We start from the raw sequence: 71,834 nt of genomic DNA, 5'->3' as shown, positions 1-71,834 counted from the left end.
ACCATTATGATTCCGGGAGGAAGCACAGGCAGGAACGTCTGTGAGGGGAGGGCTCCTGCCTCATACTGAGAATGAGGGGCGATCAGCAGGTTATCTCAAGTGCTTATATACAAATGCACAAAGCCTTGGAAACAAGCAGGGAGAACTGGAGGTCCTGGTGATGTCAAGGAATTATGACGTGATTGGAATAACAGAGACTTGGTGGGATAACTCACATGACTGGAGTACTGTCATGGATGGTTATAAACTGTTCAGGAAGGACAGGCAGGGCAGAAAAGGTGGGGGAGTAGCACTATATGTAAGGGAGCAGTATGACTGCTCAGAGCTCCGGTACGAAACTGCAGAAAAACCTGAGTGTCTCTGGATTAAGTTTAGAAGTGTGAGCAACAAGAGTGATGTAGTGGTGGGAGTCTGCTATAGACCACCGGACCAGGGGGATGAGGTGGATGAGGCTTTCTTCTGGCAACTCGCAGAAGCTACTAGATCGCACGCCCTGGTTCTCATGGGTGACTTTAATCTCCCTGATATCTGCTGGGAGAGCAATACAGCGGTGCACAGACAATCCAGGAAGTTTTTGGAAAATGTAGGGGACAATTTCCTGGTGCAAGTGCTAGAGGAGCCAACTACGGGGGGGAGCTTTTCTTGACCTGATGCTCACAAACCGGGAAGAATTAGTGGGGGAAACAAAAGTGGATGGGAATCTGGGAGGCAGTGACCACGAGTTGGTTGAGTTCAGGATCCTGACACAGGGAAGAAAGGTAAGCAGCAGGATATGGACCCTGGACTTCAGGAAAGCAGACTTCGACTCCCTCAGGGAACGGATGGGTAGGATCCCCTGGGGGACTAACATGAAGGGGAAAGGAGTCCAGGAGAGCTGGCTGTATTTCAAGGAATCCCTATTGAGGTTACAGGGACAAACCATCCCGACATGTCGAAAAAATAGTAAATATGGCAGGCGACCAGCTTGGCTTAACGGTGAAATCCTAGCGGATCTTAAACATAAAAAAAGAAGCTTACAAGAAGTGGAAGGTTGGACATCTGAGAGTGCTAAAGGAATTGGCAGCTGTGATTGCAGAGCCCTTGGCCATTATCTTTGAAAACTCGTGGCGAACGGGGGAAGTCCCGGATGACTGGAAAAAGGCTAATGTAGTGCCAATCTTTAAAAAAGGGAAGAAGGAGGACTACAGGCCAGTCAGCCTCACCTCAGTCCCTGGAAAAATCATGGAGCAGGTCCTCAAGGAATCAATCCTGAAGCACTTACATGAGAGGAAAGTGATCAGGAACAGTCAGCATGGATTCACCAAGGGAAGGTCATGCCTGACTAATCTAATCGCCTTCTATGATGAGATTACTGGTTCTGTGGATGAAGGGAAAGCAGTGGATGTATTGTTTCTTGACTTTAGCAAAGCTTTTGACACGGTCTCCCACAGTATTCTTGTCAGCAAGTTAAAGAAGTATGGGCTGGATGAATGCACTATAAGGTGGGTAGAAAGTTGGCTAGATTGTCGGGCTCAACGGGTAGTGATCAATGGCTCCATGTCTAGTTGGCAGCCGGTGTCAAGTGGAGTGCCCCAGGGGTCGGTCCTGGGGCCGGTTTTGTTCAATATCTTCATAAATGATCTGGAGGATGGTGTGGATTGCACTCTCAGCAAATTTGCGGATGATACTAAACTAGGAGGAGTGGTAGATACGCTGGAGGGCAGGTGTTAGCCGATGGCCAGGGATGTTTGGTGAGGTGCCAGCTATGCCCGTTTATACCATCCGTGACTTTAACCGCTAGGACGCACTGTCCCTTCGCGGCGGGCAGCCCGGGCTAGGCTGACGGATGCCCCAAGGTCCTAACCACCCGTGACTTTAACTGCTAGAACTCAGAGCTCCTTCGCAGCGGGCAGTCAACACTGACTGACAGGTGCCCCAATGGCAGCACTAAGAGCCTCTCCACACCCGTGATTTTAACTGCTAGAGCTCAGAGCTCCTTCACAGCGGGCAGTCAGGATTGACTGACAGGTGCCCCAAGAGTTTGCCCCGTGGAGGCGGCACAACTCAACGCTAGGCTCTTAGTACTCTCACCTAATGGCCAGGCTTTATAGCCAAAACGGCTGAGGTTCTTTAATTGTGTTGGCTGCTTCACAGTAAACCAGAGAAACAAGTCAGGCTTATGCATAAATGGTTACCAAAATTTATTAAACTAGATTCTAATCATGTGGTTACAAAATTGCTAGTGCCTACTTATTTAAGTGTAGAGATGTTACACACACAAACAAGTTACAAAACTGAAGCTACAATCCCAAAGAAAGAAAACAAAGTATAGAGCTCTATTTCAAAATATGTGTACACTAAAGATAGGAGATCAGGTGTGGGTGCTTCTTACCCTCCTTGCATCTCTCGATTCCAGCGGTGCCAAGCCAGGATCGGTCACTCAATTCCGCGGAAAGACGAATAAGGGACAAGGCTTAGGGACCCTCTTAGCTGCAGAAGCCTTGGGAGGCTGTCACTTATCTGACCAGCAGATAGATAGTGAAAAGCACTCAAAAATCATGGTGCTGTAGGTCCCCTACTTATACCTCTGTACTCCTTTATTCTCTTTCTCCTTTCTATGCTAAATTGGGGCTGGTCTGTCGGGGTGACGCCAGCTCTCGCAAGAGTAGTTCACACTTGCAAGGGAGAAACAATAAGTTTCGACTACTGGACACTTCTTTTATCAGGGTAAATATTTTCCCACCTAGGATGTTGGTGTGTGTGCATCATGCTGTTTTAGTAGGGGCTAAGAGCCATGTCTGTCACAGCGCCTCTGCCTGCTGTGAGCCCAATTGTTGTATACGTTCCCAGAGGCACATTGTCGCAGCACACCTGTGCTTCTCACAGCTTCAAAGGCTGTGCTGGAGTGCCCTGGTGTTTTGGCTCCCGTGTGTTTCCAGCAATGCTGGTCTGAGGGGGGGGGCTGGCTGTCTGGCTACAGCAGGGATAGGATACAGAGGGACCTAGACAAATTGGAGGATTGGGCCAAAAGAAACCTGATGAGGTTCAATAAGGATAAGTGTAGGGTCATGCACTTAGGATGGAAGAACCCAATGCACCGCTACAGACTAGAGACCGAATGGCTAGGCAGCAGTTCTGCGGAAAAGGACCTAGGGGTTACAGTGGACGAGAAGCTGGATAGGAGTCAGCAGTGTGCCCTTGTTGCCAAGAAGGCCAATGGCATTTTGGGATGTATAAGTAGGGGCATAGCGAGCAGATCGAGGGACATGATCATCCCCCTCTATTCGACATTGGTGAGGCCTCATCTGGAGTACTGTGTCCAGTTTTGGGCCCCACACTACAAGAAGGATGTGGATAAATTGGAGAGTCCAGCGAAGGGCAACAAAAATGATTAGGGGTCTGGAACACATGACTTATGAGGAGAGGCTGAGGGAACTGGGATTGTTTAGTCTGCGGAAGAGAAGAATGAGGGAGGATTTGATAGCTGCTTTCAACTACCTGAGAGGTGGTTCCAGAGAGGATAGTTCTAGACTATTCTCAGTGGTAGAAGAGGACAGGACAAGGAGTAATGGTCTCAAGTTGCAGTGGGGGAGGTTTAGGTTGGATATTAGGAAACATTTTTTCACCAGGAGGGTGGTGAAACACTGGAATGCGTTACCTAGGGAGGTGGTAGAATCTCCTTCCTTAGAAGTTTTTAAGGTCAGGCTTGACAAAGCCCTGGCTGGGATGATTTAATTGGGGATTGGTCCTGCTTTGAGCAGGGGGTTGGACTAGATGGCCTCCCGAGGTCCCTTCCAACCCTAATATTCTATGATTCTATGATCCTATGATTCTATGATCATCTAGTCTGACCTCCTGCACAACTCAGGCCACAGAATTTCACCCACCACTCCTACAAAAAAAACCTCACACCTATATCTGTGCTATTGAAGTCCTCAAATCGTAGTTTAAAGTCTTCAAGGAGCAGAGAATCCTCCAGCAAGTGACCCATGCCCCATGCTACAGAGGAAGGCGAAAAACCTCCAGGGCCTCTTTCAATCTGCCCTGGAGGAAAATTCCTTCCCGACCCCAAATATGGCGATAAGCTAAACCCTGAGCATATGGGCAAGATTCATCAGCCAGATACTACAGAAAATTCTTTCCTGGGTAACTCGGATCTCACCCCATCTAATAGCCCATCACAGGCCATTGGGCCTATTTACCATGAATATTTAATTACCAAAACCATGTTATCTCATCATACCATCTCCTCCATAAACTTATTGAGCTTAATCTTGAAGCCAGGTAGATCTTTTGCCCCCGCTGCTTCCCTTGGAAGGCTATTCCAAAACTTCACTCCTCTGATGGTTAAAAAGCTTCGTCTAATTTGTAGTCTAAATTTCCTAGTGGCCAGTTTATATCCATTTGTTCTTGTGTCCACATTGGTACTGAGCTTAAATAATTCCTCTCCCTCTCCGGTATTTATCCCTCTGATATATTTATAGAGAGCAATCATATCTCCCCTCCCCTGATTGAGGGAACTCAGATGTTTGGTGGATGGTCGGGGAAACTCAGATGGTGCAGGGAGCTCAGATATTGGGGATTGTTGGGGGACTCAAATGTTCAGGACATGATCAGGGGCTCAGATGTTGTGGATTTTTGTGGGCCTCAGATTTTGGAAGGATGGGCCAGGGGCTCAGATGTGCAGGGTATGGTTGGGGGTTCAGATGCTGGGCATGGTTGGGGAAGCTCAGATGTTTGAGAGATGGTCAGGTAATCTGTGACACTGACAGCCTGGTCAACTGGTGTGTGACCCATAACAACTTAACAGGAGGCACTGAAATGATCAACAGGGCCATTCCTTGTAGATATTTTCAAAGCCACGTTAAGTAGACTTGAAGATTTAACATGTTTGCCTGTATTAGAGAATCAAAAGGAGATACTAAGGGCATGGCTACACTTGCAGATGTAGAGCGCTGGGAGTTAAACCAGCCTTCGGAGACTGCAGCAGGGAAAACGCTGCCGTGTGTTTACACTCTCAGCTGCAAACGCACTGGTGTGGCCACATTAGCAACTCTTGCAATGCCACAGAGAGCAGTGCATTGTGGTAGCTATCCCAGTGTGCAAGTGGCTGCACCGTGCTTTTCTAATGGGGGTGGGGTGGAGTGTGACAGGGAGTGTGTTGTGTGTATGTGGGGGAGAGAGAGTGGGTTTTTGGGGGGCTGAGAGCATGTCAGCATGCTATCTTGCAAGTTCAGACAGCAGCAGACCCCTCTTCCCCCTGCCTCTCTCTCTCACACACTCACAGCAAGCAGCTTTCCACACTAATGGTTGCTTTGTCCTGGAGCAGATAAGCAGCCGGCTGTCAGAAACAGAGCTTTGAAAGGGGATATCCGCATTCCTACAGCCAATTCCAAAACAATGACAAGAGTGGCCACGTGACTTCAGGGGATTATGGGACATTTCCGGAGGTCAGTCACAGCGCAGTAATGCAACACCTCGTTCACACTGACGCCTGGGCGTTTCAGCCGAGGCACAGCAAGCGTTATGCTTCTCGTGGAGGTGGATTACCAGGAGCGCCCCAGCTGCAGAGTCCAGGGGCTCTAAGTGCCTTGCCAGTGTGGACACATCGGGAGTAAGAGCTCCTGGGGCTGCTTTAATGTGCTCCAACTGGCAAGTGTAGCCAAGCCCTAACTGTATTCTTTGCCTTCCCCAGAGCACCCATGAAGTCGGCTCATATGGCATTGATAGTTTGAATGGCTAATTGCCTTATGTGAATTAATACAACTAATTACCTGCGTATGCCTAGGAAACAGAAGATTAACTTCAAAGAAAAGGGCTTGTTGGGACAATTTCTGTCAAGAGGCTATCAGCCTGCTAGAGAACTATAAAAAAAGCTTCGGGCCCGATCCTCTTAATCTCAGATCTGCTTAAACCCGGAGTGGCCAGCCTGAGCCTGAGACGGAGCCAGAATTTACCAATGTACATTGCCAAAGAGCCACAGTAATAAGTCAGCAGCCCCACATCAGCTCCCCCTTGCTCCCAGCGCCTCCCTCCCACCGGCAGCCCCGCCGATCAGCGCCTCCCCATCCCTCCCCACATCTCCCAATCAGCTATTTCATGGCGTGCACCAGGCTCAGAGGGGGGGGGGAGGAGAGAGGGCATAACAGGCTCAGGGGAAGGGATGGAGTGGGGGCAGAGCCAGGAGTTGAGCAGCGACCACCCCGCAGCACATTGGAAAGTTGGCACCTGTAGCTCCAGCCCCAGAGTTGGTGCCTATAGAAGGAGCCACGTATTAACTTCTGAAGAGCTGCATGTGGCTCCAGAGCCACAGGTTGGCCACCCCTGGCTTAAACTTTGACAGGAACTAAGCCACAGCACTGAGGTCTCTAGGTTTACTCTGGATTCACCCTGGAATTCTCATGGAAGGATCTGAACAAAATAGAGATAGGGAGATGAATGAAGAAGTCAAAAAAATGACTGGACAAGGCACCCTCTCACAAATCATCTACAAAAGACGACATCAGCGGCTGGGACATGTACTGAGACTGGAAATAGAACGCTTACCAAATACCGCCCTCGAATGGAAGCCAGAAAACGCAAGAAGAAAGAGGAAGACTGCAAATAACATGGAAACGAACAGTTCTGAATGACATCAAGCACCTCCGTATGAAATGGGAAGATTTGGAGAGAAGAGCAGTTGAAAGGAAAGGGTGGTAAATGTGGGTAGCCCAATGTGCAGCAAAGCATGGGACGGACTAAGGTCTAAGGTTTACATCTGAACTGCCCATTGGGCTATAAGTTTTTTAATTGATTCCAGCAGGACTTTTACAAATCAGCAACCCCACCATCTATGCTATGAAACTGACCTAAGGACTTTATACACATTTGTATGTATATTGATCTCTTAACTATATATAACTCACTTTCTTTTTTCCTTTATTAATAGATTTAGTTAATAAGGATTGGCTGTAAGCATGTATTTGGGTGAGATCTGAAATATTCATTGACCTGTTGGGCAATGTGTCTGGTCTTTTGGGATTGGTAGAACTTTAAGTTGAACTTTAAGGTGAATAAGGTTTTCAATAAACCTTCACTATTTTACACTTGGCTGTCTGTGTGGGAGGCAAAGGATGGACTGCTTAAAGGGGACTGTAGTTTGGCTTCCTGGTAACCAGTGTGGTATTACAAAAGCTGTTTGGTTACTGGCCTGGTGAATCTAATGATAGAATAAACTATCAGTTTTGGGGATTGTCTGCCCTATTGTTTGCAGTTTGCCCTGAGTAAGCATTCTCAGTGTGGCCCCTCCGAGCAACATGGTCACAGGAGCTCATATATGTGGGAGATGGTTGGGGGATGTTCGTGATGGTTGCTGGGCTTAGATGTTTCAGGGATGAACCACGGGCTCAGATGTTTAGGGGGATGTTTTGGGGAGCTCAGATGTTGGGGAAGGTTGGAGGAGCTCAGATATTCAGAGGATGGACGGGGGAGCTCAGACGTTTCAGGGACAAACCAGGCCCACAGATGTTCTAGGGTTCTTTGGGGGAGCTCAGATGTTTGGGGCATGGTCATGGGAGCTCAGATATTTGGGGGCTGGCTGGGGGAACTCATGGTTGGGGAGCTCAAATGTTTGGGGGAATAGTTTCAGGAGATCAGACATTTGCTCTCAATCAGCCCAGACAAATGCCATGCACTTTATGGGCATTTGTCAGCCCTGTCCCCCTGTGTAGAAGCTGTGTGTGTGGGCATGCACTCCCCACATGGAGTCCTGGAGCCTGGGGATGACTCTCAGCTACAAGCAAGGAGAACCTGTGCTCTAGGCCCAGCTCTTCCACTGAGTGTTAGTAACTCCTCTCTGCACTTCACAGCCGCTAGCTCATGCCGCTGTGGTATAGGTCATTCACCTGTCATTCACCCCTTGTACAGATAAGGAAAAGTTGCACAAGGTCACATGAGGCAGTGCTGGGATTAGAAGAGAGGAGCTAGCGAACAGGAGCGGCTAACGGGAGTTTGGCGAGGGAGTTTACAGGGGGAGTGTGAGCAGGGGCTAGATATACCTAACATTCTTTGCACTTAAAGGTCAAAACACCGCTTGGGTAAAAACAAAGCACCAACAAGGGAACAAGCTTCAGGGGTAAAAAGAGAATGCAGGCAGAAGTCCAGCAACAGAGTGGGGGCCTATCCAGTTTATTGTACCCAATGCAGCATGTATGATTACCTGTCCTATGGGCTGGTGGCATACGTATGCATTCGGTGCAAGGAGCTCCTGGCCCTCAGAGACCATGTACGGAATTTGGAGACCAGGATGGCTGAGCTGGAGGAGCTAAGGGAGACAGAGAGGTCCATAGATGAGACTTTCCGGGACACAGTAGAATGGTCCCACCCTCGGTCTGACATCCTCTGTGCTGTTGAGGAGGATGAAAGCCTCAGGGAAAGAGAACAGAGGGAAATGGTCCCATAGTTGGGACCCTCCTCCCAGATGATGTTGTGGTATCCTCTTGCACTGAGGATACTTCTCTGGCAGAGGGAACTCCAGTTATTTGGAAGAGACAGGTATTAGTAATGGATGATTCAATCATTAGAAACATAGATAACTGGGTTTGCAATGATTGGGAGAACTGCATGGTGACTTGCCTGCCTGGTGCGAAGGTTGTGGATCTCTCGAAACAACTAGATAGGCTTATGTGTAGTGCTGGGGAGGAGCTGGTGGTCGTGGTACATGTAGGTACCAACGACATGGGGAAGGATAGGAGAGAGGTCCTGGAGGCCAAATTTAGGCTGCTAGGTAAGAGATTGAAGTCCAGGACCTCCATGGGAGCATTCTCTGAAATGCTCCCAGTTCCACGCGCAGGGCCAGTTCTCAACGCGTGGATGAGACGATGGTGTAGGGAGGAGGGGTTTAGATTTATTAGGAACTGGGGAAGCTTTTGGGAGAGGTGGCATTTAATTTCAGAAAGGGGAACTTCATAAAAAATGAGGAGGTTAGTGAAACAGACATTAAAAGGTAGAGGACCAAAAGTAAAATCCCTGCAAGCTGCATGGAAACTTTTAAAAGACACCATAATAGAGGCTCAACTTAAATGTACACCCCAATTTAAAAAACACAGTAAGAGAACCAAAAAAGACCCATCATGGCTAAACAACAAAGTAAAAGAAGCAGTGAGAGGCAAAATGGCATCCTTTAAAAAGTGGAAGATAAATCCTAATGAGGAAAATAGAAAAGAGCATAAACTCTGGCAAATTAAGTGTAAAAATTAGAAAGATCAAAAAAGAATTTGAAGAGCAGCTAGCCAAAGACTCCAAAAGTAATAGCAAAATTTTTTTTAAATACATCAGAAGCAGAAAGCCTGCTAAACAATCAGTGGGGCCACTGGATGATCGAGATGCTAAAGGAGCACTCAAGGACGATAAGGCCATTGCGGAGAAACTAAATGAATTCTTTGCATCGGTCTTCACAGCTGAGGATGTGACGGAGATTCCCAAACCTGAGCCATGCTTTTTGGGTGACAGATCTGAGGAACTGTCCCAGATTGAGGTGTCATTAGAGGAGGTTTTGGAACAAATTGATAAACTAAACAGTAATAAATCTCCAGGACCTGATGGTATTCACCCAAGAGTTCTGAAGGAACTCAAATGTGAAATTGCAGGACTACTAACTATTGTCTGGTTTCAGAGTAGCAGCCGTGTTAGTCTGTATTCACAAAAAGAAAAGGAGTACTTGTGGCACCTTAGAGACTAACAAATTTATATGAGCATAAGCTTTCGTGAGCTACAGCTCTCTTCATCGGATGCATTCATTGGAAAACTGTTGTCTGTAACCTGTCATTTAAATCAGTTTCTGTATCAAATGACTGGAGGGTAGCTAATGTGACACCAATTTTTAAAAAGGACTCCAAAGGTGACCCTGGCAACTACAGGCCGGTAAGCCTCACTTCAGTACCAGGCAAAGTGGTTGAAACAATCGTAAAGAACAAAATTGTCAGACACATAGATGAACATAATTTGTTGGGAAATAGTGAACATGGTTTTTATAAAGGGAAATCATGCTTCACTAATCTACTGGAATTCTTTGAGGGGGTCAACAAGCATGCGGACAAAGGAGATCCAGTGGATGTAGTGTATTTAGATTTTCAGAAAGCATTTGACAAGGTCCCTCACCAAAGGCTCTTAAGCAAAATAAGCAGTCATGGGATAAGAGGGAAGGTTCTCTCATGGATTGGTAACTGGTTAAAAGATAGGGAGGAGGAATAGCTCAGTGGTTTGAGCATTAGCCTGCTAAACCCAGGGTTGTGGGCTTAATCTTTGAGGGGGCCATTTAGGGATCTGGAGCAAAAATTGGGGATTGGTCCTGCTTTGAGCAGGGGGTTGGACTAGATGATCTCCTGAGGTCCCTTCCAACCCTGATATTCTATGATAGGAAACAAAGGGTAGGAATAAGGGGTCAGTTTTCAGAATGGAGAGAGGTAAATGGTGTCCCCCAGGGGTCTGTACTGGGCCCAGTCCTATTTAACATATTAATAAACAATCTGGAAAAAGGGGTAAACAGTGAGGTAGCAAAATTTGCAGATGATACAAAACTACTCAAGATAGTTAAGTCCCAGGCAGACTGCGAAGAGCTACAAAAAGATCTCACAAAACTGGGTGACTGGGCAACAAAATGACAAATGAAATTTAATGTTGATAAATGCAAAGTAATGCACATTGGAAAACATAATCCTAACAATACATATACAATGATGGGGTCTAATTTAGCTGTTACCACTCAAGAAAGAGATCTTGGAGTCACTGTGGTTAGTTCTCTGAAATCATCCACTCAATGTGCAGCAGCAGTCAAAAATGCAAACAGAATGTTGGGAATCATCAAGAAAGGGATAGAAAATAAGACAGAAAATATCATATTGCCTCTATATAAATCCATGGTACGCCCACATCTTGAATATTGCGTGCAGATGTAGTCGTCCCATCTCAAAAAAGATACATTGGAATTGGAAAAGGTTCAGAAAAGGGCAACAAAAATAATCAGGGGTAAAGAACAGCTTCCGTATGAGGAGAGATTAATAAAACTGGGACTTTTCAGCTTGGAAAAGAGGCGACTAAGGGGGGATATGATGGAGGTCTATAAAGTCATGAGTGGTGTGGAGAAAGTAAATAAGGAAGTGTTATTTCTTCCTTCTCATAATACAAGAACAAGGGGCCACCAAATAAAATTAATAGGTAGCAGGTTTAAAACCAACACAAGAAAGTATTTTTTCACACAATATACTGTCAACCTCTGGAACTCCTTGCCAGAGGGTGTTGTGAAGGCCAATACTATAATGGGGTTCAAAAGGGAGCTAGATAGATTCATGGAAGATAGGTCCATCAATGGCTATTAGCCAGGATGGGCAGGAATGGTGTCCCTAGCCTCTGTTTGTCAGAAGCTGAGATTGGGAGACAGGGCATGGATCACTTGATGATAACCTGTCTGTTCATTCCCTTTGGGGCACCTGCCATTGGCCACTGTCAGAGGACAGGATACTGGGCTTAATGGACCTTTGGTCTGACCCAGTGTGGCCGTTCTTATGTTCTTTCACACAGCAAATACCAGTCGAATCTACTTTGTCTTGGTGCCTTTAAGAGGGAATGTGCCAGTTGGATATGCTTGGCTGTGCTGCCTCTAATCCTAACCACAGTCTGCTCCCAGAGCCAGGAAGAGAACCCAGGAGTCCTGGGAACCAATAACCCACTTCTGTCTAACTAACAGTTGTATGACTGACAGACAAAGTGAGTGTCATGTCTGCAACTAGGGGCTGGTGCATATGAATGATAACAATGTACTTCTTCTGTCTGACACCCCTGTCGCTCCGCTATCTGTCTCTGGATTCTCTCTCTGCTATTTCATGGACAATTGTACTCGCTCTGCCGTTCACTCTCCTTACCGGTAACACTGAGGTGCTTGGCAGAGCTGAGCTGGGATCCGTTCACCCGGTTATCGCTGTCCTTGATCTCGTACCCACAAGAGTAATTCCCAGAGCTGCGCATGGACACCACAAGGTCCCAGCTGTAGATGACCTTCTCCTCCGAGGCCTTCTGGGTTGTAACCTCCTCCCCATCTTTACAGAAGACAACGCGGGTGGCCAGGAGCTGGGAGATCACGGAGCACTGAAGCCACACGGAGTCCCCCGTCCGGGCGGACGTCTGGCTCAGGTAGAGGGTGGGGGCACGGAGAGCGCCTGGGAAAGGGAATGAGTCAGAGCTGTCAATGGGGCCGTCAGAGTCCCCCATTTTAGGGGGAGCCCAGTGAGCATATTGCCAAAGGAAGTTGGTTACTGTGGAAGCAGCTCTCAGCTGCTCAGGGTACGTCTACACTGCAATGAAAAACCCACAGATGATCAATGCCAGCTGACTTGGACTCACAGTGTTCAGGCTACGGGGCTGTATACACAGCATGAGCCAGCCATGGGCCTCTAATTGCAGTGTAGATGTACTGTGCCTGCTCCAGGGCTGCGGGGTCTGTGCAATACCCCTAGAGCAGGCTCTTATTTCAGCACAGCTGGGTACCGGAGGGATAATGTAAGATCTGAGACTGTCAGCTCTTCGGGGGCAAGGACCAGAGCTTCACATTGGGGGGTGCAGGACCTGGCATGATGGGGCCCTGATCCCTGAGTGGGGTGTCTGGGGACCACAGTAATAATAATAATAATCGTCTGTAGCTGGAAGCCTTTTCTATCAACACAAACCTCTCTGGCATGATACATAAAGGGGTGGGTGTGTCTGGGGATGGACAGACAGATGGACTCACCGGGAGCTGAGCAGATCTCCTGGCTGCTGGGACTCAGCGCTGAGAACAGAAAGGAGCCGTGTGCTTAGTGCTGGAGAGAAAATCTCCCCCTTTTCTGAGGTCCCTCTTGAGGGACAAAAACTGCCTTTAATAGATAGGACATAAATTCCTGATTTGTATTTTGGTGAAGAAGCAAACCAGGTGGGACGTTAGCTCTGGCGCATGGCAGGTTCCTCGCGCACAGACCTTGGCTGAGCTGGGAACCTCCTTTCGTGTCAGCTCTCTAGAGAAATTCTCTAGTAAACCAGCATTGACTCCAATGGAGCTACACTGAGTTACACCAGCTGGGGATGTGCCCCCATGGACTCCAGTGGAGTGACACCCATTCACACCAGTTGGGGATCTGGCCCAGTAGCTCTCACACTTAGTGTTTACACTGGTTCCCATTTCCCTCCCACTAAAGAGGATTTGCCAACAGCCTGGGCCAGGGGCTGCTCTCGGTTCTGTTTCCTCCCAACCTGCTACGTATTAGCGCAGAGGTCCCAGATACTCACTGGTCAGCAAGAGGCACAGAGACAGGATCATGAGACTGGTGGAGGGTACTGATCGGGATGGAAACGTCCCAGCAGCGTCTGCTCCTGACAGGGTCGGGAGGGGACAATCTGCAGTTGCTCCCTCCTATGATCTGCTCCTACTGTCCTGTCTCACTTCAGCAGAAGGGAAGCTCTGGTCTCTCTCTGTTTGCTCTGATCGATCCCCATCTGCTCCCCAGGGTTGGATGTATCGGTCATTTCCTGCACTGCACAACCCTGCACAGGCCACAGTGTCTCTATTTAGGGCTGGAAGATTGAGAACTGAAGGGGCCTTGTTTGCTTGTTTGAGTCTAAACATATCACTGAGGAAACGCCTCCCATCCCACCTCACTGCCTGGGGACTGAGACAGGCCCCTGACTAAAGGCACAGTTGGGCCAGGGTGAAAGGTCACCAGGTGATTGGGAGGCCTGGGATGTTGGATGAGCCTGAAACTTTTGCCTCCATCCTGGTGTCCAGTCCCTGGTGAGAAGGACCCAGCTCCCCCAGGGGGAAATTCACCCTCTGGGCTTAAGGGGACATAAACGGAATCTGGGCCTCGAGTTGGACCCTCTGCACAGGGGTGAATTTCCCCCCCCCCCCAGAGAACAGCAACCATGGGTCTGCACTGACTTCCCCACCTGCTTAGTCTCCTCTGCCCCATCCTCCACACTCAGCTCCAGCCACTTCTGCCCTGACTGCCCCCGCTCCCCATTCTGGGCTCCTGAGGCGTCTGCTGTCCCGGCTGAGAGACAGGCACCAGGTCTCTTCCCCCTATCCTGGTCCCTTCTGCATCCCTGCTCATTCTGCTGTCCCTGCTGAGAGACGGGTATCGGGGCACTGCGAGATGGGGAAGAACACAAGGCAGTCGAGAAAGAGCATCCAGAAGTGACCTCTGAGTAGGTGGGAGCTGGAAACAGTGTGAATAAGCGAGTGGGGGAACCAGGACAAAAGGCCAAAGAAAAATGTGGGCAAGAAAGAAGCTCTTGTGAACAGACCTTAACACCTCTGTGGGAAGCCAAACAGCCGAGGGCCTCAAGGGAAATCTGTCAGGAGCACAGGCAGAGCAATTTGGCAGAGCAACTTTTCATAGTAATTGATGCAGAAGTGGATTGTCCTGGGATGGTGGCTGGGCACATTTCACCCCTGGGATGGAGTCACCTCTGCAGAGCAGCTGGACAGGGGAGGTTTGCGAGAGCTCAGATGCTCTGGTCAGGGTCAGCGTGAGACTGCCTGATATGAGCGGTGGCCAGAAGACAGCAGGGTGAAAAAGCGTTAATAGTTTCACAACATTTTAAAAATAATTATTTCAAACCTTGTGTGGAAAATATTTCCTCCATTTTTTCCCTCTCTCTTGGTGGCAAAATGCTGAAAATGGAGGGAGGGAAAACCCAAAACCTGAAATTAAAAAAAAAAATCTCTGAAAAGTCGGTCATTTAAATGAAAATGTTCATCTTTTTTTATTTTTTTTAAATATTCCCAGTTTTGTTTTTACAAAACCCCCAAGACAGTTTTAATTTTTTCTTTGAAAAAAAGGAAACTTTGGAAAAAAAGAAAATGTTTGACAAGAACGCTCACTTTTAAAAAAAGGTCATTTTTAGATCACAGCATTCTGGCAGCTCTAACCCAAAGTGACCCCAGGGCTGTGGTTCGGGCTGAGCTGCTGGCACCCTTGGATGTCAGCCGGGCCCTGCTTGTAGCTCAGACAATGCTGCCCAGAAAGGGCCTGATCCAAAGCCCCTTGATATCAATGGAAAGACTCCACTGACTTCACTGGCCTGGGGATCAGGCCCGTATGTAAGAGGGTCGGTTCTCTTGCAACAGAGAAATGGCTCTGAAGCTTTCATTTGGAGTGACCCAACCCAAAAAGGCCAGAGAAACAGGACCTTGGAAAGTCTGCACCATGGTAGGGTGAAAAGGAGGTTGATGACGGGATCATGAACTGTGCAAAATGGAATGTGAAGAAGGGGAATTCACCCCATGCCCCTCCCAACCAGAGCTGCAAACGCAGCTGAGACATGAAGCAAGACCATCCCCAGAGTTCCTCCTGCTGCACAGACCCTGCAGCTGCCTCACTGCACAGACCCTGAAAGGAGCAGAGAGACGGCTCCACACAGGAGAGAAATGACCAGGGCTCCTCTCTATGCTCGTACTTTAGCAGAGACTTGAACGTACTCAGCTGCACAGAGCCTGCGGTAGATAGATGGCTATGTTTGGGCACAGAGAGATAGACAGAGGATGTATATATGGGGATAGATAGACAGATACAATGTTATTTTTAAATACCGTGCTTGGTTTATCATTAAGCACAGAGACCAAGACTTTCAAAAACAATTGGTGAATTTGGGGGCCCCATTTAAGCCATCCTAAAGGGGCTGATTTCCAGCAGGTGGGGGCTCAAGGCAGTCTGTCTGTCACCCCTTAAGCTGCCTCATGCTGGGGGTCCCCCCAAAACTGGTCATTTTGGAAGGTTTGGCCAGAAGTGCTTGTGCCAATTATGCATCTGCAGAATCATAGAGTCATAGAATCATAGAATATCAGAGTTGGAAGGGACCTCAGGAGGTCATCTAGTCCAACCCCCTGCTCAAAGCAGGACCGATCCCCGACTAAATCATCCCAGCCAGGGCTTTGTCAAGCCTGACCTTAAAAACTTCTAAGGAAGGAGATTCCACCACCTCCCTAGGTAACGCATTCCAGTGTTTCACCACCCTCCTAGTGAAAAAGTTTTTCCTAATATCCAACCTAAATCTCCCCCACTGCAACTTGAGACCATTACTCCTTGTTCTGTCATCTGCTACCACTGAGAACAGTCTAGAGCCATCCTCTTTGGAACCCCCTTTCAGGTAGTTGAAAGCAGCTATCAAATCCCCCCTCATTCTTCTCTTCCATAGACTAAACATCCCCAGTTCCCTCAGCCTCTCCTCATAAGTCATGTGTTCCAGTCCCCTAATCATTTTTGTTGCCCTCCGCTGGACTCTTTCCAATTTTTCCACATCCTTCTTGTAGTGTGGGGCCCAAAACTGGACACAGTACTCCAGATGAGGCCTCACCAATGTCGAATAGAGGGGAACGATCACTTCCCTCGATCTGCTGGCAATGCCCCTCCTTATACATCCCAAAATGCCATTGGCCTTCTTGGCAACAAATCTGTGTGTGAGACCAGCTGTAGGGGTGCGAGGGGCTGCGTCCCCACGGCCCATTCTATCCTTGGCCCTCAGAGGAGACTGCAATCAAGGGCCATCAGTGCCAGCTGTGATGGGGATTTTGTGATAAACCTCCTCTGGCACAACCACACTGTGCGGACGCTGAGCGGCCAGTCCAGTTCTCAGCTGCTCCAACCTTCCCAGCAGGGTGAACACTGATCATTTCCTGCTGAGGCAATAGGGCCCGCTATGTGAAAGCTGTGGGCACCCTGACATGTTCCCAAAGCAGATGAACTAGACCCAGCACCTGCCCATGAAACACAAACCCCCTGCAACTATAGTGCTTCATGGGAAGTTATCTGGTATCAGCTAAGGGGTGAATTTATACCGCTCCAGTTATACCAGTGTAAGTCCCTGTGCACAGCTGGGCCAGATATAAGAGCCTTCTTCTGGTTTATCTTATCTTGCTTTGGAAGCAATATAAACTATAAGCCTGTCATAAATATAAAGGGAAGGGTAAACACCTATAAAATCCCTGCTGGCCAGAGGAAAAATCCTCTCACCTGTAAAGGGTTAAGAAGCTAGGACAACCTTGCTGGCACCTGACCAAAATGACCAATGAGGAGACAAGATACTTTCAAAAGCTGGGAAGAGGGAGAATATCAAAGGGTCTGTGTCTGTCTGAGTGAGGCTTTTGCCGGAGACAGAACAGGAATGGAGTCTTAGAATTTAGTAAGTAATCTAGCTAGATATGCGTTAGATTATGATTTCTTTAAATGGCTGAGGAATTAAGTTGTGCTGAATAGAATGAATATTCCTGTCTGTGTGTCTTTTTGTAACCTAAGGTTTTGCCTAGAGGGATTTTCTATGTTTTGAATCTAATTGCCCTGTAAGGTATTTACCATCCTGATCTTACAGAGGTGATCCTTTTCTTTTTACTGTTTCTTCTATTAAAGTGTTTCTTTTCAAGAACTGAATGCTTTTTTCATTGTTCTAAGATCCAAGGGTTTGGGTCTGTGGTCACCTATGCAAATTGGTGAGGATTTTTACTAAACCTTTCCCAGGAAGTGGGGTGCAAGGGTTGGGAGGATTTTGGGGGGAAAGACATTTCCAAACAACGCTTTCCCAGTAACCCAGATAAACGTTTGGTGGTGGCAGTGGAAGTCCAAGGGCAAAGGGTAAAATAGTTTGTACCTTGGGGAAGTTTTAACCTAAGCTGGTAAAAGTAAGCTTAGGAGGTTTTCATGCAGGTCCCCACATCTGTACCCTAGAGTTCAGAGTGGGGAAGGAACCTTGAGAAAGCCATACATTTTTAACAGTGAGGATAATTTACCATGGGAAAAACTTACCATGGGCTGTGGTGGATTCTCCATTGCCGGCAATTTTTAAATCAAGGGTGGATGTTTTTGTCAAAGAGATGCTTTAGTTCAAACAGGGATTATTTGGGAGCAGTTCTCTGGCCTGTGTTATACAGGAGGTCAGACTATGCAATAATCACAATTGTCCCTTCTGGCCTTAAATTCTATGACTAAACCTGACAAAGGCTCTGATTCCACAATAAGAGTGTCCCCGTGGGAGTTACACCAGCAAAGCTAGAGAGGTTTAATTACACTAGTAAATTTCCCGGTCTATGGAGAAGTTCTAAATAAGGAGCTCTCCTTGTCAATGCTCTCTCTCCTTCTACATCCCCTGTCACTAGAGTATCTGAGCTTCTTACAATCATTAATGAGATTTATCTTCATACACTCCTGAGAGGTAGGGAAGTTCAGCCTCATTTCACAGATAGGGAAACTGAGGCACACATACTCAGTGACTAAGCACAGGCCACACAGGAGTTTTCGGCTGAGTCTGAGATTGATCCCAGGGCCTTGAACCCCAATGCATTTCCCTAGCCACTTGATCATCCTTTCTCCTCTCAGTCCCAACCCTCCCAACAGCTTGGTGACAATGACCAACCTTGTAGCTTCCTGGAAGGCCAATGACCCTGGACTTTTTCACTCAAAGAGGGGAAGAGCCTGGAGGGGATGGGAATGGGAAACAGGGAAAACATCAGAGACACAAGGTGGGAAATCTGCTGCAGCAGTCCCACCCTCTATTTGTACTGGCCTCTATCCTGCCTCCCTTCCCATCACCCAAACCCCAGGGCAGAATTAAACCCATCTCCCCAGCCCTGCAGGGGATATTGATGGACCCAGATGATGCAGGACTAGAGAGTGACCAGCTGCTGCTTAGCAACTCTCTGCACACACAGTCCAGCAGCTCTGTGCATCCACGCAGCAAGAGAACCTCAGAATGAGCTGATAGCGCCCAGAGCATCTGCAGAGTCTCCTGTGCACACACCTCTTCCCCCTTCCAGCAGTGAGCTCTCCCCAGCCTCACCCCGAGCTAGCAGCCCAGTGGGGTGGGGTTGTGTCACACACTGTGATGTGCGATTGAAGAACCCGCTCTCACAACGTTATTTTTGTCCTCACACGTTAACCTGCCTCATTCTCTCTCTCTCTCTCCCCATTTAGTCTGTTTTCATGAGGTTTCCAGGGCAGTTTATTTTCATAGTCGTACATTTAAAGGCCAGAAGAGACCAATGGGACCATCTAGTCTGAGCGTCTGTATAGCACAAGAGAGTCTCCCCCAGGGATCCCTGCATTGAGCTCCTAACTTCTGAATGAGCTAAATCATGTCTTGTAGAAAGAGACGTCCCCTCTCAGTTCAAAGACTCCAAGCCAGCTCACATTTCTAAACACTAAGATGGCTGTGGCTGATCAGTACAAGAGGGGACCGAGGGAGGGGAGATGCTGGACTGGGACAGAGCAACTGGAGATGGGCCCTGAGGTTTAGCTGAAGCTGTGGTTCCTAATCTGACCTTCCCCAGAGTTTAGGGGGGTGGACTCGGGGTTCCAGTTTGTGCCTATGATAGAGACAGCCCCAGGCCACACAGTTAGGATCTAAACTCCCGCAAAGTCCAGGTGTGGTTGGGCCACCTAGTGGTGAATGGGGAAGAGGGACAAGGTGAAGCTGTTGCTCTTGGCTTAGATTTCAGGAAGCTTAATGGCACGTCTAAATCTGGTGTGTACTCAAGGCCTGACACTGACAGACTGACTGAACGGCTATGCCAGGTCACAGACATACCCAGGATAGACTTTAGCAAAGGATGCTGTGAGGTTTAACACTGTAGTCAAGAGTAAAATCCATGGCAGATTGTCAGGGCAGCGACCGTGCTGTCTGATACCCGACTGCACAGCACCATGGTCACCAATGGTACTGAGGAAACAACACAGTCTCACTGACGACTGCACCAGGGCCAGCTGTGAATTTAAAAATCAAGACTGTTTTCAATTCATTACTAGATTCTTGAAAAAATGATTTTTTGATTTCTTTATTTGTGGCAGTCTCTGCTTTCTTTGAACATTTTTGATTTGTCATTGGAAAACCAAAAGCCCCAAAGTATTTCCATTTTTGGAAGTTTTCAGCTGAAAATTTTCAGTTTTCAAATGCCAAAACTGACATTTCCTTCTCAGTTTTCTGGTTTTCAGTTCATTGATGAAAAGTTAAACTTTTATTGCTGAAAATTTCAAGGGAAATTCATCTAAATTTTCCACAGCAAAGTCCATTTTCCGCCCCGCCCCAGGGTGCACCAAGTTTAAGCCCTCACTGGTTGCAGGTGGAATCTGCCAGTGCTCTGTTCTGCCCTATGTCCCTATGATCTCCTAGAGGTTAATGTTTATTAGCCTGACAGACTGTGTAACAAGTGCGGGAATGTTGGTAATCAGAGAATCATGGAAACATTGGGCTGAAGAGACCTCAAGACGTCATCAAGTCCAGCCCCCTGCAGCGAGGCAGGACAGAGTAAACCTAGACCACCCCTGACAGGGGGGTTGTCCAACCTGTTCTTAATAACCTTCTATGATGGCGATTCCAGAACCTCCCCTGGAAGCCTATTCAAGAGCTTAACTTTCCTTATTGTTAGAAAGTTTTTCCTACTATCAAACCTAAACAGATTAAGTCCATTAGTTCTAGTCCTACCTTAAAAGGCACTGAGAACAATTGATCAGTGTCCTCTTTATAACAGCTCTTGACATAACTGGAGACTGTTATCAGGTCCCTCAGTCTTCTTTTCTCAAGACTAAACATGCTCAGTTTTTCAAATCTTTCCTCATAGGTCAGGTTTTCTAAACCTTTGATCATTTTAGTTGCTCTCCACTGGACTCTCTCCAATTTGTCCACGTTTCCTAAAGTGTGACACCCAGAACCGGACACAGTCCTCCAGCTTGGACCTCACCAGTTCCCAGGAGAGCGGGACAACAACGTCCCATGTCTTACATACAATGCTCCTGTTAGTACACCACAGAATGGCATTAGCTTTTATGCGACTGCATCACATTGTTGACTCATATTCAATTTGTGATCCACTGCGACCCTCAGATCCTTTTCAGCAGTATTGCCACCCAGCCGGTTATTCCCCATTTTGTAGTGGTGCATTTGATTTTTCCTTCCTAAGTGACGTACTTTGCACTTGTCTTTATTGAATTTCATCTCAATTGATTTGAGACCAATTCTTCAATTTGTTGAGGTAATTTTCACTTCTAATCCTGTTCTCAAAGTGCTGGCAACCCCTCCTAGCTTGCTGTCATCTGCAACTTTTATAATCATACTTTCCACTTCATTATTCAAATCATTAATGAAAATAGTGAATACAACCAGACCCAGGACAGACTCCTACAAGACCCCCCTAGATATGGCCAATCAGCTTGACAGAGAATCACTGATAACTCCTCTTTGAGTATGGTCTTTCAACCAGTTGTGCACCCATGTTAAAATAATTTAATCTACACCACATTTCCGTGGTCTTATTATGAGAGTATCATGTGGGACTGTGTCAAAAGCTTTACTAAAATCTAGATAGATCCTGTCTTTTGTTTCCCTGCTATCCACTAGCCCAGTAACTCTGTCAAAAGAAGAAAGTTAGGTTAGTTTGGCATGATTTGTTCTTGACAAATCCATGCTGGCTATTCCTTATAACCTTGTTATTTTCCAGGTGCTTATCACCTGATTGTTTAATAATTTGTTCTTGTATCTTTCCAGGTATGGAAGTGAGATGACTTGTCTATAACACCCTATAACTCGAAAGTGTCTCTCTGACCAGCAGAAGTTGGTCCAATAGAAGGTTTGACCTCACTCGCCTTGTCTGGCTAATAAAAACCAGACACACCCAACAAACTGGGGGCCCCACAGTCCCTGGGCCAGCTGGACTCCAGGCCGGCTCACAAAGGTGGGAATTTTGCATGGTGCTTCTCCAGTGCTGGCGCCTCAGCAGACAGAGCCCATCTCTTCCCCACGCTCGCTCGGGCGTCTGGCCGCGGCTGAGCAATGCCAGCGTAACCCCTGTGTTTGCGTTTCAGGGCGCGGTGACGTCTCTAGGGGAGCAAACAGTCAGGGGCTATGTGGCCCTTTTGCTCTGGGGGCTGGAGACTTGCTGGAGCCTGGCGGGGCCCTGCTGGGACGGGCCGAACCCTCCAGCCCTGGGTGCGGCGAGTTCGGGGGATGGGCAGGAGCTGCCTGCCGCAACTTGGGAAACTCCTGTGTGGGGAGGGGCCTGGCGAGACCGTCAAGCGGGGGAACGGCCAGCTGTCACCTGGCGGGGGGAAGGGGAAGCCCAACTGTCACCTGAGGGGGGATCTCAATAGCTGTGTGGCGGGGCGAGGAGGGAGGTTCAGGAAAATCCCTACCGCAGAGACCCCCACGCGTTGCCTTTAGAAGAGGTGACCCCCACCCTGAGGCTGCAGGGCACATCCCAGAGCCGAGCGGCCATTCCAGGGTCAGTGTCGGGGGGTTCGTCCATTTCCGATGGGTGTGTTTTGCAGACATTGGTGCTGGGTTTACAGGTTCTGCGATGTCGCTGCGTCTCTGTGTTATTGCAGGTCACTTGTGGATGGAGCTGGGCGAACAGTTGATGTTTCGGGCTGGCAGCAAACTGAAAACTCAGAGCAAATATTCGGGTCAGTTCCGAATGCTTTTGGAATTTGTCAGTAAATCAGGAAACTCTGCTTGGGGTCATAAAAATGTTTCATTCGGGGCAACTTCCTAACTTCATTGGGCCTGCCCCACCCAACCTTTCTCTTGGGGTCAGGACACTTGTCTGGGATGTGGGAGACCCACATTTGGAATCCCCACTTTGGAGCAGGGTCTTGAACTCAGTATGAGCATCCTAACGCCCAGGGCACAGGCCACTCTGGGGTGGGCTGCTCCCCTGTGGAGGCTGATCCACTTTGTATAACTACTTAAATAGTAGTTGGGCCAAACAGCAAGTGAGTGAAAACAACTCTATAAGCTGGGGATTGAGGGGCTCACTTGGGTGGTAGGAGCTAGGGGCTCAAATCCCTCCTCTGAATGAGGAGAAGAGATGATTTGAGTCAGTGTCTTCTACCTCCTGAGTGCCTTAATCCCCAGGCTGGAGAGTCTCGTGCTCTTTGGCCCAAGGGATAGCGAATTGTTAGCTACTATTTAGGGGTCAAACACACACTTCTGAAGCTAACCTGAACAACGTATTAAAAACCTTTGTCCAGCTAAAACTAATTGGGTCAAATTCGTGAATAGTTTTGGGTTAGCTAAAACAGCATTTTTCGGCTAGTAAACTATTTGTCCAGAAATTTTCACCCAGCTCTACTTGTGAGAAAACAAACTGATTTGTTGTTGTGGGATTGTTTGTGAGTGCCAGGACTGCACACAAAGCGATTTGTTTGAAGGTTTGTGACTGCTGGGGATGCATTTTGATCTATTTTGTAGATGCATCCATGAGCACTGTGATACTTTCCATGTGGGATTGTTGTAGGTTGTCCATAAGTACTGAGGCTACTCATATGTTGGGGCTGCATGCATACTGGTTTTCTATGAAAGGGTCTTTTTGTGAGCGGTGGGGCCACTCCTGCTGGTTTGATTTTGTAGTGTTGTTTGTGAGTGCATGGGCTGTGATCACACTAGATTGTTATTGTAGGGTTACTCATGAATGCTGGGTGTGTTGTTAATAACAACAGTGAGGTGGAATGAGAATCCCCAGTTGTTTCCATGTGTAAATTGCTGCGTTGCTCAGAATGAAACTCCCATGTGGGGTCAGGCTGTTCTATGGGGCAGGGGAGGTGACTTCACTGTTTCGGGGAGACCTCCCTGTATTTCTCTGCTTTGTTTCCCCAACTCTGCCCTAGAAGAGAAACTCCCTCTCTCTCCCAAAGTCATCGCTCACGGTTCTTTGATTTTTTTTTAAATAAATTCCACTACTGGGATAAGGGCAGGTCCATAGGTTTGGGCCTTACCCACAAGGGCCCCTGTTTCTCCTAGAGCAGAGTGTGTGAGAAGCTGAAGCCACCTATAGATTTTTTTGGGGGGAGCAATCCCATTGGGTGCCCCATCATATCAGGACCCCCGTTCTGTTACCTGTGACTGCGGGGAGCGGGGGCAGTCACAGCCGTGGACACACCCTGATTGTGCTGCTGGAGGAAAGACACAGTGTCTGTGTCCTGAGCAGAAGCCTAGGCCCTTGAAGCCGAGATGTCAGGGAATGTCGGGGAGCGGCTGCCCAGACCCCCGAGGATGTGGCGAGCAGGAGGAGAGGCAGAGAGGTGAGCGCACTAGATTTTTAAATCATTGTTAAATTGGTTTTACACTTGGTTTGTTTGGCAACAGCAATTTTTTTTCAATAATGTTGCTTCTTCTTCTTTGTTTATTTTGTGGTTGTCTTTCGGATGCTGGGGCTGCGCACACACTGGTTTGTTGTCATTTCCGTGTCTGCTTTCAGATTTGCCCTGGTTGTTAACACCCGTATGAAGCACACAAATGTTACTTGCCCTGGCTTTAGAGGGGCAATCTGAGGCACGCAGACAGGAGGGGACTTATCAAAGCTCACACGGTGAGTGAGTAGCACAGTTGGGAATGGAACCCAGTGCACCAAGCCCTGGGTATTCGCCCAAAGATCCTTCTTCCCACCCTCTGCAATGGGAAGTCTCGTGTCCTGTCAGTGCATGGAAGTGACACCATTAGCCCTGGAAGCAAAATATAACTGGGGGCTGGAATCTGCCTGGATTAGGGTGCATCCATAGTTGCACCGGAGCTAGGGTTGCGTTAAAGACATTTGTGTTTTGACAATGGAAAGGATGATGCATATACTGTGGTTTTGAGTGAGTTTTAATAAAACAGAACCTGAGTTATAATCTTTAGTCAGTAATGGACTGTTTGGGGTATTGATTGTATAGTTTGTGTCTCGTACCATATCCCACTGGGCCAGCCAGTTCCCCCAACCTGGGACTGGATCAGAGCCTGAGTCCCCTCTCTCGGGGAGGCCTCGTATTCCATTTCATTTCTGGCTGACACTGGAGAGTTGAAATCATGGCTCTCTGATCTCTGTTTTTAGCTGAGGCTGTCTTGAGATTTCCTGCTGGGTGGGGTCAGAATTGAAGGAGCAGAACCAGACAGAGGGAGAGAGAAATTTTCCTGTTGAGAAACCAGCCCTTTCCTAATGCTGAATTTCAGGAGAAGCCATTGTGGGGATGGCCACAGGGTTGTTACACAGGTGCTAATGGCAGGGAAGGTGTCTGCTAGATAGTCTGTCTGCTACTGTCAGCTCCACATGACAGAGAAGTTAATCAAACTTTGGTGCAGAGACAAAAACCATGACAAATTTGCACAGCTGCAATTGTAGCTTTGGCCAGTAGATGGAGGCATTAATGTGTGACTAGAAAAAATAAAGAGACAAGGCATGGGAGGTAGTATCTTTTATTGGACCAACACAGGTAAGGTGGAGTTTTTCATTGGGATTGGAGCAAAGTGCCATCTGGTGGATGGGAAGGTGCCTTCACCAGGACAAGCCTGCAGGGGTCAGAGATGAAATATTTCGAGGGGTTTCTTGTTATCTCTGCTCCCCTACTTAAGAATTGCACATTGTCTAATAACCCCTCACTGGAACCCTTGCAGCACTGTTGACATTCCCAGCCATGTGCATATCACTGAAGACCCTGTATAGATGTGAGACAGCCAAGGGGGCGTGTGCCCTTCCAGTGATGGCAAACACCCCCCCACACACATACCCACAGATTAGCCCCAGTCGCTGTTCTCTGGCCAGTCATCCTGTGACTCCCCTGATGGGAACTTTACACTGATCAGAAAATAAACACCAAGGAAACTAACAAGAGAAACCCAAATAATTAACAGGAGACAGGACCTTTCACTCAGACACTCTGCCCTGTTATGACGTAACATTTCTATTGTGGTAGCACTTAGAGACCAACTGGGTCAGGGCCCCATTATGCCTGGCAGTGTACAAACAGAGAGCGAATGACAGCCCCTGCCCCAAAGAGCTCACAGTCTAATATCTGAATCCCAAGCATCCCCTGGAGACAGAAGAAAACCCCAGTAGGGTACTGCTTACCACTATATGCTGACTAGCATCTACATCTCTCATATTAATAATATGCATTATCCTCACTATATATGTATATATGTATATATATGTGTATGCATTAAGCACAAATAATATTAAACACAAATATTAGCGCAATTATGTAGCCTAAGTTGGCCTACACCTTTATTATAGTCCTGGTCACAAGTATCCTACCACATCTTGCATTTGCTGACGTAAGCTTTGGCTTATAAATAGGAAAACTGTCAGGATCAGAACATGTGAGTGTTTTATCATAGCAACAGGTAGGGAGTTACTCTTACAGGTCTGTATTCAAATGTCAAAGGTAGAGGGCAAGACATAGGATTATTCCAGCCTAGTACAGACCTAGGTGTTTCCGTCACCATGTGTTCAGAACAAAGAAATAAGGGGCACACCATGGTACCAGAAAAACAAGGTAGAAAGCTGATTGGTTAAATCTAGTCTCAGATGACATACACAGCACCTTGTACCTCTAAACAGGTAGGGTATAAAAAGAGGGCTTTAGGGGTGTAACTTGGGGAGCACACTTTGTGTAAGGGAATGTGAGATGGCTTCTCAGAGACTGATATTGTATTGAACCTGTTCCCTGTAATATATCATTGTTGGCTTAGACCAATAAACCTGACTGGTATTGGTTGTTTGGGCTCTTGAATACATTTCATAAGGAACCAGAGTGTGGTCAAGCCACTGATTTTACAATTTATCCACAGAACATCAAATCAGAAACAGAGACCTCATTCCTTAGCTCCTGTCCACCGAGCCCCTGACTGCAATTTACTGTGATTGTATACGTTACAGCAGCTCCTGGAGATCTCAGCCATGGTCAGGGCCCCTTTTTACTGGGTGCTGCACAGACACTAAGGGCTGGTCTGCATGGTACTGCTGGGAGAATTCTGCACCAAAAAATTAAAAATTCTGTGCAAAATATTTTTAAATTCTGCAAAATTCTGCAGATTTTATTTGTCAGAATAACACAGTATAATCATGCCAGTGGAAATTGTTTCGGCAATTTATTTAAAACTATGATACAATGGATGAAGAATGGGAGTTGGGAGCATTGGAGGAAATCCCCAAACCCCCTTTGTCTAATAGTAATGTAGTTTGACCCTTTATTTCTAGTTATTAGTCAACAAATACATGCAGCCATATGCTCAGTATTACATCACAAGCAACTGAAGAGCAAGTGAGAGCTGGAGAATCAAACTCACAATTTATATTGGCTACTGACCATCTCCAGAAAGGTCAGTAGTAAACAGTTCATGGAACACATTTTGATGGGAAAATTTAGCAGTCGAAAAATTTAGATCAGTTCTAATCACTAAGGCACCATAAGCATTATAAGGCCATACTGTCATTTACAATAAGGCTCCTTTACACCACTCTAGCAACGTAAATGAACTTTAAAACTTTTACACCTGTTTTATGCTCCTGGGTTGAATTTACTAAGAATGGGAACAATTCAGTAACAACAATGGGAACAAATAAGCAGGCAGGCTGCTACATTATGCTGTGCCTGAGGGGACAGAGTCTGTCTCACGCCTACCTCCAAACACCCCAAAGCCCTGCCACTGCACGCCGGACATGCTGGAATAGTGAGCCGTGAGCCAGAACCCTACCCAGTCGCCCAGCCCCACCTCCCAGGGGGAGTACTTGGCCTGTCACTTCATCTCTCTGCACCTCAGCTCCCATCTGTGAAATGGGGATAACAATTCTGCCTTGTCTCAGGGGAGAATTTTCAAAGTCCCTAAGGGAATTAGGAGCACAAGTACGTGACTGTGCTCTGTGCCCACTGCCTTGTGCTCCTAAATCCCTCACAAGTGCTTTTGAAAATCTTTCCTTAGATTGTGAACGCTTCCAGGCGGGGGTTGTCCCTCACTAAGGGTTTGTCTGCACAAGAAGCAGCTGGAGGAGATGTAAATCATTGTGGGGTGGGGGAACTGGGCATGCATGGGGAGATGTCAATCACTGCTGGGGGGCAGGGCTGGGCATGTGTGCGAGAGGGCGTTCCCCCTGGGGACACTCTTACTCAAGTGTATGAGGGGCATTTTCCAGTTTACCTCATAGCAAAAATAGTGTAAATTAACCCTGATCAAGGCTCTCTAATTCCAGAATAAGGGTGCCCCCACAGGGCTTTATCCCAAGATAACTACAATGATTATTTACATCAGTATAGTTCTGCTGGACGATTTCCTTGTGCAGACAAACCCTTTGTGAGAGACAGTCCCCGCCCAGAAGAGTTCACAATCTAAGGGAAGATTTTCAAAAGCACTTGAGGGATTTAGGAGCACAAGGCAGTGGGCACAGAGCATAGTCATGCACTTGTGCTCCTAAATCCCTTAGGGGCTTTGAAAATTCAACCCTGAGACACGGCAGAATTATTGTCCCCATTTCACAGATGGGGAGCTGAGGCCCACAGAGATGAAGTGACAGGCCCAAGGACTCTGCAGCAGAGCTGGGACTTGAACCCCAGTCTCCCAGAAGTGTCACCTTGGTGACTTAACCATGAGCCCAGCCTTAACCCCTGAATGTGCAGCTTCTCTGGAAGGAGGGATTATTTGTACCGAAGGAAGGAGCTAGGCTGGGCTGTCTGGCTGGGGCAGTTCATGACAGGGCTAAGATCTGACAGAGCTCAGCGTGGCCCTGGCCTGGCTAGGAGTGAGCAGAGGTCTGCAGGCTGCAGGGCAGAGAGTTGCCAGGTACCGAGTTGTCACCGGAAAGTCCAGTTGAAAAGGGGAACTGGCAGTGCCCAGTCAGGTGTACTGACCGGACCCTGACGGTCCAGTTCCGGGGGGGGGCAGGGAGGGAGCACTGGGTCATTAACCCACATCAGCCCCTGCTCAGCCAGGGCCGCCTCCCAGCTCCCATCCCAGGCCTGGAGCAGAGGCTGCCCAGCGGGTTGAGGGGAGGTGGAGACGATCCAGCGATGAGGAGTGGGGGGAGAGCAGCGACGGATGGAGGGAGGCCAGAAAGGGGCGACCAGGTGTGGGGGGGCCAGGGCCTGGGGAAGAGGCAGAGAAGGGGCGGGGCCTCGGGGGTCTGGTTTTCAGCCAATAGGAAGTTGGCAGCCGGAGTCAGTGACTGATAACGTCCCTGATGGGGGAAGGGAGGGGACTGAAGGAGGCTGCAGGAGCTACCTGGGCAAAAACCGTTACCACAGGGGCCTATTCTGCAGCACTGACCAATGGCGTCTCCCTAACACCTGCTCAGAGCTGGTCACTGGTATCTCCCCAGCCCCCTCTGCACCCTCCCTCCTGCTAACGGCTGGTCAGTGGGGATCTCCCTTTGCCTCCTCCCCCAAAATCCTGCGCTCCCGCCACGAGTCTCCTCCAGCTCCGCAGGCTCGGGCAGGCCCCGTTTCTCCATCACGAAGGTGATGACGGGCACAGACACCAGAAGAAGCAGGACCAGGGCACAGCGGGCGGCCCAGATGGCAAGGGACATGGCCGGCCCTGCAAATGGAAAGGGACACGGTGAGGGCCGTCTGAAAAGCAGCGTGTGGGACTGCAGTGCTAGAGCAGAGCACTGGGACTGGACACAGAGCTCCCGGAGGCCTAGATCTAAGGTGGGATCATGCTGCTGGGTTCCCCCGACAGGAGCCCTAAGTGTTTGCACTTCTTGGGGAGGATCCACCCTTTTCCCCAGCACTGGGGCACTCTTGCTGCAAGTTTGCTCAGGCTACACCCGGATTCTGTGCAAAGGCCTCTGTCATAAACATACAGCTAAGGGTAGCCTAGAATTCCTCCTTTCCTGTAAGGGGTTAAGAAGCTCAAATAGCCTGGGGGGCACCTGACCAACAGGACCAATGGGGAAGGAAGATACTTTCAAATCTTGGGAGGGGGGAAGGTTTTGTTTGTGCTCTTTGTTAGTGTGTGTGTGTGTTCTCTCTTGGGACTGAGAGAGGCCCAAGAAATCCATCTTCTCCAACCCATCCTAATCCAAGTCTCCAATATTTCAACCAGTATAGGTAAGCCAGGCAAGGCGGATTAGTTTATCTTTTGTTTTGCTTGTGAATGTTCCCTGTGCTAAGAGGGAGGTTTATTCCTGTTTTCTGTAACTTTAAGGTTTTGCTCAGAGGGGGATCCTCTGTGTTTTGAATCTGAATACCCTGTAAAGTATTTTCGATCCTGATTTTACAGAGATGATTTTTACCTTTCTTTTTTTTTTTTTAAATAAAATCCTTCTTTTAAAAACCTGACTGATTTTTCCATTGTTCCAAGACCCAGGGGTTTGGGTCTTTGATCATTTTGTAACCAATTGAATAGGATATTATTCTCAAGCCTCCCCAGGAAAGCGGGTGTAGGGGCTTGGGGGGATTGCTGGGGGAATAGGACTCCAAGTGGTCCTTTTCCCTGGTTCTTTGTTAAATCACTTGGTGGTGGCAGCGATTACCTAGTCCAACGTACAAGGAAGAATTTGTGCCTTGGGGAAGTTTTAACCTAAGCTGGTAGAAATAAGCTTAGGGGGTCTTTCATGCGGGTCCCCACATCTGTACCCCAGAGTTCAGAGTGGGGAAGGAACCCTGACAGCCTCACAAGAGCTTGTGACAGACGCAGCAGCCCAGACCCTATCGCCCCTCTCCAGTGTGGCTGGCAGTTCACCTTGGGGGCAACCCCGCGCTGGGCAGAGGGGCAGCACGAGGCCTTGACACCAGCTGGGTCCTCAGAAAAGGGTGGAAGTGGGAAGTAACCAATGCCATGGGGCTGTCCTACCCTTCTGTCCTGAGGGAACTGGAACGGCAGAGCCCAGTTCGTACTAGGGGTGACTGTGCTGCAGGCCAAGTTGTTACCCACCCTGGGGTGAGTTTGGCCCAGGCTTTATGCCCTGAGGCCAGAGCCGGGGGCACAGAGCCAGGCTCTGATAATCAGGGTGTGACAGAGCAATAGCCCGTTACCTGTGCGGGTCGGCTCCTCCCCTCCTCCACTGCTGCTCGCACTGCCTGTGGGACAAGGGGAAAGAGAATCGCACCGTGTGGGAGAGACGCCTGCAGCCTCCGCAGGGACGCGCCTCCCAGCGACAGACAGAGCGGTTCTACCAGCCACTGGGGCCAGATCCCCAGCTGGTGTAAATCAGCATCACTCTGCTAGAGTCAATGGACCAGATCCCCTCCATTGGAGTCATAAAGTTATAAGAATGGCCATAGTGGGTCAGACCAATGGTCCATCTAGTCCAGTATCCTGTCTTCCAACAGTGGCCAATGCCAGGTGCTTCAGAGGGAATGAACAGACCAGGGCAATTCATTGAGTGATCCATCCCCTATTGTCCATTCCCAGCTTCTGGCAAATAAAGGCTAGGGACACCCTCCCTGTCCATCCTGGCTAATAGCAATTGAAGGCCGTATCCTCCATTAACTTATCTAATTCTTTTTTGAACCCTGTTAGTGTCTTGACCTTCATAAGATCCTCTGGCAAGGAGTTCCACAGGTTAACTATGCGTTCTGTGAAGAAATACTTCCTTTTGTTTGTTTTAAACTTACTGCCTATTAATTTCATTTGGTGACCCCTAGTCCTTGGTTCTGGGGCCAGTTTTGTTCAACATCTTTATTAATGATCTGGATGATGGGATTAATTGCACCCTCAGCAAGTTTGCAGATGACACTAAGGTAGATACGATGGAGGGTAGGGAAAGGGTCCAGAGTGACCTAGACAAATTGGAGGATTGGGCCAAAAGAAATCTGACGAGGTTCAACAAGGACAAGTGCAGAGTCCTGCACTTAGGAAGGAAGTATCCCATGCACCGCTACAGGCTGGGGACCGACTGGCTAGGCAGCAGTTCTGCAGAAAAGGACCTGGGGATTACAGTGGACGAGAAGCTGGATATGTGTCAGCAGTGTGCCCTTGTTGCCAAGAAGGCCAGTGGCATATTGGGCTGTATTAGTAGGAGCATTGCCAGCAGATCAAGGGAAGTGATTATTCCCTTCTGTTCGGCACTGATGAGGCCACATCTGGAGTATTGCGTCCAGGTTTGGTCCCCCAACTACACAAGGGATGTGGACAAATTCGAGAGAGTCCAGTGGAGGGCAACAAAAATGATTAGGGGGCTGGGGCACATGACTTACGAGGAGAGGTTGGGAAAACTGGGCTTATTTAGTCTGAAGAAGACAAGAGTGAGGGCGGATTTGATAGAAGCCTTCAATTACCTGAAAGGGGGTTCTAAAGAGGATGGAGCTAGGCTGTTCTTAGGGGTGGCAGATGACAGAACAAGGAGCAGTGGTCTCAAGTTGCAGTGGGGGAGGTCTAGGTTGGATATTAGGAAACACTATTTCATTAGGAGATTGGTGAAGCACTGGAATGAGTTACCTAGGGAGGTGGTGGAATCTCCATCCTTAGAGGTTTTTAAGGGCCGGCTTGACAAAGCCCTGGCTGGGATGATTTGGTTGGGGATTGGTCCTGCTTTCATAGAACCATAGAATATCAGGGTTGGAAGGGACCTCAGGAGGTCATCTAGTCCAACCCCCTGCTCAAAGCAGGACCAATCCCCAATTAAATCATCCCAGCCAGGGCTTTGTCAAGCCTGACCTTAAAAACTTTGAGCAGGGGTTTGGACTAGATGACCTCCTGAGGTCCCTTCCAACCCTGATATTCTATGATTCAGCTGCACAGCCTGGCTCTTTAGCTCACGCTATAGGGCCCCATGCTGTGACCTGTGGAGAGCCCCAGGTCACGCATCTGCTGTGTTATCCAAGGTGGTGGCAGGCACAGAGCCAGGCCCCTTCTGCAGGGGGGACAGCAGTGTGGGTACCACTGGGGTTACGTCAGAAGTGGCCCTGCTCTGCTGCAGGCTTCCCCTGTACTGGTATCGGGGGGCACCTGCACCAATGGATGGACAGAGAACCGACAAGGGGAGGAAATGGGGGTGGATACACGGCACTGCTTGGGGGTGGAAATTCCTAGTGCCAGGCCTAGGCAGGAGGCAGAGCAGCCTGGATGGGGTGAAATCCTCTCCTGTCCCTGGGGAGCTGCTCTGCCTGGGAGCAGAGTGGGTCAGGTCAGACGATGGATGGGGGATGTTCCCTGCACTGCCAGCCCCTCACGCAGTCTGGGGAGTGTTAACCATCCCTGCTCTCTCCTTACAGGTCCCTGCCCGGGGTGTCCCCATGGCGATGCGGTGGCGGCTCTGTGTGTGCGGCCTGGGGATCCTCCTCCTGCCACCGTGTTCTCCCTCTGGTAAAAGCATTTGAATCCCAATTATTTCCCTCCCTGTCCCCCATGTACGCTGCCCCCTGGAGGGCTGGGGTACAGGCATCTGAGGCCCAGCCCCCACGACCCCTGGGACCTCCTCAGTCCTGCAGAGTAAAAGTATCAGGCCCAGGAGGCTGTGGGGAGGGGATGGCGTTAGGGTGACTGGGGTGCGTCCTAGCTCTGGGTGGCAGGATTGTCGGATCGCCCAGCTCCTGCTGCCCCTGAAACAGGTTCCCAGAGCCCCCCTGACACTGATCCCTTCCTGTAACACCATGGCACCGGAAGGCACCGTGCTGCTAGACCTGCTCCACTGGGAACCTAGAGTCTCATGGCCTGCAAGGCTGAGATCTTCACAGCTGCCTGAGGGATGGGGATGCCCAGTTCCCATTAGGATGAATGGGAGCTGCAGCATCGCCTGCTCTAAGCCTTCAGTCACCAGGAGTCAGGAATCAATAATCAGGAGATTGGCTAAAAAATCATGAGATTTAAAAAAAATAACCCACCTTTTGCGGTCTTTTTGTTTCCTTTTTCTTTTTTGAGCCTTCCATCACACTTGGGTCACATTTTCAAGCTTTTCTCTGCAACCACTAGAGCTAGAAACTGACTTTTGTTTTAAATGAAAGCTGAGATTCTCACAGAATCACATGCCTCCAGGAGCTGGGGCTTTATGAAAAACACACAGTAGCTCAAAGGTTGGCACCCTCTCCTCTTTCTGATCATTCAGTCTGCTCCTGGGGTTGTCTATTGCAGAGAAGTTCTCCCTGGCTGACTCCCCACACCCCATGGTGGGGGTAGTTGGCCGGGATGTGGTGTTACCCTGCCAGCTCTCGCCCCCGGCCTGGCTGCCCAGCATGGATGTGCAGTGGAGGAAAACTGAACCAGGATTTGTCCTGATTCATGAGTACTCGGATGAGGGTACCCAGGACCTGCTTGGGGAGGGTTACCAGTCCCAGAGAGAGCTGTTCCCACAGGAGTTCAGCAGTGGGAATGTCTCCCTAAGCTGAAACGGCTCCAAGTGGTGGATGCTGGGACATACCAGTGCCTTGTGAGGAACCCAGAATGGACCCAGGAAGCCACCACTGAGCTACGGGTCGCAGGTGAGACACGGCACTAAGGGACACTGTGTCTGGGCAGCCAGAGCCTCGTCTGCCACTGGGGGTGCCCCAGCACTGAACCCAGCACTGCAATAGGGTCTTGTGCTGAAGGAAGTGATGTGCAGGACTCCGTAGGGGGCGCTCTCCCCTCACACTCAGCGCTGACCCCACTGGGGTGCTCGCAGGGTCAGTGCTGCATTAAACAACCTCGTTTCAATGAGATGTAAAGCTACAGCCCTCAGCTCTCATGCTTATGGCGATGCTGTTCGAGGGAGTGGGACCTTTACCCCCATGTTCTGCCCAAATCCCAGCTCAGGTGATAATGAAATTCAGCCTCCCTGAAACTTTCCCTGCAGTGTCCAAGGACTGGGATATTGTTTGTTATTCTCTGGGCACTGACCTGGCGTTCCGTGCTGTACAAGGGCAGTGGAAGGGATGGTATCTGGCCATTGAGCTCACTCAGTAACCTAGCCCCAGACAATACAGTTCAGAAACATCAAGCCCCAGCTGAGGGGCCCACCTGTGATAATGCAGAGCATTGAGGTTGTTTTAAATCATCTCCCATCTTCAGTGGCTCCTAGTCCAAAGGCTCCACAGGAGATGTCTGCTTCTAGGCAGAGATTTAAATGAGGGGAAGGTGGTTGTGTGCAGCACTGGGAGAGAGAAATCCAAGCAGGAGGGGTGGCTTTGCCTGGGGCACTGTTACCAGTGTGGGAGCAGGACACCAGAGGGGACAGTTATTGGGAGGGTGGCACAGGCGGAGTCGGAGCAGTGATGTAGGCAGGGTCACCATCCCTCACCTTCTGCTCTGTACCAAAGTGCAGTGATCCTGACAGCTACTGGGCTGCACCCCAGATGTAGCTGCATTTCAGCAGTGGGTGCAGTGGTCTCTGTGTAGCTGTATAAGCCTGCACCTTCCTCTAGGAGCCTTCAGGGCACAGTGCTCTCTGGAAATGCAAGACAGTATTATTTAATTTCTCCAGTCATCAGGATGAGGGATCCCAGGGAGACTTTGCACATACGGGAATGGAGCTTTCCAGTCACAGCCCCCTATACCCAGCAGTAGCTGGGGAATCACATGGTGCCACCAAAGACACGATTTCCTGACACACACACACTCTGTCTCTCCCTGCAACAGTGGCTCCAGTGTTCATTGATGTCCTGGGCCCCCGGGGTCAGGGGATTGGCCTGGTCTGTAGATCCACAGGCTGGTTCCCCAAACCCGAACTCCAGTGGGTTGGAAAGAACTGGCAGAACCTGGCGATGGAGATTGTGACCGACGTGACTCAGGACAGGGAGAACCTGTACAGGGTTGTGAGTCACGTCGCTGTCACAGAAGGAGAAGACAATGGAGACATCAGCTGCATAATGCAGAATGGCCTGCTGCAGACCGAGCGACAATCAGCCATTCACCTCTCAGGTGAGTCCCCCCGTGCAGAAGGGGTTGTTGTTAGTGCTGCGGAGAGTTGTTAAAGCTGCTAAGTTGTTACTGCTGCTAGTGTTGCTGTTCTGGGAACTCCGATGTCAGCTGCACCAGCAGACGGTGCAGCATGTTACTTCAGCAGACCCTGATGTTACTCATAAGAAAGAGCACAGGCTCCGTTCAGTGGCGATGGCACTCGGCCAGGTTTATTGTGGACGAAGCCTAGAGCCCCATAGGAGCCACAGTTACACTAAGGCATGTATGCCTGTGTCATAAATATAAAGGACAGGGTAAACCCCTTTAAAATCCCTCCTGGCCAGAGGAAAAATCCTCTCACCTGTAAAGGGTTAAGAAGCTAAAGGTAACCTCGCTGGCACCTGATCACAATGACCAATGAGGAGACAAGATACTTTCAAAAGCTGGGAGGAGGGAGAAAAACAAAGGGTCTGTGTCTGTCTGTGTGATGCTTTTGCCAGGGACAGAACAGAAATGAAGTCTTAGAACTTAGTAAGTAATCTAGCTAGGTATGTGTTAGATGATGATTTCTTTAAATGGCTGAGAAAATAGCTGTGCTGAATAGAATGAATATTCCTGTCTGTGTGTCTTTTTTGTAACTTAAGGTTTTGCCTAGAGGGATTCTCTATGTTTGAATTTAATTACCCTGTAAGGTATTCACCATCCTGATTTTACAGAGGTGATTCTTTTTTTACTTCTATTAAAAGTCTTCTTGTAAGGAAACTGAATGCTTTTCATTGTTCTAAGATCCAAGGGTTTGGGTCTGTGGTCACCTATGCAAATTGGTGAGGATTTTTACCAAACCATCCCCAGGAAGTGGGGTGCAAGGGTTGGGAGGCTTTTGGGGGGAAAGACGTTTCCAAACTATGTTTTTTCAGGAACCCAGATAAAGTTTGGCGGTGGCAGTGGAAGTCCAAGGGCAAAGGGTAAAATAGTTTGTACCTTGGGGAAGTTTTAACCTAAGCTGGTAAAAGTAAGCTTAGGAGGTTTTCATGCAGGTCCCCACATCTGTACCCTAGAGTTCAGAGTGGGGAAGGAACCTTGACAGCCTGCAACAAGGTACCCGCTCAGCCTGTGCACCAGGTGCTGTCCCCGCAGCCAGACAAAGATGCCCCACTTATGACTTCTCCTTTTATACACTGATACAAACAAGTTCCGTATTACATTCCAGATGTTGTGAGTTATCACCCTTATCCTTGTCCCTGCTAGCTGGAACAAAATATCCTCCTCCATTAACCTATTATCCCATCTTTATCCTACAAGGGGTCGGTTTGTTCCTGTACCATCTCTTACAAATGTGTTTACATAGTTACTTGAGAAATCTGTGTGTTTTTGTACTATCCTCTTGAGTCAGGAATGTGCTTACTTGGTGCTAGCTAATAGCTGGTGTATTGTTATTTTTCCAAGGCCAGGCCTACTCTGGTTCACAGCCATTCGTTCACACTTTTAGTTATACCTCAGGCTCCAACAAGGCCTACAGGGGTCACCATGGGAGTGCGGGGCCTGGAATTGCACTCAGCTAGCACCTCTTTCTGGTACTGAGACATCAAATGGCCTTCTAACCTGATTTGTGGGGCCATTATTGACGGAGTTTTCTGTGATCTGGACAATCTGCCTGTCAGGAGCTGGGGCTGAGTCTTGTGAAATGAACTTGATATTGTTCTTTGAGGAGATGTTGCATTTGGTTGATAAAGGTAACTGGGATGACATAATAGACTCAGGGTGTGTCTACACTAAAAACACTACACCCTGCAGCTCTATGGTTTTAACACTTACTACAGCGACAGAAGGGGTTCTTCCATGGCTGTAGTAAATCCAACTCTCTGAGAGGCGGTAGCTAGGTTGACAGAAGAATTCTTCCATCAACCTACTGGTGTCTACACTGGGGGTTAGGTTGGCTTAACTACGTCACAGAGGGTGTGAAATTTTTCATAGTCCTGAGAGATGTAATTAAGCCAACCTAACTCTGTAGTGTAGACCAGGTCTCAGACTCCGTAAGGGGTTTGACTTAGTCCTGCATGAAATTCTGATAAAAAAAATATTAGCACTGTACAAACTCAATGTAGCCCATGCTATATGGATTAAAAACTGGCTAACTAATAGATCTCAAAGTAATTGTAATGAAAAATCAGCCTCAAATGGGGATGTTTGTAGTGCTGTCCCGGGGGATCTGTTCTGGGCCAATGCTATTCAATAGCTTTATCAATGAGCTGGAAGGAAATATAAAATCATTGCTGCTAAAAGTTGCAGATGACCCAAAAACTGGTGGAATGGTAAAAAATGATGGGGACAGTTCAGTAGTGCAGACTGACCTGGATCGCTTGGTAAGGTGGGTTCACTCTAATAACATACTGTCAGTGATCCACACCTGTGCTGTGGCTCCAGCGAAAATTCCCATTTTGTCACACATGCATTTCAACATGGCCAAATGCAAGGTCACACATTTATGAACAAAGAGTGTAGGTCACACTTACAGGATGGGAGACTGTAATCTGGAAATCTGAAAAGGACTTAGATATTCTTATTTATACATACAAGGGTTGCATTCACCGTCTTCACTCTGGGAGCTCATATCCATCAGGAGAAAGGAGGTGACATCACCTCTGTGTATGCTGTTAGTGCAGGGGTGGGCAAACTACGGCCCATCAGGGCTTTGGATCCAGCCCGTGGGATTACCCCCGTGGTACCGCAGGCCCCGCGCCGCTCTCAGAAGCGGCCGGCACCATGTCCCTGCAGCCCTGGGCGGGAGAGGGCAGAGGGCTCCATGCATTGCCCTTGCCTCCAGGCACCGCCCCCCACAGCTCCTATTGGCCAGAAACTGGGAACCGTGGCCAATGGGAGCTTCGGGGGAGGTACCTGGAGGCGTGGCAAGGGCAGCGTGTGGAGCCCTGTGCTCCCCCTCCCCCAGGGGTTGCACAGGGTTGTGGTGCTGGCCGCTTCCCTGAGCGGCACAACGTGGGGCCAAGGCAGGCAGGCAGGCAGGGAGCCTGCCCTGGCCCTGGTGCGTGCCGCTGCTACCCCGGAGCCACTTTAGGTAAGCAGCGCTGGGCCAGAGCCCGAACCCCTCCTGCACCCTGCCCCCCAACTCCCTGCCTGGACCTCACACCCCTCCTTCACCCCAACTCCCTGTCCTGAGCCCCGTGCTGCACCCCCATGCACCCCAACTCCCTGTCCTGAGCCCCCTGTCGCACCCTGCACCCCTCCTGCACCCCAACCCTCTGCCCTGAGCTCTCTCCCGCAGTCCACACCCCTCCTTCCCCCTGTCCTGAGCCCCCTCCTGCACCCTAACCCCCTTCCCTGAGCCCCATCATACACCCCACACTCCTCCTCTGCCCCAATCCCTTGCCCTGAGCCCATTCCTGCACCCCGCACCCCCTCCCACACCCCAACCCCCTGCCCCGGCCCTGCATACAATTTCCCCACCCAGATGTGGCCCTCAGCCCAAAAAGTTTGCCCACCTCTGTGTTAGTGTAATGCCAACAGACCAGGGTCATCAGCAGGCAGAATTGAACCTGGGGCCTATTGGAGCTTATTGCATGAGCCTCTACCACATGAGCTAAAAGCCACATGGCTGTTGGCTAAAGCTATAGAATAGACTCATTTTATCTCTCTCTCTAAGTGGTCTCGGTGCCACTAAATGGAACAGAACACCAAACTCAGATGGCATGTGGGTTACATAAGCAAGACCACTGTAGGAATACTGTGTCCAGTTCTAGTGCGCACATTTTCAGTTGGGATAATGACAAATTGGAAAGTGCTCAGGAAATAGCTACAAGAATGATTAGAGGTCTGGAAACCTGCCTCACAGTCAGAATTGTAGGAGTTCAAGTTATAGAGCTGATCCAAGGGAAGGTTAAAAGATGACTTGATCATGGTCTGTAAGTACCTACACAGGGAGGAGATTTCTGGCAGTCGATAGGTCTTTAATGTAGTAGACATAGGCAGAACAAGATCTGATGGCCGGAGGTTGAAGCTAGACAAATTCAGATTAGAAACCAGGTGCAAAATTTTAACAGTGAGGGGAATTAACCATTGGAAGAACTGCTCTAGGGACATGGTGGATTCTCCAAGGAGTTGGAATCTTTCAACCCAAACTAGGCGTCTCTTTCTATAAGATCCACTCTGGCTGGACCAGAAGTTCTGGGCTGGATGCAGAGATCACTGTGAGAGGTTCTCTGGCCCGAGTTATACAGGAGGTCAGACTAGATCATCATAATGGCCCCTTCTGACGTTAACATCTGTGAATCCATGAACTCATAACACACTGGGGCCAACTAGGAAAACAATTGTTCTCTGCTGAACTTATCTGGACTGGACGTGGTGACTGAGAACTGGGAGGCTGTGACAGTGACAATCTGAACAGCTGGGCAGGCTGGGCACGGAGTCTCTGGCTTTGTAGCACCGGTAGAGGTTTGGGCACAGCAGAGTCCTGGCTCTTGGAACTGATGCTGCGCTGGCTTCTCCGGTTCCAGTGGCTCCCATTTGTGGCTGTGATCTGAGCATGGAGGGGACATTCCCTTCAGTCCTGGGAATTTCTGAGGATCTCTGAGCCAGGACTCAGCTGTCAAACCAAGTGACAAACCCCATTCTCCAGCTCCAGGATGGGACTGTGCTCCTCACACTCTGCGCTCTCTGTTTGCCAGGTGACGTCTTCCCCCGTGTTTCTCCCTGGCTGGCTGCATTCTGGGTAATGCTCACTCTGTTTCTCATTGCTGCTGGAGCTTGTGCATATCTTGGATATGCAGGTAATCGGAATGAGTTATTTGCATGTTTAGAACCCGGCCCTAGAGGGCAGTGGGCTGGGGCATGGGAGTGTCTTATTGTTCAGATATTTACCTTGTGTTGGTTTTAGGGAATAAACCAAACTAACAAATACACTGGGGTCCTGGCCACCCCTGTATTAGCATATTGCTCAGTGTTTCTCCTTCCTTCTGTTCCGTATCTCGCTGCAATGTCTGATTCTTTGACTCACAGCGAAGCAAAAGGCCTCTCAGAAGAAACACTCTAAAGAGGAGGCTCTGTTAAATATTGGTAGGTCTGCTGCTCTGTCTCTTTCTCTGTCTGTTGAGATGTGTGAGCTCTGTGACTGCTTGGTATTACCTGTGGGCTCAGTGCAATGAAAGGGATGGAGCTGGGTGGTCTTTGCGTAGTGATTCCTCACCTCCCCACATTCTCACACACACTGCTGATAACAGGTTGGCAAATGTGTATTTTGCAGCGGAAAGCCAAGGGTCCATGCTTGTGAGATTCCCAGTATGTGAGTGCGACATGGAGACGGGTTTGCAGTGACAAATCTTGGTCAGATTCTGCCACCTTCACCCTGGGCAACTGCTCGGTGGCTCTATTCTCCTTAAAGGAAACAACACTGCAAGGTCAATGTCGCTCTGTGAGATGATTCCATCCCTGTGACTGTCGAATGCACAGGACACAGGGAGGGTGATTAATCACTGGCATAAGCTCCCCAGGGCCGTGGTGAATTCTCCATCTCTTGGTGGCATCAGATCCAGACTGGGCACCTTTCTGAAATGTGCTCTAGCCAAACCTGAGTTTATTGGGCTCAGGGCAGGGGGAACTGGGTGAGATTCTCTGGCCTGTGATCCACAGCAGGTAAGAGGAGATGATCTAATTGTTCTGCTTTGCCTGAAACTCTATAAATTGAGCAATGGACACAGCAGCACCAGGTTTTTAAATTCCACATGTCTAATTTATTCCACGGTGAACTTTTCAGTATTTAATAACAATACTGGTTTGTTGTGATGGTGCTGAGTGGTGCTGACCCGTTCCGCTGGGCACTGCGCACACATGCAGGGAAATACAGATGAAAGGTGCAGAGAATGGATACAGCATGCCAGCACGGTGACTGGGGTTCTCCCGTCAATCACATCCCAGAAGAGCCCTGAGGATCCCCCTCCTTTATCTCCTTTGCCCTCTGCCATGCCCCCTTGGCATGGGGAGGGCTAGATGGGGCTCCCTTAGCAATCAGTGCTGTTCTGTAACTAGCCAGAGGGGTCGCTGTGGAGTAACTGACCCCACCCCATAGTTCTTCTGGCCCTGCTGCACCAGCCCAAGGCCTGCTCTACACACAGCCCTGCACCAGTTTAACTCAAGGCATGTTTTGTAACCTAATTAGTTAAACTTGTGTAAGATTGTGTGTAGACAAGGGCTAAGAAGTGAGAGACTCCCCCAGGTCTCCGGCGTGTTGGTGCGTATCACTGACGGCCAGCCCTGCTCCTGTCAAACCTGCCGGCTCCAGCTCTGGGTTGGGAGTGTGGCTCTGGGATGTCTGTGACTAACCCCAGTCATTAGGGTGTGAACAGTACCACACAGTGTGTGTCTCTGGGACTGACTCTTTTCTCTTCCCCATTTCAGACCCTGAAAAGACTGAGAAGACCACCTTGGAATCAGGTATTTGGCTAAACACCTAGTAAACGTGTGTCTGCGCTTTCACACTATAATGAGATGGAAAAATCACCACATGCGCTGAATGAACTTCAGTCACCTTCATGTTCATCTCCCCCCTGCCCTGGAAACAAACACTGCAGAGTTTGTAGCTCACATTTCAGTATCATCCGAAACAACAGAGACTGAATTTAATGCACATGGAATGGTGGGACTCAGGCTATGTCTGCACTGCCCAATGGTTCAGATTACAGGGGTGTGAATAGGAATGTGCACCAAAGTGCTGCCCTGTAACAACCCTGTGTGGATTCCGTAGGTATGAACTAAAAGATTCCTAGTTAAAAGTTGAACGTAGTCCTAACTGAAGAGAGACTGGTGAGTGTGCACCAGCAGCATCCACATGTGACAGTCCCAGCTTAGCACTTTTGTGCATGCTGCAAATCACACCCCCGTAGGCTGTGTTGCCCAGGGTCATAAATCCAAAGCAGTGGTAACTTAACTGTTTCACTCCAGGTGGTGTCAGGAATAAATCAATGGGAACATAGCACTTCCCGCTGATGAAAGCTTGATACAAATAAGTGTGCTCTTATATAAAATGACTATTTATTAGATTTAAGCACACACAAACATACACAATAGGTTTAGAACATCCCAAATAATTACCTAAAATCTGAGATGGTATTGAGTAATTAACAGCAGGACAATGATGGCCAGTTGCTTCCAAGCTGGAGAGTAGGGTGTCAGGAAAAAGTCTCTCAGGATAGCTCCAGAGAACTGCTCCAAAATACACTCTATTATCTACTCTTTTTATAATTAGCTTTTACAAAACACACAGCTCATAGTGACCCCTACTGGGTCATCATGTCTCCTAACTTCAATAAATTAAAACAACAAGGAGTCCGGTGGCACCTTAAAGACTAACAGATTTATTTGAGCATAAGCTTATCACTAAAACATTCCTAACAATCTTAGCCATAATAAGCTTCTGTATCAAAGACGCCCAAACTCAAGGTCTCCATCCACCTATTTTATTTCAGTCCCATAATTTGTTGACTCCTCCGCTCCTCCCATTCTAATTAGCAGAAACTGCAAGCCTGCAGCTAGTATTTGACCTTGCCTCCAAAAAGCCTGCTTGTCCAGATTAACCCTTAACTATGTGATGTTCTATTTTATTAATTCCGGGTGGCCGAATGCACACTCTGTGGCTGTGATTAGCTTAGTCAAGTGCTGGGGTAACACACTCAATTCCGAGGTAACAGTCGAACAATGGGGCTCTGTAGACTAAAACCTTAGTCAGGGGCTGGGGGCAAACTTCCTCCATGCAGGTCTGTGGATTTATCTCAGTTCTGACCTGCAAAATCGCTGCTATGCCAATGCTGGACTCCACAGTCCTGTCCTCTTCCCCCTCCCCCCGAGGCTAAGCATTGGCTGCGAATGAACACAGACTCCAAACGCTACTACATTCTCTGTGTGGGCTCTGTGAGGTGCACTCTGATGGGCCCCATCACCCACATTGTTCTCACAAGAGCTGGGGCAGAACCTGACCCCACATCTCTAGCAGTGGACAGTAAATCCAGTGCCACACAGCGCCACGGAGCTGTTCCCAAGTTAAGCTCTTGCCAACCACTCACCCTAGAATTACACACTTGTGCAAATCAGCACCACAAAGGGATTGCCCGGCACAGAAATAGGAGGTCTGAGGCCGGGTGACAGGCTGCAGCAGGGCAGGCCTCTCTCTATGTGATACATGTGCTGGCAGTGCTGGCAGTGGGGGAGTGCTGCCCCTAGGGGCCATTCGTGGGCTCTCTGTAGGGGCTGATCTGGGACCGTGTCTGTTGTTCATTAACAACGGTTTTGTCTGACATGTCCTGTCAGCTCTGATACCCTTGGCACATTGGATCTGTCTACACTACAGGAGGAAGTGAGCTTCCCAGCTTGGGTAGCCAGATACATGCTAGGTACTGGGGGTGGGGGGTGGTTCCTTGTAGCTACCTGCGTGTGTTCCCAGGGGGTCTGAGTGGGTTTGTATTTGAGCAGCTGGCCCAAGCTGCTGCACCTGCCAGCCCCAGATACCTGGCTACTTTTAGTGCACTGGCTCAAGCAGAACTAGCACGTGCCTCCCTGCCCAGACTGGGATGCTCACTCCCAGCTGCAGTGTAGACGAACCCAGAGTTTAGCTTAGTCACTGTGCTCAGAATGACCACACTGAACCCACAATGGCCTCCTTCTCTTTTCTCCCCAGTGAGCCAGGAGCTGCGTGAGAGGCTTGGTAAGTTCATCCACCTCCCCACTAGAGCCTCTGGGCAGAAGCTCCCACCCACACACGGTGCTGAGCAGATCCAGAAGCACCGACACCGCAGGGCAGGGCTGAGTGAACAATTTGGGCCAAAATCAGAGTCACATTAGAGTCACCCCAGTCCCACGGCAGCACTGTGAGCTCTCTGCAGCAGACACAGGATTACCTGCTCTCGTGCCTGAATAGACAGACAGGTGTCACCTGGCCTTTGACCATGCAATGCCATCACATTGTTCTGATGCAGGAGAAGGGGACCGGCCACTTTCTATAGATGACTGTGGCAGTACAGGCTCTTCTGGTCCATTTCCCAGAACATGGAGATGAGCAAGAGACCAGATTCACGCTCACATTTCCATGCTTTGTTGCCAAGACTGGACCCCAGATCTGAGCTGAAATCCTCTCCAGGTCTATCTATGTCCCGGTTACACCTGGAGTGTGTAGCTTTGTTGCTCCAAAAGGTTATTAGTAAGTCTCTTTAAACGGAAGGGTTGAGAATGTCAGAGCTGCATAGATCCAGACATGTGCGTGCCATCAAAGTTAAATGTTTTGCAAATTCCAGCCTGATTTTTATCCTGTCAGTGTCCCTTAAAAATCCCCCAATCTGCTGGGGGCCTCAACAACCAAACAGCAGCTTCTTACAGGCCTGGATTCTGCTCGGGGTTACACTGGTGTCAATCCAGATTTGGCCGGGTGAAGCATCTGGAGTTATGGATTTATCACTGAGAGCAACATTTGCTCCAGTCCCCGACACTAAGACACAATATAAAGGCATCCCTGAGAGCCAGTCATTGCTGTTAGCAGAGATCACTGGGGTGAAAGGGCCTGTCTCTCACTTCACACAACTGTGACATTTCTCCTTCAGCAATGGTGGCCTGTGAACCTTGGGTAAAGTGATCACACGGTCACACAGCAGCTCCCAAAATTGAGCCCTCTGCCTAAATGACAAGTTATAACTCCATCTCTTTCCATTTCAGACAGGGCGGTCACAGAGCTAGGTAAGAGGACGTATTTTCATGTCACATTTCACATCGCTTGATTCCTTTCTATCTGCCAATGACCCCTCTCCCAGAACAGCGTCTCCTGTGGGAGCGAGTTCCCCATGTTGGCAGGGCCCCTGACCATGTTTGTTCCTCTTCCCTTGCAGATTTCAGGAGGGCTCGGAGCTACATGGGTGAGTGGGGCTGCAAGGGGCTGAGCAGACTCTGCACTGGGGTTAGTGGTATCGGCATTGCTGAGCTGTCAGAGGTGTGGGGTCCCCATGGGGCAGGCAGGGCAGGGCGTGCGCTGGCTGCAGAGCCTTGGGGCTGGATGCTGTGAATTGTCCTGAACACGCTGCCCTGAGCTGGAAGTCTCACCCCTGGGCAGCTCCCTCGCAATCCCCCCTTCAGCTAGTCCTGATGCCCCCCCAACATCTCCATTGGCCTTTCAGTGATGATCCATCCCTACCCTGTCAGCTCCCCCAACAGCCCCACTCAGCCCTCCCTCCGCAGCCTGCACAGTCTTCACCTCCTGAGCACCCTCCATGGACCCTCAGAGCCCTAACGCCTCTCTGGGACCAATCCTGTGCAGGGGGGAGTGAGAAGATGCAAGGAGCCCAACCCCCACTACCCCTCCCCCCACCTCCCACCAGCTCAGGGACCAGGCCCAGCCACCACCCTGGAGCTCCCGTCCAGATCCAGGCTAGCAGCGTCAGTCCCACTAGTCACCTCAACCCTTAATACTCTGTCCTTCGCTCCGGCTGTGCTGGCTAGAATCTCTCCTGTGGGATTGTGGGGTCCCTGGCTGACCTGTGGCTAATGGGGTTATTCTGGTTTTTCTCCCCAGTTCCCATCACCCTAGATCCAGATTACAAACACCCCGAACTCACCATGTCTGTGGATGGCAGAACAGTCCAGCACAACCCCCCATCCCCAGGGCTGGCTGCCCCCTCTGGGGCTCTGATCGCTGTGGGGAGGGAGGGGTTTGTGGCCAGGAAGGATCACGGTGGCGGTGGTGGAGTTTTCAGGGGGTACTGGGAGGTGGAGGTGGGGGACAGCCCGGACTGGGAGCTGGGGGTGCTGAGTGAGACTGTGAGGGGCAGAGTGAGACAGGAGAGGCTGGAGAGACTCCCTGAGTGGGCTCTGGGGAGATCTGAGGGGCGGTATCACCCCAGCAAGGCTGATACTGTGATCCAGACCTGGGGTGTGAGGCCAACAATGATTGGGGTGTATCTGGGTCTAGAAGGGGGGAGTCTCTCATTTTATAGTGTCAGTTCAATGGCCCTTATCCTGGAGATTCCTGTGGAAGGTTCTGAGAGATTGTTCCCGTTCCTCAGCCCTGGTCACGCTGCGGGGAGGGACCAGGGGAAACTCCTCAGCATCTGCCCCCCCAGCGACTGGGATTTCCGTCAGGAATTAATGGTTAGTGGGTCTGTTAGTCAGGGAGATCCAAGGGCAGGAAACAACACAGGGCCACCTGCAACAGGAGAAAGAGCCCGAGCCCCTGGAGACAACCAAGTGAAAGGAAACAGCGCAGAGCCATCTATGATAGAAGTTGTCCAAAAGTTCCTGCCCACTAACTGGACCCCCAAGTGGATGATGGGGCATAAAACAGAGCAGGAGAATCTACAACTGCAAACAGCCCCCAAAGAGAAGGGGGAAAAGAAATGTCCAACCTCCGAGGTCTGAACCCTTCCTGTGGGACAAAGGGAATCATGCAAGAAAAACACTCCGAACTTGACTCCCTAGGGGTCTCTGGAGCTGACTCTTGATCCCAGGATACCAGGGCCAGGAAATACGACGGGGGAAATCATACCCAAACGCTGACACCTGGGAAAGAACCTCGCCCCACAGGGAATGTGGGGAAATGGCGACACGTCAGATGTTTCCTCCCCCTTGAACTCAAAGGAAAACAGCAGCAATTTGTGATAATGCTTTGCCCCGACACCCAGTTACATCGGAACATGCTAATTGGAGGGAACTGCGTTAACGCGACTGTTAAATGTAAGAAATTGAATACACACTGGTCAGGGGATGCAGGGAGGAAGGGTCTTGCAGTGGCACTGACTCACACCTATTGCAGATACACACACGCTGCTCCTGCCAGCCTCAGGCACAGGGCCGGATTAAGGCAGGGGCTTTAGGGAATGCAGCCTGGGGTGGCCCCACATAAATAAATCACAGGCAGTGAACTCCAGAGCGCTCAGGCTGCCTGCCCTGGCCGCATGCCGCTCTCTGTGGCCCCTGGTGGGGTGGTGGGGGGAGGCGACTCCGCACGCTGCCCCTTCTGCCCACGGCCAATGGGAGCTACAGGGGCAGCAGTTGCGGGCCTGGGCAGTGCACGGAGACACGCTGTCCCCTTCCCCCCGAGGGGTGTGCAGAGACGTGCCAGCAGCAAGCTGCTTCTGGGAGCAGCGTGGGGCCAGGGCAGGCAGGCAGCCTGCCTGAGCCCTGCCCCACGGCTGGCCGGGAGCCGCCTGTGGTAAGTGCCTACCAGACAGAGTCTGCACCTCCCACCCACTCCTGCACCCCAACCCCCTGCCCCCGGTCAGAACCTCCTCCTGCACCGAAAGTCCCTCCCAGACCCTGCACCCCCTCCTGCACTGCAACGACCTGCCTCAGGTCAGAATCCTCCTCCTGCACCTCAATCCCCTGCCCCAGCCCCCTCCTGCACCAAACTCCCCCCGAGGAAAAAGACTTGTATACAGGGGCCCCACAAAATCTAATAGCCCTGGGACCACAGGAGAGTTAATCCGGCCCTGTTCAGGCAGCGCGAGTAGGTGACAGGATCAGTCACTCGGTGTGTCAGATTGGATTGTGATATCATCACACTGAGCAGCACCCCGAGGGCTGAACCTGCCCCCCAACCACCGGAGCCTTCCCCTGGGCTCTAGCAAGGCTGGGCTCACGGGGCTGTAGGAATGATGGATGTTGCTGCAAAAGCTTCTCGTGGAACAAGGATATGAGTAGGTTCAGACTCTGTTGGAAACTAGTGAGGGGAGGGTGGAGTGCAGGAGGGGTACAGGCTGCCAGCACAGCGTTGCCGAGTCCTATGGTATTTGCTGTTTTCCTTAAAGCCTCAGCTCTGGGAGTCCTGGGACTGTGGGACAATCTCAGCTTTGGTTTAAAGCAAATAAAAAGTCAGTTTCTAGCCTGAGGCTGTGGCATGAAGCTGTAAAGTGTGACCCCAATGCCCTTGTGTGCCGTGTCTGGCTTTATAGCTGGGTGTGCTGCATTTAAACCCTAGGGCCTGGCTGTTGGTTTATTGCAGGTCATGATGGGACTCAGCATTTATTGGGGGCGGCCAGGGAGCCCTGGGTAGCGCCGCCCACAAACACTGGGTCCATGCTAGGTAAAAGGTGTGAGTGCGATGAGCTGGCTGGGCCAGGCAACGCTCTCAGTGTCAGATCCCAGTGGAGACAAGGCCACCTCAGTGCCATGGGCCGTTGACGTCCCTGTAGCTGTTGGAGGGAGGTGTTAATGGTAACATCCCAGGGAGGTGTTAACAATGTGAAAACACATACCTCATAGCACAGGAAATATGCTCCAGTCTGGCACACTCTGTTTTGGCTATTCCCAGTCCTGGAGGTGTTTTGCCAGGCACTGAAGAGGAATCGCCTGAGTGACCATTGTGAGCTTCCAGGAACTGCAGCCAAAACCCCAGCAACCAGAGGGACAAAATGAAACCAGTGTGAGCTCGAGGCATTTGCAGGAGTAATGGGGCCATTCCCGGAGCCCCAGAGATCCCTCCAGGCCCCATTTCCACTTTACTCCCTCTTCCTCCAGCCCCTTCCAGGCCAGATCTATCCTCCAAGGAGAGCTCCTTCCAGGCCTCATCATCACTGTATGGCCCGTATCCAAAGTCACCCATGTATGTCCCAGGCACTGCCCCCGGGGGCTCATGGGTAGAGCTGCTCCAAAGGCTTGTCCTTGCTGAAAAGTGAGGGATTCTCAGAAATGGGGGGGCAGGAGTCCTTTGGGGTTTTTCCTTTTCTTTGGAGAAAACATTTTTGACGTTATGACAGGCAATTCGAGCCCAGAGCAATGGTTGGTGTTGATTCAGGTTTTGAAAACAAAAACGTCTGGAAATTTCAGGTTTTGTTTCCCCTGCCTTGTTCTCATTTTCAAGGCTGAAGGCAGCCGCAGCAGTGAGACCGAGGGGGCTGGGTTCCCTTTGTGTAACAGGCCCCCTCTGGCTCCCTGGTCCTGCCGGTCACGTGCCTCTGGGGTGGCTCCATGTCTCTGTGCGGCCATTATGGGGGAGGGGGGAAGGAGGGATGAAGCATATGAACCATCCAGTGAGGCTCTGCAGGACCTCGCCTGTCTCTGAGACTCAGCCAGCGGGAGCACTGGGATCTCTGTATCCATGGATCTGAGATCTGGCCAACGCAGAGCCCAGAGAGCGAGCGTCCTGCCAGGCCCATGTACACCTGCCCCGATCCGTGTCTACCCCCAGAACAGCAGTTTGAGGCTCCTCCAGGTGTCACGGGGCATCACAGCATCCTCCCAGCTGGAGGGGAAAAGCTCTCACAGCCCATCAGGCCAATGCCCGTTAACCCCTAAGAGGTCGCAGGGGGCCTCTGGTAGGGCAAAGGGCAGGATGGAGGATAGCAGATTCCCCAGGGTGCTGGCATGCAGGGATAATCCCAGTGAGCCTGTTGGCATTAGGGATCAGCTCCTCATGGCCAGAGGGGGCCTGGTGCTTTACAGACCCCAAACACCTCAGGGTTTTATTCTTTTCAGGAACCATCAGAACAGGAGACGCCCAGGGGCTTTTGGTCTGAGCCCGGTGGGACTTGCTCACTTTCCCGCACTCTGTGAGGGTGGCTCTGTCACTGCTCAGACCCCCGGCTCTTGGGCATCAAGCCAGGCTCCCCTGGAGAACGTCAGAGACGGAGAGAACGAACCACAGAGACACCATCTGGTCCAGAAATATCACAGTGTGAGAGGTTCTTCAATCCCACATCACAGCGTGTGATACACCCCCGCCCCGCTGGGCTGCTAGCTCGGGGTCAGACCTGGGGAGAGCTCACTGCTGGGCCAGGAAAGAGGCGTCTGCACAGGAGACTCTGCAGATGCTCAGGGCCCTGTCGGCTTGTCCTGTGGTTCCCTCTCTGCACGGAGCAGCTGGACTGTGTGTGCAGAGACTCGCTGAGCAGGAGCCGCTGCTCACAACACCGACTCTCCTCTCCCTTCCCTCTTCTGAGCAGCAGCTGGTCACTCTCTAGTCCCGCAGCATCTGACTCCATCAATGTCCCATGCAAGGGTGGGGAGACGGGTCTAATTGTGCCCGGGGGTTCAGGCCAGGGGGAGGGAGCCAGGACTCAGCCCAGGGTCCAGGCTTAGCAAGGGGTGGGACACTCTGTGAGATCAATGAAACCCACTCAGCCTATTTCCCAGCCTGTGTCTCTGACATTTGCCCTGTGTTTTCGGGCCCATCTCAGTCAGGTTCTCCCCACACTGAGACACAAACAGCCCCTGTGCGTTGGCTTCCAGGGCCAGAAGGGACGTTCGCTCAGCCAGTCTGACCTGGACAGACCAGAGACTCCCCCAGCACCCTGCATTGAGGCAATAGCTCATGTGGGACCAAAGCCTCTCCCAGGAAGGCCTCCAGCCTGGCTCTGATGCCGTCAGGTGATGGAGAATCCCCCCTGCCCTGGGTGGTTTCTCCCAAAGTTAATCACTCGCCCGGCTAGAAATTGGGGCCTGTTTCTCACTGGGACTCGTCTGGCATCAGCTGGGCCCAGGCTCCCCAAGGCTCAGCCTGTTCCCAGCGTTAGAGGGGGAGGGATGTGATGGGGAGAGTTTGTGGGAGGTGGGAGCTTTGGGTGAATAGCCCCAAGTCACTGGAGCCCTGGGCTGTGGGCTCAGCTCTGACGTAGCATTGTCAGCCCTAGAGCTCAGAGCCCGTCGCCAAGGGGGGATGTACAGGTAGGGACTGGCTGCCTGTCAAGTGTCCCATGAAGTGTGGCAGAGGGGAACAGAGCCCAGCTGCCCTAACGCCTGGGGACTGGACGGTGCCACCTCCCCGGGGTCAGCAGCGTGTGGTCCCCAGATCACAGCTAAGAGCTGCTCAGGTGACACATGGCCACAGCCCCTGCAGTAACCTCCCAGCACCCATATAGGGCACGGCTCACACACAAGGGCAGATGGCTTGGGGGCTGCCTGGCCAAGCTCTGCACAGAGAAGGAGCTGCCCTTTCTCAACTGCTCTGTGTCCTTCAGCACCTGGGGCCAGATTCAGGAGCCCAGCGATGCAGACGGGCACCTCGTGCAACTGACAGAGTGCCCAAGGGAGTGAGGTGCCTAACTCTCATTGGCTGCCAACAGGAGTCAGGCGCCTAGCCTGCCTAGGAGCTCTAGTGAATCCCACTGGGCACCTGGCTGCAGCACTAGGTGCCTAAATACCTTTGACATGCTGACCTCTGTGCAAAGAGGCAGCGTGACCTAGTGAACAGAGCACTGGCCTGGAAATCAGATCTGACTCCTGTTCCTGGCTCTGCCCTGCTGGGTGACCTTGGGCCAGTGACGTCCCCACTGTCCCATGCCTCAGTTTCCCCACCTGTTTCCCTCCTGTGTAAAGCACTTTCACATCTATGGATGAGCAAGGTTTGATTATTGTTAAACCCTCCAGCCAGGCCAGGCCTGTGCTCCCCTGTGTTACTAAATCAGGGGAGTGTTTTTACTGATGTATTTGATGTGTGTTTGATTCTCAGGCTTCCGGCGCTAAATAAAGACGCTGTGGCTGGCGGGCTGTGTGTGTATGGGACAGGAAACGGGGAGCGGTGATGATCAGACGTGAGGACAGGACGGGGCAGAGCAGAGGGGCCGCAGCATCCCTGCTGCCTCCGCCATAGGTCCCTGACGGGGACTCAGAGCAGTGACAGAGACTGGGTTCACTACCCAGCCCTGAGGGACTGGTGGAGAGTTCGAGAAGGAGAGGGGCCTTCTGCCCTGAGCGGGCAGATTGGAGCCTGAGGAGGGGAGGAGAGGAGGCAGGGGCAAGGTTGTGTTCTCCCCTCAGTGTAAGGAGTAGAGGGGGCAGGAGTCACTGCAGATTGTCCCCTCCTGACCCCATCAAGAGAAGAAGCCGCTGGGCCGTTACCACGCTGATCCAGTCCCCACACTGTCCCGATGATCCTGTCTCTGTGCCTCTTGCTGCCCGGTGAGTATCCGGGACCCCTGTGCTAATCTGTAGTAGGTTGAGAGGAAACAGAACCGAGTGCAGCTTCTGGCCCAGGGAGTCGGCAAATCCCATTTAGCGGCAGAGAGGGTTGCGCTGTTGTGATGTTTGAGGGAGTGGGACTGTCCCAAACCAGCACATGGCCAGCACTCGGGGCTGGGGATGGGCCGGGGCGAGCAGTCGGCACATGCTGGGGTTACAGTCACAGCTTCACAGAGTTTAAGGCCAGGAGGGACCATTAGACCATCCAGTCTGACCCCCTGATAGCCCAGAGCAGAGAAATTCCCCCATCTCCCATGCACTGAGCCAAGTCACTTGTGTTTGACTAAAGCATCCCCCAGAAAGGCCTCCGGCCTGTCTGTGACTCCCCCACTTCCCTGGGGAGCTGGCACCGGGGGGTTAATCCCTCGCACGGGGAGAAACTGCTGCCTCCTTTCTCACTGGAGTTTGCCCAGACTCAGTGTCCAGCCCTGAGGTCTGGTTCTGCCTGTCTCCGCTGCACTGAGGAGCCCATCAGCACCTGCGGTTTCTCCCCAGGATGGAGCTTAGACACCATGACCAGCCCAGCTGTCTGACCAGCTCCACACACGGGGCTCCCCCGGCCTCTCCTGTGAGGCCTCTTCTCCAGCCCTCGCAGCGTTTTTCTGGCTCTGCTCTGCACCCGCTGCACTTTTCCAACAGCCTTTTAAACTGGGGCCCCCAGAATCAGGCACAGGATCCAGTATTGGTCGCATGCCGGGGGAAATCATCAGCCCTGTTGCCCAACTGGGAGTTCATGCCAAGTTACTTATCCCCTGGGGCCTTTAAATCCTCTCCTGGGTCCCTGCTTTCCTGGTCCAGGCCCCAGGCCACAGGGCTGGCTGGCATTCCTTGTTGGGAGCTGTGACCTGGCATTTGGCTGTATTCAAACCCCTGGTGTGTCACTGGGCCCAGCTCCCCATGCCAAGCACATGGAGTCAGGACGGGCTGGGCTCGGGGGACGATGCTCATGGGGGGTCAGCTCAGCCTGGAGACAGAGAAAGCAGGGAGGGCCATTGCCATTGGGGGATGGAGGATTATCGGGGTCCAGCCCCAGGGCTCCTTGTTACCGACGGGCCAGAGACACTGAGCTGGGATTCAGACTGGGCTCCAGTTCTGGATTCCCCCAGAATTTGGGGGTTCTGGGGCTGGGGTTTGGGATCAGATTCTTTATAGAGCCAGGCCCAAGCCACACAGCTTGGATCCAACCCCAGATCTATGTTTTCGGGAGAGGACCCCGGGGTCAGGGCTCTGCACAGGGCATGGCACGGCACAGCCTCATGGAGCAGGCGGGGGTGCCTCTGGTGGGACGGGAGGAGCTGGAACCGGGGTCTGTGCTCATGCGGGGAGTGCAGACCTCATCAGCTATTCAGGGTGTCTCACAGCAGGGGAGAGTCTAGCCCGGCACTGAACACATGTCACCTTTCTGTTCCCAGCGCTGAGTCCCACCAGCCAGGATATCTGCTCAGCTCCCGGTGAGTCCATCTGTCTGTGCCAAATCTACCTATGGCATTTACCCCTCTGTTTCCAAGGCATCCAGCCACCACTCCTTGGCCTGCTCCTTGCTCAGTGCGGTGCCAGCGGACGGGGCTGTGTGGGATCCGAGCAGGGTGAGCAGGTCTCCTGAACATCCTCTCCCAGCTCTGTTGCCTGTCAGCTCTGCTCTGTCCCGGGGACAGTGTGACACATGGGTGAGAGAGTCACGTCCACAACCCATCCCACCTCTGGGGCACTGGCCCTGTGAACCAGAGAACGCCACGGGTTTGACCCCAAGGTATTTACCTTCCCATGGCCCCAGCTCCCAGCCCCTTGACTCTCTCCCGGCCGTACTGCCCCAGCTGTGTCAGTGGGATGCCCGCACTGGAGCCTCTTGTTCTAGGAGAGTGCGCAGCACCAGAGAATGGGAACCCAGCCCAGCCGAGCCCTTACGCTCTTACACAACCCAAATTAACCCACTTGATAAAGCTTCTGGTCACTAGAGAGCGCTTGTCCCGACATCGGCCCAGCTGGGCTAGAATCAGAGCCTCCATCCGAGACATGGCACAGACCCACCCGCTGTTTACCTCCTGCCCTACTGACAGCGCTGGGCACCACTGAAAGCTCTGACCCATTCCCCTTCCCAGGCACTCTCCGTGTCCCCACCCTCTACCTCAGCCAGACATCCGCCCGGCCAGGGGACTCCGTGCTGCTCCGGTGCTCTGTGTTCTCCAAGGCCCCAGCCACCCGCGTCATCTTCTGTAAGGACGGGGAGGAGGTTTCATCCCAGAGGGGCTTATTGCGAAAAGTCACCTACGACTATGACCATGTGGTGTCCGGGGGTAGCACTGGGAATTACGCCTGTGGGTACGAGATCAAGGGCAGAGACAACCGGGTGATCAAATCCCAGCTCAGCCGTGCCCAGCACCTCAGCATCACTGGTAAGGCATGTGTGTGTGTGTGTGTCTCCCCCATTTCAGCCCTGCCCAGCAACTCAGCATCATGGGAAAAAGGGGTGAACAGCACAGTGAGGACAATTACATGAAAACCCCCTGAAAATCCAATTGCTGAAATTCATCCATTTTCAAAACCTGAAATCAAAAATTTCTAATGAAACATCTTTGTTTAAAACTTGTCACAGGAAACCGCCCCCGCCCTGTGTTTCACCCATCTCAGCTCAGCCAGCTCAGCCCTGGCAGCTGCGAGATGGGAACATCACAGAAATGTCACGCTGGAAGGGACCTCAAGAAGTCATCAAGACTTGGCAGGACCAAGTAAACCTAGATCATCCCTGACAGGGGGTTTGTCCAACCTGTTCTTAATAACCTCCGACAATGGGCTGTCACAACTTCTCTTGGAAGCTATTCCAGAGCTTAACTACCATTTTCATTAGAAAGTTTTTCCTTCTATCTAACCTAAACCTCCCTTGCTGCAGATAAAGTCCGTTACTTCTTGTCCTACCTTCAGTGGGCACAGAGAATAATTCATCTCCATCCTCCTTTTGACAGAGCTAAATGTATCTGGAGACTGTTATCAGGTCTCTCCTGAGTCTTCTTTTCTCAAGACTAAACATGCCCAGTGCTTTTAACCTTTCCTCCTAGGTCAGGTTTTCTAAATCTTTGATCATTCGTGTTGCTGTCCTCTGAACTCTCTCCAATTTGTCCACAACTTTCCTAAAGTGTGACAACCAGAAGTGGACCCTGTACTCCAACTGAGGCCTCACCAGTGCAGAGCAGAGCTTGACAATGACCTCCCGTGTCTTACATACAATGTTAGCCCTTTTCACAACTACCTCGCACTGCTGACTCAGATAGCTGCGTTAGGGCAGCATATGGGCTTGGAGTGGGGCCATGTTCGACTCTGATCTCTTGTGTATTTATTGCCTAGGTGATGACTCCACCAGCAGCAATGTCGGGGCTTCGTCCCCACAAGGTAAATGCTTCTTAAGAGTTTCTTTATTCTGGGGACTCTATTTAGGGAAAAGTGGTTCCTGGGCTGGGCAACCCCCAGTCTGAGTGTGATCACCGTGACAATGGCTCTTGTGTATTTATTGCCTAGGTGATGACTCCAGCAGCAGTAATGTCGGGGGTTCCTCCCCACAAGGTAAATGCTCCTGAAGTGTTTTTTTATTCTGGGGACTCTATTTAGAAAAAGACGAGTCCTGGGCTGGGCAACCCCCAGTCTTAGTGTGATCGCCATGACGATGGATGTAGAGGAAACACACAACCACAGAACAGGGTGACAGGCTCCTCCAATGTGGCGCATTCTGGCTAGATTGTCAGGTTTAATGGGTAGTGATCAATGGCTCCATGTCTAGTTGGCAGCCTGTATCAAGTGGAGTGACCCAAGGGTTGGTCCTTGGGCCGGTTTTGTTCAATATTTTCATTAATGATCTGGAGAATGGCGTGGATTGCACCCTCAGCAAATTTGCAGATGACACTGAATTGGGAGGAGAGGTAGATATGCTGGAAGGTAGGAATAGGATACAGAGGGACCTAGACAAATTAGAGGATTGGGCCAAAAGAAGTCTGATGAGGTTCAACAAGGACAAGTGCAGAGTCCTGCACTTGGGATGGAAGAATCCCGTGCACCGCTACAGACTAGGGACCAAATGGCTAGGCAGCAGTTCTGCAGAAAAGGACCTGGGGGTTACAGTGGACGAGAAGCTGGATATGAGTTAACAGTGTGCCGTTGTTGCCAAGAAGGCCAATGGCATTTTGGGATGTATAAGTAGGGGCATTGCCAGCAGATCGAGAGACGTGATCGTTCCCCTCTATTCGACATTGGTGAGGCCTCATCTGGAGTACTGTGTTCAGTTTTGGGCCCCACACTACAAGAAGGATGTGGAAAAATTGGAAAGAGTCCAGCGAAGGGCAACTAAAATGATTAGGGGACTGGAACACATGACTTATGAGGAGAGGCTGAGGGAACTGGGATTGTTTAGTCTGCGGAAGAGAAGAATGAGGGGGGATTTGATAGCTGCTTTCAACTACCTGAAAGGGGGTTCCAAAGAGGATGGATCTAGACTGTTCTCAGTGGTAGCAGATGACAGAACGAGGAGTAATGGTCTCAAGTTGCAGTGGGGGAGATTTAGGTTGGATATTAGGAAAAACATTTTCACTAGGGAGGTGGTGGAATCTCCTTCCTTAGAAGTTTTTAAGGTCAGGCTTGACAAAGCCCGGGCTAGGATGATTTAGTTGGGGATTGGTCCTGCTTTGAGCAGGGGTTTGGACTAGATGACCTCCTGAGGTCCCTTCCAACCCTGATATTCTATGATTCTATGATTCTCCCTGCAGCTCTCCCAGGTTTTGACCAGCATTGCTGAGCTGGGCAACATCTTTGCAGGGCAGGAAAATGGCTCTTTCAAAGGGGGAATCCCAAAGCGTTCTGATAGGAAAGAGTTTCCTCTGGAGTTCATTGACCCCCTCTGCTAAACCAGCATTCAATGAAGTATTTCCTCCCTCTGCACTCACTTTATTTGTTGTTGTTCTGGAAGGAGGCACCAAACGGTATCATCACACCTGAGCTCACAAGTTCTGTCTCTCTGTTTAATTAGTTATTTACGCTCTGTGCTCCAGTCTTGGAACAGAGGTGTCACAAACAGCATGTGGGCAAACCCCGCTTTCAGGAATCTCAGCCTAGCACCAGTGCCCAGATCCCAGGCAGCAACCATGTCCCAGGAATTGACTTTAGCAGAACCCCAACCTGGCTGTTTGCCCCAGCTCCCACCAAAGTGCCTGCATCAGCAGACCAACATGCCTGCAAAGGCTGTGTGCAGAGCTTGTACAGCAAGGAAAAATGGTGTCAGACTTTGTGTAACAGCATCACCTAGTGACTCCTGCCAGAGCGACACTAATGTTATCTGTGCCTCAAGAGCTCCTGGGGACACGGCATTTCTGTCCTGTGAGAAATTCTGACTTTTCACATATTATTTTCATCTTGAATCAGGATGAAAAGTCAAAATTTCAGATTTTGCAAGGAACAGAAATTCATAGAATCATAGAACATCAGGGCTGGAAGGGACCTCAGGAGGTCATCCAGTCCAACCCCCAGCTCAAAGCAGGACCAATCCCCAATCAAATCATCCCAGCCAGGGCTTTGTCAAGCCTGACCTTAAAAACTTCTAAGGAAGGAGATTCCACCACCACCCTAGGTAACGCATTCCAGTGTTTCACCACCCTCCTAGTGAAAAAGTTTTTCCTAATATCCAACCTAAACCTCCCCCACTGCAACTTGAGACCATTACTCCTTGTCCTGTCCTCTTCTACCACTGAGAACAGTCTAGAACCATCCTCTTTGGAACCACCTCTCAGGTAGTTGAAAGCAGCTATCAAATCCCCCCTCAGTCTTCTCTTCTGCACACTAAACAATCCCAGTTCCCTCAGCCTCTCCTCATAAGTCATGTGTTCCAGACCCCTAATCATTTTTGTTGCCCTTCGCTGGACTCTCTCCAATTTATCCACATCCTTCTTGTAGTGTGGGGCCAAAAACTGGACACAGTACTCCAGACGAGGCCTCACCAATGTCGAATAGAGGGGAACGATCACGTCCCTCGATCTGCTGGCTATGCCCCTACTTATACAGCCCAAAATGCCATTGGCCTTCAGCAACATTTCAATTCCAAAAGACTGAAGAGCCTGGTCGAAAAGTTTTGATTTTGAAGAAACAGCATTTTCTGATGGAAAACTCTTCCGCTGGGTATTTTTTGACATGCTCCCACACATCTCTGCATGCTGTACAGATCTCTGGCCCTCACTCAGGAAAGCTCTCAAGCATGCGCTCCAGTCCAACCCTATCCAGGACAGCACCTATGTAGGTGCTTAACTTTAAGCACCTGCTACAGTCCTTAAAATGGCTGTTTGAAGTTAAATTTATACCTGGGCGCTGTCCCAAATGGTGATGCTTCCCTGAAGCAGGGCAGTTCCCACAGGGATGTTTCCTGCCTTGAGGAGCTCGCCCTTAGAGCTGGGGGTTTGTTCCAGGTTTGTTGCCACAAAAAATTGTGAAGAAAACTATTTCATTCAAAACTTGTGATGGGAAATTTCAGTGTTTTGATGAAAACATATTCATGAAGCTGAACAAAAAATTTTCATTTGGCAAAAATTTTTTTTTGGAAAAACTTCAACGAACTTTACTCACAAAGAACAGCCTGAAGATAACTGTGGGGTGTGCTCCCCAGGTATGTTCATGGGGACATTAGGGGTCACTTACCACGAGGCTCAGCCAGGTCCATCCAGTGGGGATTTGCCAGTGGCTGCTTGGAGAGGCCATTCACATTGACGTTCTTTCCTAGGGCCGAATCTAAAGCTCCTGTTGGGAATTACAATCCCTGCTGTCCTGGTTCTGGCTGTGGTGCTTTATCTGCTGGGAAAGAAAGGTGGGTGTGACCGTGAGGCTAAGCAGTGTTAGCAAATGTACAGACAGACATGGCAGAGACAACCCCTTAGATCCCCTGTACCCAGTGTGTCTGGAATGGGGGGAGAGAGATGATCAAAGACACAGTGAAATTGATCATTTGGTTTTGGGAGTCTGGCTGGGGAGAAAGACCAAAGAGATGATGAAAGGGATTATCATTGTGACTAATTATTTGTATTGCAGTAGCACCCTGGAGCCCCAGTCAGGGATCAGAGCCCCACTGTACTAGGTTCTGTACATTATTTATTAGGTGTGTTACTATGGTACCCTGGAGCCCCAATCAGGGATCAGGACCCCACTGCGCCAGCTGCTGCACAGATCAATAATGAAAGGACAGTCCCTGCCCCTTAGATGGTCACAATCTAGGACTCAGCCAGGGGCATATGTACGGATGAAATATTGACACACTGACGACACACCTAAGGCTGCAGTTCAGGAAGGCATCCCCTAGTCAGGAGTGACCCGTATGCCTGTGCCTGTGTGTAAGTGCTTTCCTGAAACAGAGCCTAACACCTCTGAAAATAGAGCTCTGGACACAGCTCTGCCCTGCCAACCTTTCCTCACCCAGCGTCCCCAGCCCCAACCTATCCTCACACAGTGTCCCCAGCCCCAACTTTCGAGTCACCCCAACAATCTTGAGATTGGCTTAAAACTCATGGGATTTCCAACAAATCACCAGTGTGGGTTCTCTGTATTTGCTTGGGGGATTTGATCTTTGCGGGGTCTATCAGGTCACATTTTCAGGCTTTTCTCCCCAAACATGAGGGTTATAAATTTAGGGGTTTTTTTTAAATGAAAGCTGAGATTCTCACTGAACCCCCTGACTCTCAGACCTGAGGCTTTATGTAGAAAATCAAATGCCATGAGACTGGGACTAAAATTGTGATAGTTGGGCACAGCGCTCCCAGGGTCAGTGAGTGGGGCTGGGGCAGGAGAGGGCCATGTATGGGGACAGGCTCTGCATCGATGTGATGATGAATTGGGGTCATGTCGCTCAGTTTCCATCTCTCTCTCTCTCCCTCTCTGCCCACGAGAAAACGTGTCCACGTCTCTGATCACATTGTCTCACTGCTTCCAGTCGTGTCTCTACCAAGGGATCAAAGGTAGGAGGAGATTATTCCCTCTCCCTTCTCATTTCCTTTCTGGGTCCTTTTCTCTGCCTCAGGGAGGGGCCGGCAGCTGCGTAGTTCAGCTCTCCCGCTGCAGGGGGTTTCAGTCTGTTTGTTCTGGAGGAATTTTTGAAAAGGCCAATGAAGAATGAGCTCTCTGGTTGGGATGGGATCTGGAGGTTATGAGGAGACGCGTTAAGGATGGGGTTTGCCAAAGCAGCGTGTTCCCATCGAATTCACCAGCAGCAGAGTGTGTTTGAAAATCGCCCTCGGGGGTTTGAAAGAATGAAAGTGACCCCGTTTTACACTCAGGAGATGTCGGGGCTGGTTGGCAACAAAGCGGCACCAACTGACCCAGCCAGTTCCCTAGAAATGAGTCTGTTCTTCCAGGGCAGGCTGGGAGTGGCCAGGCCTCGCTGGGAACCAAGGGTCTCCAGTCCCTCCAGCTGCAGTGGGTAACACCCAACATTAGTGTAACCCACACACCTCCTGGGTACGGTGCTCTGTCCCATCTAGTGGCACCAAGACCACTTAGAAAGAGAGATAAAATGAGTCTACTCTACAGCCTTAGCTAAGAGGTAGTTGGCTTGTAGCTCAATCAGTAGAGGCTCATGCACTAAGCTCCAGAGGTCTCAGGTTTGATCCTGCCCGCCGATGACCGGGGTCTGTCGGCATTACATTAGCTCCATCAGCTGCAGCTGGTTTAGTGCCAGGCTTGGCGCGTCCACACACGGACTAGCCCCGAAACACCCACAGCGGGTTCACTCACAGCAGCTGTGATTTTGGTGCAGGTCTGTGCGTCGGGCGGCCATAGTGCTCACCTGCCTGCTAAGGAGAGCCAGGCAGCAGGGACGCCTGTGGGAATTCAGAGGGCACCGTACGTGTGACCAACACACTGTGCAGAGGGGGCTCTGAGCCAGTCGCCTCTGCAGCACAGCCCAGGGGGACCAACTCACTGGGCCCCAGGCTGCCCACAGTGCCGGGGGAACTGCTAAGTGCTGTTGGCTCGCTGTCTGCCCATCACCCCATCAAGGGGTTCTGTGGCTCCCCTCCCCTCACTCCACACACAGAGAGCCAGCAGGGACCCCTCAGACCGTGTCTAAGGGTCGCTCCCCATTGCTCTGCAGCCAGCACCTGCCACTCAGGGCGCCCCCTGACTCCTGCTCCTTTCCCCCTCTGCCACACTGCAGCCTGCCAGGCCAGCTGCAGCCCTTCTGAGGGCCACGGGGCCCATATGCTTGTTCTAAACCCTGCCTGGCCCATGACAGCCTCACAGCCCCAGAGCTCGGAGCCAATTGATCAGCTGCACATTGCCCCAAGAGGGACTCCAGGAAATCTACATGTCCCCGGCCCAGATGGTCATGACGTGGGGAGCAGCCAGGGAGTCCATGGAGTGACCAGCTGGACACAAAGAGGGAAAGGCACATGGGGAGGCTTGAGGCAGTTTCTAGGCTCTGCCAGTGTCAAGCCCAGCCTGGGTTCGCAGTGCAGCGGCTCTGCCAATAAAACTAGTGGGGGCAGGGGCAGGGGACAGGGCGGACACGACACACAGACCCTCAGTACAGGGAGCCCCTCTCCAACACTAGCTGTGTCCTGCCTGCCTGCCTCCCACACCCCTCCCACCTGTACGGCTCTGAGCAGCTGCCTCTCCCCAAACATTTCCTCCCTCCCTCCTCCTGCCATATGACCAGCCTCTGCCCCCAAACACCCCCACCCTACCCTCCTGGGACGTGGGAGTGGGTTAGCAGACAGGGCGAGAAGTAAAGAGGCTGGGGACGTGAAGTTGAATTTCCACACAGTGCAAAGATTTTACAGTTGAGCCTTAATGATAAATGTTCAGATTTCCAGCATTGACACATTGTGAGCAGACGTGAGCCAAAAATCCGGTTTTATTTGAGTGAAAAATATGCAAAGAAACTGAGCGTGAGCTGAATGGAGATGTGAGGTCCTAGCAGGAGAACCAGCCATGGGAAGAAATCTACTCACAGCCCAATCTCTGAAACCAGAGAAAACACATGGCATCACTGATACCCCGTGTCCTTATTACTCCCCACAGGGAACAAGTCCAGCGCGACACCAGCAACACTCCTGAAGATCATATTGAATGTAAGAGCTTTTGGAAAGTATTGGAGTTACTGGGGTCACCTGCACATGAGGGAGAAAGGCGGTGGTTGGGAGTAAATGTGTTAATTGGTGGGGGATGGACAGATCACAGATCAGACTGTCTGGCCAAGAGTTAGAACAACAAACTGCCTGTGATAAAGTGAATGAGGAGAAAGAGTTCTCAGGGTCCCACGGCTTGTGCATCTGAGTCCCTGAGGTTCCTTTGTCCCACCCTTTGCCTGTAATCCCCAGTCCTGCATTGTGATGGTTTAGAGGACTGAGGCAAAGTGTTACCACTTCCCTTCCTTCATGGAAAGGACACATCCCAGGGAAAGCTCCCATTGGAAAGTGTTCCACCCCCTTCACTAGGAGCTGGGTCTGCCCGGTGCTGACCAGTCCTTCCCGCCCTGTGCAAACATGGACCAGGATGTGACAACACAGCAATAAGTCCCAACAAACTGTGCCTTGGTGGGGAATTGGTGCCCACCCGTTGCTGTATTGTGAGGCCCAAGGCCGAGATACGTACGTGGGAGATATTCTTATCTCAGCGTGTGTGAGGTTGGCAGTATAAATAGAGAAAACTCTTGTTTAAAAACCCCCTAAATGTGCAAAGTGTTTGGAAGCCCTGAGGAGTGTCACATCCCAGAGGGAGATTTAGCCCCCTGAGAAGCACAGTCATGCACAACCTGCCAGGCTCTGTTCCACTTAGAATCATAGAATGATAGAAGATTAGGGTTGGAAGAGACCTCAGGAGGTCATCTAGTCCAACCCCCTGCTCAAAGCAGGATCAACACCAACTAAATCTTCCCAGCCAGGGCTTTGTCAAGCTGGGCCTTAAAAACCTCTAAAGATGGAGATTCCACCACCTCCCTAGGTAACCCATTCCAGAGCTTCACCACCCTCCTCGTGAAATAGTGTTTCCTAATATCCAACCTAGACCTCCCCCACTGCAACTTGAGACCATTGCTCCTTGTTCTGTCATCTGCCACCACTGAGAACAGTCCAGCTCCATCCTCTTTGGAACCCCCCTTCAGGTAGTTGAAGACTGCTATCAAATCCCCCCTCACTCTTCTCTTCTGCAGACTAAACAAGCCAGTTCCCTCAGCCTCTCCTCGTAAATCATGTGCTCCAGCCCCCTAATCATTTTCATTGCCCTCCACTGGACTCTCTCCAATTTGTCCACATCCTTTCTGTAGTGGGGGGGGGGGGCAAAAACTTGATGCAGTACTCCAGATGTGGCCTCACCGGTGCTGAATAGAAGGGAATAATCACTTCCCTCGATCTGCTGGCAATGCTCCTACTAATGCAGGCCAATATGCCGTTAGCCTTCTTAGCAACAAGGGCACACTGTTGACTCATATCCAGCTTCTCGTCCACTGTAATCCCCAGGTCCTTTTCTGCAGAACTGCCACTTAGCCATTCGGTCCCCAGCCTGTAGCAGTGCATGGGATTCTTCCGTCCTAGTGCAGGACTCTGCACTTGTCCTTGTTGAACCTCATGAGATTCCTTTTGGCCCGATCCTCCAATTTGTCTAGGTCCCTCTGAACCCTATCCCTACCCTCAAGTGTATCTACCTCTCCCCCCAGCTTAGTGTCAACCACGAACTTGCTGAGGGTGCAGTCCATCCCATCAGCCAGATCATTAATGAAGATGTTGAACAAAACTGGCCCCAGGACCGACTCCTGGGGCACTCCACTTGATACGGGCTGCCAGCTAGACATCGAGCAGTTGATCACTACCCATTGAGCCCGATGATGTAGCCAGCTTTCTATCCACCTTGTAGTCCATTCATCCAATCCATACTTTTTTAACTTCCTGGCAAGAATTTAATTATAAATTAACCCTGTGGATCACTAAATCCTCGACCTGTTTGGAAAATAGGGTTTTTTCTGTGGAACATTTAGATAAAAATGATTTTTCTTTAGTTTTTCTCAATATTTTCTGTGGGAATTTTCAGTGAAATATCAAAAATTGAAATATTTCAACTGAAAAAGAAATTATTTTGATTCAAGTTGGTGCAAGAGTGCCTCATGGGAGCTGTAGTTCAGGGGCCTCCTGCTTCTGGTCTCCTCTTTGAGGCACGCTCTCTGGCTCTCCCAGGATGCACCGCGTTCTCCCCTCTTGGTGCTGAGAGGCAGTACATCATGGGAGTCCCTGGCTGTGGTGCATCATGGGAGCTGAAATCCAACCACACAGCCCTGCCTGTAGAGGAGAATATCAGCACAAGCACAGACAACTCGGGCCTCCCCATGCTGGGGGGCACAATCTAAATGGGAGGACATGTGACCCCCTCATGTGTCTCCTCTGCCCAGCGACTTCCCCGCCCTGTGCCCAGCCTGGGGCCGCCGCGCTCTCCCTTCCCCACGTTACCTGTGGGGCTCTGTCTTTCTCCCACTGCGCCTCCTTCCTGGCTCATTTGGCTGGTCTCCCTGGCAGCCAGGCCTGTGTAGGAAACGGGAGGGGGTTCCCTTGTGCTCAGTGCTGCCCAAGGAGATGCCTTCCCTTAAGGGTATTTACACCCAAGTGACAATGTGTAACTGTCATTTTCTCCCCAGATGCCTCGGTGAATTGGCTGGGAAGCTCCAGGGTGAGTCGTAGCTTTTATTAGTGACAAAGTGAAGTGATAGAACAGAGCGATTTGTTTTCCTGTTCCAGCTTGGCACAGTCCTGTGGGCTTGGAAAATGGATTTACTCAGGATTCCCAGGCTTCAGGTTGTGTCTGTTGCCCTGGATCTCAATGCTGGGGCCACAGATCTCCACCCAGAAGCAGGTAGCTGCCTCCCACATCTACTGTTAGCCTGGCCAGTCAGGCCCTGTCCCCCACAGACACACATCCAGGCAAGAGGAAAACATCCTTCCCAAACTCCACATTGCAGAAATAGGGGAGAATCCCCCACAGCCTGAAAAATCTATCCGGCTACAGAGGGGCTTTTCCCACCAACCAACCAAGGCAGAGATGTTCAATGTTTCAAAGTTCCCATTAAAACTCCTGGGAATTGGACGGTCAAATCCCCCAGGCGAGTTTGAAAACCTCGTCCGGAATGTTACCCAAGTGGGAATCGGCTCCAGTGAGACGGATCCTATTAGTGAAGCCCCAGCACCACTCGCTGGTAACCCTCCACCACGGGCCTCCCACGGGGGAAAGAAGACAGGAAAGGGGTGAAATCCTGGGAGTTTCCCACTGATTTCAGTGGGAGCAGGATTTCCCCCACGGGATTAGCATGTAATGTAGGTGTCAGTGGGGCGTGCACAGTCTCACACTGCTAGCAGCGGCCATGCGGTGGTTCATGCACCCTGGGTATCATGTTAGTGGCAGGGGAAGCTGCTAACACAGAGCTTCAGTCCCCCAGTTGCTTCCTTGTGATAATTATTTATCAATACTCCAGCTGGTATTGGTGTAACCCTTCTGCCTGGTGGAGCCAGCAGCAACCAGGGCCAGGCTCAATATCTAGAGGTTCCTTTTCAACACTACAACACAGAACCGGCTCAAGACCCCACCTAGTTATGTGGGAAAATTACACACCACCCCTGCGCACCTCTGAGAGGCAAAGCTTCCCCTCTCGCGAGCACAGAGCCTGAGTGTAGAAAAGAAACTTTCAATAAAAGGAGGGAAGTCACCCGACATTAACTTGGCAAAATGCTGCAAGCAGGATTCATAAACATAAAACCATGAGCCAAACACCCCCCCAGAGTACGTGGGGCAGTGACCTTTTGCCTCTGCTTCTTGAGTCCAACAACCAACAGTTCCTTTAACATGTCCCCCCCCCTCCACTGTACCCCACTCACAGTTCTTGTCCTTGGTCAGTGAAGACCCCGAGTTCAGGGGTGCATCTGCAGGAGTTCACCTCCCACGTTGGTGGGGGGAGGGGAAGGCACCTTGCTTGCTCTGCTATCTAGGCACTTGCTTTGGGGCCACTCTGCTTCACCAGCTGCCTCATGAGATATCACTAACGCACATCACCCCCTTCTGCTGCCACCTGCTTCCCTCCTGTGGGTTGGTCTCTTGACTTTCCACCCAACTTTCAGTGATTTTCAGCTCTTGGAGGGGGAACCTCACTGCTGAAGCAGGCTGGGCAGAAACACTGACCCACAACCAATGATTTCAGCTCTAGTAATCACTCAACAAAACAAACAGACTCCTAATAGAACCCTGATTAGCTCTAACTTTGAACAGTGGGGAGGCACATGTTAAACCATGCCTAGGATGCCATTAAGCAGAGTCCCCCAACCACCAGGCAGAAACATCTATCTCCATCCCCTATTGCTTTTCACTAGGGCCTGGCATCCAAACCCCCTACTTAGCGAGTTCAGTTCAGTTGAGGGTGACCCCATCAGTCAGGGCAGGCTAAGCACAGTTCTGCCGCCTTTTACTCAGACAATAAGGATAACAACATTTTGTCACCCCTGCATTCAGTACTACAGTGATTTGTAACCCAACACCAGTCAAAGTTGGTCACTTTGACAACACAACTCTGTCTGCTCAGACCTAGGCAGAGTGGGTGTGTTCATGTAAATACATTCTGGTTCTGAAGACTTTCCCCCTCCCCAGCTCATCACTAGCTGTCTGGGAGAGCTCATTCACACCTTACTTACATTGGCAATCAACAATAACCTTGGATTTTTATTTCATCTCCTCTTATACTGCATGGGAGGAGTTTGGGCCACTGAAGTTCTGTCCTTTTATTATTATTTTTAATATGTAACATTTTGTTGAGCATCTAAAGCAGTGTCACAAAGGGAAGAGCTGTGCGCTGCTATCATGGAGGGGTAGCTGGTCTCCTCAAAGTTAAGGTTGAAGTTAGCATCCCGTTATCAACCTGATTTTCACATCCCCCCTCGATTCTACAAAACCAGTCCTGTGTATATAAAACTTTCATTGTCACATCTCATCGCCGGGGAAATTTTGTACTCAAAGCTTGGGGCAAACAACATAAAGGATCTCAGAGAGATGGAGTCTCATCACATTCCAGAGATTTTCCTAGTATTACAGTTGCTGCTCTTAAACTAACAAACACTGATTTGTCTCTTAGAGCTTTTAGTAAATGGCTCTAGGACAAGGTACTACTTACAGCGATATTTATGACTCATTTCATGTGAATTCAGAAGTTTGTTGAACCCTATCAAAATTATACCCTTTTGACCCATGCAGTTGGCCAATATTTGGAGTCTCATGGGTTCTTCTGTTGAGAGGAGAAAGAGATGACAGAGTCAGGTGTGTTGGCTGATTCAACCGCACTTATTTACAAAGACTCAATAGAGTCCTGTTTCCCTGGAACCAAAAGGAACCAAACAACAGAAGGCACTTTCTGTGCTCCTGGCTCCAAGCCTCTTTCTAGGCAGCACTCTGCCCAAGAGCTCTGTCTCCTGCTCAGCTTTTTCTCAGGGTCCTGTTCCAAGTGCTCCCCGGCTGTATTTGTCTTTCTTGTTGCTTTCTCTGGTTGCTTCTGAGGTGTTTCTGCTGCTTCTGTTACACTCCCCACCCCTGCATTTCTTATCAGACCCCGAGGAACACTCTTGGACCACATGGCCCTGCCGCGCCTGAGCTTGCCTGCAATCTAGTCCTTGGGTGGTGGTTTCTCATTGCTTCTGATGAAACTAAACAAAAGGGCATTTAATGGTTCCCTTATGTAGCCTGAATGGAAGGTGGCTATCACAGCCACAGCTGCAACAAGGTGCTGCGATTGCAAAGACTCGCTTGGTGGGAGCCACCCAATCAGCATAACAACAGTATAATAAAAAGTGAATAAAACAATTATTAACATTATACATATTGGCCCCCTTTTGACCCAAGGAGTTAGCCAGTATTCGTGGGTCTTGTGAGCTGTTTGGTTGAGAGGAGAAAGTGGTGACAGAGTCAGATATGTTCACTGATGCAACCCCATTTATTTACATAGAAGCCACAGTCCTGTGTACCTGAGCACAACAGTAACTAGATAACAGGAGGCACTTTATTTGCTCCTGACTCCAAGTCTCTTTCCAGTCAGCACTCTGCCCAAAAGCTCTCGCGCGCTCTCTCTCTCTCTCTCAGCTTTTTCTCAGTGTCCTGATCCAAGTGCTTCTCTGGCTGTATCTGTCTTTCTTGTTGCCTTCTTTGGTTGCTTCTGAGGTGTTTCTGCTGCTTGTGTCACATGCCCTGCCCCTTCATTTGTTATCAGACCACCAGGAACCCTGTTGGACTACATGGCCAGGCCACTCCCAGCCTTGCCTGCAGTCTTGTTCTTGTGTGGTGGTTTTCCATTGCTTCAGCTGGAACGAAACAAAGGGGTGTTTAATGGTTCCCTTATTTACCTGAATGGAAGGTGCTGTGATTGCCCATAGATCAAAGACATGCTTGTTGGGAGCCACCCAATCTCCAGGATAAGAATAGTATACTAAAAATTGCCTAGAACCATTATAAATTTCACCATTAATAACATCAGAGATTAAAATATGAAACAGGACAGGAAAAAACTACACTGCCTGCAGCACAGAAGAATCCTTATTTCAGATAATAACCCCCATCGCAGGGAGAACCCGGCACTAGCTCTAGGATGTGAGCTGGCATGGAGAGAGGGAGAAGGGCTCCTCTGCCCAGCTGGCAGGTGTCAGGGCAAAGCCCAGCTGTCCTAACTGGGGGGCAGAAAAGGGCCAGACCAAGGCTGCAGAGTGGGGGTTATGTAAGAAGTGGGGCCGCTGGTGTTTCCCAGCCTAGATGCCCATAGAACTACTCCAGTTGTATGCAGAACAGGGCTGTCAGATGGACTTTTTCTGGCTTCATTTCTCTGGCTTCAGGCTGGCTTAGCAGAAAAGTAACATTACTGTGTTTTATCTTAAAGCATCCAACACCCCAGAGAGAAGAGAGGCCGACGTATGCAGCCATCACTCCACAGCGGGACAGATGTCATTAATGCCCCACTTGTTGAAATGCAGGATTCGCCAGTGCGCAGCCGCATCACAGAACCTCCCAAAATCAGAGGCAACCATAAGGGCCGTGCAGCAAGGAGGTGGGGGACCTTCTCTGGGGCCACAGCTGGACAATGCACAGTGACCTAAAGTTCTGTTGAGGAACTGGAATATTCTCACAGCAAATGTAGCCTCTTTGCTTTTTGGAAAAAATGTTTCTTCTGAATAAAATTGGGGAAATACCCAACTCTGTATTCCTTCCCCCTGACTCTTTATTTTGGCAACTCAGCTCCCAAGTCCTTTCAGCTCTGTTCAGAGATTCCATTGCCAACCCAAAGTATACAAAAATCATGAGGCAGCTCCCCCAAAATCCCAAGATTGCCTAAAGAATTCATGAGATTTAAAAAAAAATATTATGTTTGCATCTTTTGATTTGCCTGCTGGTCTTTGAGCCTTTAGGGGTCACATTTTCCAGCTTTTTGTCACAACCAGGAAGGCTAGAAACTTAATTTTTTAAACAAAAGTGAAATTTATCACCTAATCTGAAAACTCCAGGAGCTGGGGCTCTAAGAAACATAGCAACTATCTTGTGACTCACTGTTAAATCATGAAAACAACAAGGAGTCCGGTAGCACCTTAAAGACTAACAGATTTATTTGGGCATAAGCTTTCATGGGTAAAAAGCCCACTTCTCCATGCATCTGAAGAAGTGGGTTTTTTACCCATGAAAGCTTATGCCCAAATAAATCTATTAGTCTTTAAGGTGCCACCGGACTCCTCTTTGTTTTTGTGGATACAGACTAACACGGCTACCCCCGATACTTGTTAAATCATGAAAACTGACAAAGTGTTAGGGCCACCTTTGAATTTTCAGGTTCTGTGATCCCGTCTGTTAAATGCCATGTTGGTTTGTAGGGACGTTATGAAATTTAAATATCAACAAAAAGGATTTGTCACAAACGATGGCTTTGTGAAACTGTGTTTGTTCCCCTCAGCCAAATACTGCGGCCATGTGGTTGCAAGAGAACATCATGAGAACATTAAGCTCCCTGGAAAGCCATTACTGCATGAAGCAATTAAATTACTTTGGTATATGTGATCCCAGGACCTCCGGAGGCCAACTACCAGAGGGCCCAGGGGTACACCAGGGTTACAAGGATCCCTTAGGTCTAGGATTTACATTTCAGTTAAGAACATAAGAACAGTCATACCGGATCAGACCAATGGTCCATCTAGCCCAGTATCCTGTCTACTGACAGTGGCCGATGCCAGGTGCCTCAGAGGGAATGATCAGAACAGGCGATGATCAAGTGATCCATCCCCTGTTGTTCACTCCCAGCTTCTGGCAGTCAGAGCATGGGGTTCCATCCCTGGCCATCCTGGCTAATAGCCATTGCTGGACCGATCCTCCAGGAACTTATCTAGTTCTTTTTTGAACCCCACTCTGTTAACTATTTTGAGTAATTTTGTATCCTCTGCAAATTTTGCCACCTGACTGTTTACCCCCTTTTCCAGGTCATTTATGAATATGTTGAACAGCACTAGTCCCAGTACAGATCTTTGCGGGAGACTGCACTATTTACCTCTCTCCATTGTGAAAATTGACCATTTATATCTACCCTTTGTCTTCTGTCTTTTAACCAGTTACCAGTCCATGAGAGGACCTTCCCTTTTATCCTATGACAGCTTACTTTGCTTAAGAGCCTTTGGTGAGGGACCTTGTCAAATGCCTTCTGAAAGTCCAAGTGCACTATATCCACGAGATCACCCTCATCCACAACCTCCCTCAAAGAATTCTAATAGATTGGTGAGGCATGATTTCCCTTTGCAAAGCCATGCTGACTCTTCCCCAACAAATCATGTTCATCCATGTGTCTGATAATTCGGTTCTTTACAGTTTCAACCAATTTGCCCAGTACTGAAGTCAGGCTTAGCAGCCTGCAATTGCCAGGATCACCTCTGGGTCCTTTTTAAAAAAATGGTGGCACATTAGCTATCCTCCAGTCATCTGGTACAGAAGCTGATATTAGGTTACATACCACAGTTAGTAGTTCTGCAATTTCATATTTCAGTTTCTTCTGGTCCTGGATGACTTATTATTCTTTCATTTATCTATTTGTTCCAAAACCTCCTCTATTGACACCTCGGTCTGGGACAGTTCATCAGGTTTGCCACCTAAAAAGAATGGCTCAGGGATGGGAATCTCCCACACGTCCTCTTCAGCGAAGACTGATGCAAAGAATAGACTTGTTTTCCTTGAGCATCCCTTTAGCATCTCGATCATCCAGTGGCCTCACTGATTGTTTGGCAGGCTTCCTGCTTCTGATGTACTTAACGTTTTTTTTGTTGTTAGTTTTTCAGTCTTTGTCTACTTGCTCTTCAAATTATTTTCTGGCCTGCCTAATTATACTT

The 71,834-nt window shown here is 50.2% G+C and overlaps 1 pseudogene; it reads left to right on the top strand.

Moving 5' to 3' along the window:
* The first annotated feature begins 21,665 nt into the window (after positions 1–21,665).
* LOC141976483 (butyrophilin-like protein 9) lies at positions 21,666–47,326 on the top strand (annotated as a pseudogene).
* Positions 47,327–71,834: the final 24,508 nt, after the last annotated feature.

Source organism: Natator depressus, chromosome 23, assembly GCF_965152275.1.
Source record: "Natator depressus isolate rNatDep1 chromosome 23, rNatDep2.hap1, whole genome shotgun sequence".
NCBI classification, from domain to species: domain Eukaryota; kingdom Metazoa; phylum Chordata; order Testudines; family Cheloniidae; genus Natator; species Natator depressus.
This window is presented reverse-complemented; position numbering and strand designations above follow the sequence as displayed.